The sequence below is a fragment of the Nicotiana sylvestris genome, chromosome 11 (assembly GCF_000393655.2).
Source record: "Nicotiana sylvestris chromosome 11, ASM39365v2, whole genome shotgun sequence".
Lineage (NCBI taxonomy): Eukaryota > Viridiplantae > Streptophyta > Magnoliopsida > Solanales > Solanaceae > Nicotiana > Nicotiana sylvestris.
Window position 1 is genome coordinate 4564198 of NC_091067.1, and position 72089 is coordinate 4636286.

The following is a 72089-nucleotide window of genomic DNA, read 5'->3' on the forward strand; positions in this document are numbered from 1 at the left end:
CTACTTCAGTATGTTCAACCAAGAGACTTTGGCTTGTCGACTCAATATTTTTTTATCGTCGTTGTGATAAAAGTATTTCTTTTTATCAGCTGATTGATTTGTATACACATCATGTCTCCTGAGCTTGATTTTAGAAGCTCTTTATGCTGCGTAATGTCGCTTCCTCTTCTGGAAGCGGCAACTTGGCGTTGTGGTTTTTTTATCAGTAAGCATCTTTATTTAAATAATGTATACATTTTTAACATGACATCTCTAATACAAATCAAAAAACAATTAATCTGACCATCAATAATGAGCGAAAATATATTGTAAAATACATTGCAAAATGAAGAAAGTAAAAAAGAATGCAAATATTCCGAAAGACAATATATAAGCAGAGACCCATAGCAGACAACGTAGAATCAAATATTGGAACGTTTCTATAGTATATAAAACCCATAACATATTGAATAGGGAAGGAAGCAGAAAATATCATGTCATCGTGAACACTGCAAGGCCTCATATGTGCAGATCACTAGTAATTGGCATATCTATGTTAAAGATAGTGGTGCATTGGCCACGCTCAAATCCTAGGTCCGCATCTCATTGACTTATATTTTATAACACATACAACATCTGGTACCAAACATCCTATCAGCCTCATCAAACTCAGTCTTGAAATGCTAAGCTCTATGATCCAGTAAAACTTAATACATAACAGAAATTGTCGTAGAATTTAATTGCCTATAATGGCCTTATTATGACAAATGCAAAACACATATCTCCAAAGTAGCTATAAAAGGGAGAGAATGGATCAATTGTAAGGACACAAAATATTATCTGAATATACCAATTTACTTATTTTTTTCTTCTGATTATATTGTTAGCTTACTTTCTTTCATATATACTTTTGATTATCAGTAACCCGAGTTCTTCTAAATTAAAGCTTTGACCGAAATCTCATTTTTTGGTTAAACAAATTGGTTCTGTTACCGGGAATCTGATAACCTACCCTCTTTTAGCTTAACTTTCCTTGTTGCATCAACCATGTCGAACAACAATGACAGCATTCAAGGAAACCAAGGCAACCAACAACTTCAGTGAAATCCACAGGGTAATCAAACCCCGGTCCCTTCTCCATGAGGCTCTCCTCGGCGGTCTCGTGAAGGATCTCCTGATGGATCTCGTACAAATGGAAACGCTCAATTTGAAAATGTTGAAGCTATCAATGAAGCTTTGCAGAAACTAATTGCTGCACAGGTCAGTAAAACTCTTGAGGCTTTTGCTAGCCAGTTACCTGCTGCACCGCCCACACCCACTCCAAACAACAACACTTTGGAGAACCCTCGTTCCGAGCTTGTAAACTCATGTAGCGGTGGTACCCCCAGCGAATCACAGCAGGGAGAAGAGCAAATACCCGGGGTGTCGCCCGTAATCAAAGGGATAGATACGAATAAACACTCACAACAACCCTGGAAGCCAAGTGTTGCTCCACTCCCAATTCCAAAAAAATTCAAAATGCCTGATATTCCAAAATACGATGGAACAACATACCTACGAGACCATGTGACTACATTCACAACAGGCGTAAAAGGCAATGACTTGACCAAGTAGGAGATTGAATCAGTATTAGTCAAAAAAAATTGGTGAAACACTCACCAAAGGTGCATTAACATGGTATTCCCTTTTACCCAAAAATTCTATAAATTCTTTTGTTGAGCTTGCAGATTCTTTAATCAAAGCACACTCGGGAGCTCAAAAGGTCGAAAAAAGAATGGAAGATATTTTCAAGATCAAGCAAGGGGACTCAGAATTGCTTAGGGAGTTTGTGGACAGATTCCAACGTGAAAGAATGATATTACCACGTGTACCTGATAATTGGGCAGCTATAGCTTTCACAAGTAATTTAAATGAAAAGAGTTCAGAAGCTACGAGGCGACTCAAGGAAAGTCTTCGTAAATTCCCAGCTACAACATGGAATGATGTTTACAACAGGTATAGCACAAAGCTAATGATAGAAGAAGATATTGTTCTATGATTCCAAAAAGAAGAAAAAGTAATTTCGATACAGGTGGAAACCGAAAAAAAGTCCGATAAAAACAGGCACGAGCCATACATGGGACCTGCGGGAAAATATTCACGGTCAAAACAGGACAATCAAAGGTATGATCACAGATCAAGGAATAGAGAGGCAGGCTCTTCATTAAGATTTAGGAATGACCGGAACACCCATGAGTCACGAGATGATGATAGAAATTTGAAGGTAAGATTTGGCGGTTACAATTTCAATGTGAGCACTTCCGAGCTCGTAGCTGTTTTGAAAAGCATGGCTGATAAGGTACGGTGGCCAAAAGAGATGAGATCGAATCTAAACAGGTGCAACCCTGATCATTGGTGTGAGTTTCATAATGATCACGGGCATAAAACAGCAGACTGTAGATTTTTACAAAGTGAAGTTGATCATTTATTAAAGCAAGGGTATCTCACCGAGTTATTCAGTGAGAAAGGTAAGCAAGCTTACATGAAGAATAAGCAATAACCCCCTAAATCACCTTCTCCAAAAAGGACCGTCAACGTTATAAGCGGGGGGAAGACATCAATGGCGTAACGTACACTGCAGCTAATAAAATTTTCAAAGTCACAATTACCCAAGGGAAACGGGTGCGACATGTATTAGAGGAAGACAATATTGCATTTGATGATACTGATGTGGATGGCATATTATCTCCTCATAATGATGCCCTGGTAATATCTTTAATTGTACATGATACTAATGTGAAACGAGTTTTGGTTGATCCAGGTAGTTCTGTGAACATTATTTTGCTAAGAGTATTACATGATATGCAAGCTGAGGATAAATTAATACCAAAAGCGCATACTTTATCTGGATTTGACAATTATAGTGTTATAACGAAAGGAGAGGTAACACTTACCACATTCGCAGAAAGAGTTGTCAAAGCTACAAAGTTTCAAGTAGTAGATATGGAGATAACTTACAATATAATCCTTGGGAGACCATGGATCCATGAAATGGATGTCATTCCTTCAACCTTGCATCAAGTTATTAAATTTCCATCACCATGGGGAATATGTCAAATCCGCGGGGATCAACTTACATCCAGGAGCATCAATTCTGTAGTAGATTCAAGTACGAAAAAAGAAGAAAAATAGCAATCACAGAAGACAGTTGAGGGCACCATAGCACACACCTCAACTGAACAAGGGTGGACAGATGTGGATTCAAGGCCTGATACCATTCAAGAACCAGAAGAAAACAAAAATATCAAAACGACAATTGAAGAACTGGAGGTTGTGATGTTATTTGAACAATGGCCTGATAAGAAAGTCTACGTATGGGGTAATCAAATCCTAGGCATGAGAGATAAGTTAATTGAATTTTTGAAAACTAACGTGGATTGTTTTGCTTGGTCCCACTCTGACATGACAAGAATACCACCGGAGGTAATGACTCCTAAATTGAATGAAGACCCAATGTACCCTCCTGTCAAACAAAAGAAAAGAAAGAAAGGAACTTTCAAGAATCAGGTGATTCAAGAAGAGGTTCAAAAATTGCTAAAGATTGGATCCATCCGCGAGGTAAAGTATCCTAATTGGTTAGCCAATACTGTCGTAGTTCCAAAGAAGAATGGTAAGTGGCGAGTTTGTGTGGATTACACAGACCTTAATAAAGCTTGTCCTAAAGATTCTTTTCCACTACCATATATAGATCAGCTAATTGTTGCTACTGCAGGGCATGAACTATTAAGTTTTTTAGATGCATATTCAGGGTACAATCAGCTCAAAATGGATCCGTTAGATGAGGAAAAAACTCCATTCATAACAGACAGGGAGACTTACTGTTATAAAGTAATGTCTTTTGGTCTCATAAATGCTGGTACAACATATCAAAGGCTGGTTACTAAGATGTTTCAAGAACATCTGGGAAAAACCGTGGAGGTTTATATAGACGATATGCTCGTTAAAACTCAGCATTCGAGAGACCATATATCACACGTGTCTGATACATTTCAGATTTTGCGCAAATTTAATATGAAATTAAATTCGGAGAAATGTGCATTTGGTATCGCGTCAGGTAAGTTTTTGGGTTTTCTTGTTTCTAACCGCGGTATTAAAGTGAACCTCGCACAGATTAAGGCCATTGAAGAAATTCCTGATATGCTTTCAAGCAAAAGAAAAGTGCAGAGGTTGACAGGGAGAATTGCAGCCTTGGGAAGATTCATTTCTAAATCATCAGAAAAGTGCTTTAAATTCTTTTCAGCTCTTAAAAAGCAAGATCACTTTGAATGGAACGAGGAATGTCAGCATGCACTCAAAAATTTGAAGACATACTTATCAAATCCAACATTGCTCGTAAAACCAAAGGTTAGGGAAAGACTGCTCAGCTACCTTGCTGTTTCAGAAGTAGCAATAAGTGTTGTTTTAGTCCGTGAGGACCAAGGTAAACAATATCCGATCTATTATGTTAGCAAATCTTTGTTAGATGCGGAGACACGGTACCCCCAATTGGAAAAGCTTGCACTTGCACTAATCATGGCATCTAGAAAATTAAGGCCTTATTTTCAATGTCATCCTATTGTTGTAGTAACCACTTATCCATTACGCAATATATTATATAAGCATGAATTGTCATGTAGGTTAGCTAAATGGGCTATAGAATTAAGTGAATATGATATCACCTACAAACCTAGAACTGCCATAAAATCTCAAGTGTTAGCTGATTTCGTGGCTGATTTCAGCCAAGGGATGCAATTAGAAGCAGAAAAAAAGTTGCAGATATTCAACGGAGCTAATCCAGGAACTTGGACCTTGTTTACTGATGGTTCATCTAACGTAAAGGGTGCTAGTTTAGGGATTGTTTCGGTACCACATACGGGTGAAACCATTCAACAAGCCATAAAATGTCATTCTATAACTAACAATGAGGCAGAGTATGAAGCTGTGATTGCAGGTTTAGAACTGGCACGGGAACTTGGCATAAATCATATTATAATCAAAAGCGATTCACAGCTCATAGTTAATCAAATGCTGGGGACTTATACGGCCAGGGAAGCAAGGATACAGCAATACTTAGCGAAGGTACGGGATTTGATAAAGCAATTTCAAACTTGGAAAGTAACACTAATACCAAGGGATGAAAATGTTAGAAGTCGACGCCCTAGCCAATCTTGCATCTACGGCAGACGTGGCAAGCAATGAAAATGCTTCAGTTATTCATTTATTTCATTCAGTTCTCGACCTCGATAAGAATGAGGTAAATTTTAAGAACTTAACTTGGGATTGGAGGAACGAGATTGTTGCTTTCTTGCAGTATGGTACCGTCCCTGAAGATAAGAAAAAGCTCATGCGCTTCGAAAAAAAGTTGCTCGGTATTGCTTAAAGCAAGGCAATCCTTACCGAAAAATGTTCGGTTGTCCCTTAGCAAGATGCCTTGGACCTTCTCAGACGAAATACGTAATGAGAGAAATACACGAGGAGCATTGTGGGAATCACTCAGGAGGAAGGTCATTGGTAAGAACCTTAATTAGGGCAGGTTATTATAGGCCCAAAATGGAAGAAGAAACGGAAAGTTTCATGACTAAATGTGATAAATGCCAAAGGTAAGGTAATAATATGCATAGGCCCACAGAGTTATTACATCTGGTCATTGCACTGTGGCCATTTATGAAATGGGGGATGGATATCGTGGGTCCACTACCGCAAGCAAAAGGACAGGTAAAATTTTTGCTCGTACTCACTGATTATTTTACAAATGGGTAGAGGCAGGAGCATTTAAACAGGTGCGAGAAAAGGAAGTTAGAGATTTTATTTGGCAGAATATTATATGACGATTCGGTGTGCCAAAGGAGATCGTGTGTGATAATGGTCCTCAGTTTATAGGCACTCAAATCACAGAATTCTTTCAAAGTTGGCAGATTAAAAGGATTACGTCTACACCTTATCATCTAGTGGGTAATGGGCAAGCCGAGTCAACAAACAAAGTCATTATCAACAATTTAAAGAAGCGTTTAGAGGAATCCAAAGGTAATTGGCCAGAAGTGTTACCTGGTGGTTTATGGGCATATCGCACCACAACAAAAACAAGTACAGGAGAAACACCATTTTGATTGGTTTACGGAGCTGAATCTTTAATTCCAGTTGAGATAGAAGAGCCGAGTACACGATTCACACAGGCGATAGAAGAATCTAATAATGAGGAAATACGTGTAAATCTTGATTTACTTGAAGGAAGAAGAAAAGCTGCACTAATAAGAATGGCAGCACAGAAGCAGGTCATAGAACGATACTACAACCGAAAAGCACGACTCAGATTCTTCAAAATTGGGGACTTTGTGCTCAAAAAGATTTTTCAATCTACGAAGGCAGCTAACTCGGGGAAATTAAGTCCAACATGGGAAGGACCCTATAGAATTCATGATATTGCAGGTAAAGGAGCATACGAGCTGGAAACAATGGATGGCAAGATAGTTCCATCACATTGGAATATTGTTCATCTAAAGAGATATTATTTCTGAAGAATACCTACGGTCAGGTATCCATATTTTAAAATTTAATTCTTGAATTGTTAAAATTTTACTAACGATTTTAGATGATAGGCAAAACGCTAACCCGTACTAAATGATGAGTCACGACCTGCAAGGCACGTGGAATAAATTAAACTTCCTGGCCTAGTGTTAAAATTATTCTGATAGAAATTCAAACGGGTTAAGCAGTCTTCATCTATAATCGTACCTCCGAGTCCCGTATGTTTTTCCTTTACAGGGAAAAGGACCATATGAGAGGAACAATCAAGTGCTCGAGGCTTCATACTTCAACGCTCAAACACTTGGGGGACTACATAATATACACGGGCATGTGTATAAGGAAGGCAAAGAAGATCAAGCCCTAAAAAGTTCACTCATTTAATGAAGTACAGAGCAAAGTCACGAGCTAAGGTCAAAGAAAAACCTTACCATAGTTAGGGTAAAGGCCATGTACTGAAACGGGTTATAGATAAAAACCTCGTGGTTCTTTTTAAAATATGTTACAAGGAAAACAATTACGAGAAAGTTATAGATGTAATTCAAATACATGTAAAGTGTTATTCAAAACTAGACAAAATTCAAATAAAAACTTGTCAAAGTTATTTCAAAGAAATATGTGTATTCCTATTTCTTTTATCATATGTTAATACCATTATGAAGTTGAGACGTCCTCTTCATTAAGTGTCGAATATAAAAGGGCCCTCTTTTATAAATTCATGATTAATATAAATATTCATGAAGTTAATAGAAGCATTTTTAAAGAATAAAAATGCAAATTATTCTATAAGTCCTTAGAAATAAAGGCAAGAATAAACTAAATGGAAGTTCAAGATAGTAACGAGAAAACTTCTTAATATTAAAAAGCTTAAGACTAAGTACGAACTTAGTCATAAACTGCGAATTGTTTATACAAATTGCCCCATGAAAGGTCCGGGGACTTGAATTTCCAAAACAAACCCTTAAATGAGACCAAGGGTTTTACCACAATGTTTCCAAAAAAAATCAAATGACTTAAACTTATCACTAAGAAGATATAGGAACCGAAGTAGGTGCATCAGCAGCAGCGGGCTCAACTGGGCTTGAAGGAGTTGGGATACCCGTATCAACTTCAACATTCACGGAAGCTTCGGCTGCGGGAGAAGGAAAATCTTGAGTTTGCTGAGCCTTCTCAATAGTTTCATTGATTTTAGCTAACTCAGATTCCAAGTTAAAGTCTCTTGGCTAGCTTCAACTAGGGTATCACGGCGAGAATTCAAAAACGCCCAACTCACTTCAATGGCAAATTTATCCTCAAGGATTTCATAAATCCATTTCCCAGTCAGCAATTTCGTTCTTTAATTTCTCATTTTCAGCCAAGACAGAAGTGTAAGAAGCTTGAAGAGAGGCATGGGAACTTTTCAAGGCACAAACTTTATCAGAAGAAGCTTGGAGGTCTTCTTGTGCTTGAGTCAAATTCTGCACGAGCTCTCCAGCATAAGCCTCTTTCTCACCCAAGAGAGACTTCAACTCTCTAATCTCTTCACTTGCCTTGGACAACTGCTCGGAGAAAGAGGTTTCAAGATGAGCCTTTTCTTTATCCGCTGACTTGAGGAAGCCTTTTTAACTGCCAACTTTGAAGTCAAGGCCCGTACCTACTGCTTCAAGGTACTCTTACTTTCTTCTAAGTAATCCACATCAATCCGAAGGCTTTCACACACTAATTGCTCTAAGAGGGCAACCTTTTTCCTCATCTCCATGCCGATAAGATTGGCCTATAAAAAAGAAAAGAAAGGGAAATGAGAATCTCGAAGATAGGAAAATTTTAAATCACAACAAAGGAAAAAAGAGAAGGGGAATACCTTTAAAGAAGCGTGTACAATATCATTCATCAAAGTCAATGAGCTATGGCTCTCTAGCTTGGCTCTTTCAATTGGTCCGATTAAGGGCTTTAGCCATACATCTGCTTGACCTGATTTCCTTAAGAGATTGCCTTCAACAGGGACTTTAATGATCACTTGCCTCATAGCACCACTCCTACTTGAGGAGCCAACTTCAACACGGTGAATGATTGGGGGAGGAATTATTGAAGGAGGAACAGTGGAAGCAGGGACAGTGGAAGTAGTAAAGACAGTCTGGGGAGGAACGGAAACAGCCGAGATCGGCAAAGAAGGAGTCATAGATACGGGTGTAGAAAAAGAAGCCAGAGGTGCTTCATCCAAAACTGGGCATAAGCCTTCACCACCAAACCCGCTGATAAAAAGTTGCTCAACAGAGTCATGAGCAGCAGCGGGAGCAACATCATCGTCAAGAATCACTACCGGGGTTTCAATAGACTCGGTAAGGGGAATAGAACGGCGGGGGGATGCTTTTTTCTTCATCATCAGAAATGATGTGTCTTCGAGCCTGTGGCCTTGTTATCAAAGAGCTCTCGTCTTCCTCTTCTTCAGAGCCTTGGTCATTAATGGCTTTTCTTTTTGATGAAGAACCCAAGATTATTTCTTGGGCTCTTTCCAAAGATTTACGAGAAGTCGTGACCGCCTCGGCGGTAACTCCTCGAATAGCAAATCCTGATAGAAAGAAGGATTGAAATTAGTTCAGAGAAATAAAAAATATATGTAAGATAAAAGCTTTTACCATGAGTTTTTACTTTCCAACCAAATCGTTGGAAAATGGTCTTCCAAGATCTACCATTCATTGGCGCAATCTTCAATAGCTTGTCTACCCAATCACGGAAATTGGGAACATCTTTTACAACTCCCATGGTTGCTGAAAAAGAAAGGCAAAATTAGAAAAATCAACAAAATTGAAGAAAAAGGTACGAGAAAGTTAGTAGACTCACGTGCAAAATTCCACTTCTCGGGGAAGAGAACGTTCTCATCACCCACTAAACCAACAGTGGGGGCAGCAATAAACCTGGCATACCAGCCACGGTCTTTGTCATCCTCAGGGCTAACTAGAACTCTTTTGCTCCTGCTACTAGTGTAAAAACACCATTGCGAAAGAGTCTAGGGGAGTAAAGGTGAATCGGATGCGGGAAAGTAAAAGGCACACTGGTTGTGTTAGTCAAATGCCTCAAACAGGCGGCAGCCCTCCATATTATTGGGCCAATTTGACCTAAGCAAACATCAAAGAAACGGCAGAACTCGAGAATAATAGGATCAATAGCAGGTTTGAATCCTAAAGTGAAAGGGTACATATAGACAAATGAAAATCCGGTTAAGTAGGAGGTAATTCTTTGATTTGGATTGGGAATAATGATAGGAAAGTCATGATCCCAATGGTAGTCTCTACGAACAAAAGAAATCAAACTTTCAGTAATTTGAGTGGAATAGATATCAGCACGGTTTAAAGAAGATACTTGATTTCTAAAAGATTCTCTGTCATTGAAAAAAGATAATTCGCAGGAACTATTTCTTCTACTAAAGGTTCACGAAGAGGTTCAGAAGGTTCTTTACCCCTAGAAGAAGATCTTTGTGAAAGAGAACCCCTAGTTCTAGAAGGGAGGCCGGAACTAGGCGAAGGAAGAGAAGAACTACGCAAGGATGAAGATCCCAAATTACGAAGCCTACCTCATCTTCTGCTCCTACTGGGGACATCAGGGAAGTTATCAACTATGGGGACCCTTATAGGGTTAGGGTTTGATGAAGACATGACAGTACGAGGAAGAAACGAACAAAGATTCAAGAACTGAATATTTTGAAAACTTTATGTGATAAAGACAAAGAGGAAAATTATATTTGTACTACGAAGCAACCGTCAAAGGAAAAGGAGCACTGATGGAAAAGTCATAATGAGAACTGACGCTTCGTGATTAGTGAAGCTGTGAAAAAGCCCTAAAAAGCGCTGCAATGTCGCAAATCCAGTAGAAGGGTGCCACGCGTAAAGAGCATTAAATGGAAGTAACAAATGAGGTGTTGATTTTATTATAGCATTAATGGTGACAAAAATTTCCGTTTTAATGAATTCCACTTCCAAAATATTCAATTGATGAATAAATGGCAAGTGGGAGGACTATCTGTATTGGGAAAAAATTGAGTTTACATATTTAAGTGATCGAAAGATGACGTGCCATGACACGTAGACTGGTCAAAGAGTTATGATTGGCAAAGAGGCACGAGCTGCAACAGATATGAGCAGAGGCATAAGAGGAAGCATAAGCAGATACTCAAAAGATTCAACGTTCGTACCTATTTAAGTCCAAAAATCAAAAGGAATGAATCTGACAGTTCACGGGAGTACAGATACAATATTTAATGAGCCTTAAATACTAAAAACATTAGAGAATTTGTATTAAATACAATGATTATGTAACGTAACATTTAATGTCTTTAATTGCCTATAATGGCCTTATTATGATAAATGCAAAATGCATATCTCCAAAGTAGCTATAAAAGGGAGAGAATGGATCAATTGTAAGGACACAAAATATTATCTGAATATACCGATTTACTTGTTTTTTCTTCTGATTATATTGTTAGCTTACTTTCTTTCATATATACTTTTGATTATCAGTAACCCGGGTTCTTCTAAATTAAAACTTTGACCGAAATCTCATTTTTTGGTTAAACACCAAATTTGCAGCAAGACCCTTCAATATTGTTGTTAATTTCTTAGCTGCAAAATTAGCTTCATCAGCAGTTAGGCAATAGCTGGTTTATTCATGCCTTCAAGTTGCTGTAAAGTATTGGTTGGTTATGTGGCAAAGCTAGAAATTTCGCCAAAGGAATTCAAGATTTAAACAATTAATTTTCTTCGCATCAAAGTCTAGTAACATATTATGGTTCTAATGACATTTTTCTTTTTAGAAACAAGCCAAGCATCAATTCTTCTAAATCTAAACGCTACAATTGTTTGTTAAAGCAAAAAAGTTTATTCTAAAACATGTGTTGCACGTGTTTATCGCATTAATCAATAAAAATTATATACAAAACGAACAACTTGTTGTATGTGTACCCATACATGAAGTACATGACTTTAAAAAAACAATTACATAAATACTTATAAAATACATAGAAAAAAGTGTAAATTCTTAAAAATGATCAATATTAATCCGATTAGCTAAGCTTAATAAAGAAATAAATCCTTCCCCATATACATCAGATACCTTGTTGTGACTTCAGATTTTGCCTCTAATATTGGAGTCATGCGCAAAAAGATTTTAAAGGATGAGGAGAATTTATTTTATATTTGTTCTAATATAAAGATATCTTCGTTTTTAAGTCATTATATTCGGATTTCCTCCATAGTTTAACTAAAGAAATTAAGGAATTAGTAAAGAAAATTTTAACTGATTTCAAAATTATAATGTTAAGATTTAGTTTATCTTTAAACATAACTTTTTGTATCGAAAATTGCAGATGACCAAGGAGAAAGAAGGAAATTTAAAGGGTCAAAGACATACTGTTATATATCGAAAGAATCAAATTAACATAATTTCACACAAAAGGAAAACCTATGTACTTTGCTAGCCGGTTTAATTTATTATTTCAATATTTCTATTTAAAGTTAACAAATAATTTTTCCTTGCATGTATATATCCAGAAAACATACTATTGGGTTGTACAATAGAATTAAAGCAAAAAAGAAATATGGGTTGGGTCATGGATAAAATGGATACACGTATTATCTACCGGTTAACCCGTATTAAATATGGGTCGTGCCAGATAGGAATTTTTACATTCCTATGATACATAGGAAACCTTATTACCCTCAATGTTTAATGTTTGACTTAATTACACTTAGTATACCAAATTACCAATTCTGTACCATAATTAATTAAGGGTATAATTAATTGTATGTTTTTTTACTCCTTAATTAAAGGAATCTGAAAATTCTTCTTTGTTTATATGAGAACAGAATTTGAAGTGCTTAATCCAGACATTCTTGGATGCAGATTCCTCCAATATTCATTCTTCGATGCAATAAGTTTCTCGTTGAAGCCTAATCCAAAATATTGCTTTTGGTTCTTCCATATATTCGAGATGATGCTATTAGTTGTGATGGAAAATCAATAGCAACTTTTGGTGAATAAATACTGCATTTCTTGGGAATGTTCGGTAATATTAACTGGAAATCTTACCTTAAACAGAATCAATTAGCAACAGAGAATATGCTAGATATATACTGAAAGAACATATCTTTTAGTATATTTTTTACAAAAATGCAACAAATCAGTTTAAGTATGTATAAAGCAATATTATTTGTAAGGGTATCTACATAATTATTACCTTTATACTAAATTGTAGATTGTTTTTTGCAGAAGATTTGTAGAAGTTTTAGTCGTTTTTGATTTGTGAAAACAGAAAACAAAGCATCTACAATCAGAATACAAATAATCTACAATTTATCTACAAAATATCTACAAACTGGGTACATTGAATTTTAATATCCCAATTTCCATTCAATTGTAGCTTAATTGCTATTTTCGATATAATTGTGTTTTTTGCAGAAGATTTTGTAGAAGTTTTAGTCGTTTTGGATTTGTGAAAACAGAAAACAAAGCATCTACAATTAGAATACAAATAATCTACAATTTATCTACAAAATATCTACAAACTGGGTACATTGAATTTTTATATCCCAACTCTCATTCAATTGTAGCATAATTGAGATTTTTGACATAATTGCGTTTTTTCAGAAGATTTGTAGAAGTTTTTATTTGTGAAAACAGAAAATAAAGCATCTACAATCAGAATACAAATAATCTACAATTTATCTATAATTTCTGCAATATGTCTTCTTCTTCTTTTTCTTCTTCTTCTTCTTCTTCTTCTTCTTCTTCTTCTTCTTCGAGTTTCAATCTGAAATTCAGTCAAAACCAAGTCTAATCTTCATCAAAACCCCTCAAAATTGAGATATAAACTCCAAACCATATTCTTGATTTTTGAAAATCCAAATTTGAATTAAAAGCTTTCAAGCTTTTTAATGGCTGTCAATGGTGGAATTGCTGCTCTCTTTTCATTTGTTTTGTATTGTTAAAATTTGTGATTGAGAAATAGAGAGAGATGTAGAGAGAATTTCTGGAAACAGAGTGTATCGCAAAAACAAAGTATGGAAAATCTTGTTCTGCGTTGTGGAAGATCAGAGTGAAGCCGACGATAATTATGGAATGTGCGTGATTTGCGTTGGGGAAGATCTGAAAAATATTTAATTCCCCTTTTTTAGCGCGCAAAATAAGGAATCATAAAGCTACAGTGATTCCTTATTTAATGTATTGTATATATTAGGTAGACATACTATTAACATAAAGGGTAATAAGCAAACTATGAACATATTTGGTAATATAGTTTCATATATGGTATATATACGAAAACGCCTCTTTATTCGTTTTTATTACCCGATTTCGACCCAAACCATATACAACCCGACCCGCTCGTTTGCCACTCCTAGCTACATCCATATTAATCGTGAAGGAGGGACTATACTAACCGTCTAACACAATCCTAGAAAGAGTTAAATTATTGTCCCAGAGTAAAAAGCCTTGAATTTGAGAAGCAAGAAATTGTGAGAATTTATGGCAGAAATCGAAACATACAGTCCTGAGTCAAATTACTTTAGCCAAAATAAACGTGTTTAAAGGAAATAATTATTTTGAATTTAATTATGGAAACTATTATGTTTTTTGATTTTAAGTTTCTAAATATTAGGAATTTCTACGTAATCAAAAAAGGAAAGATTTAATAATTAAAAATCCTAAAAAGATTAAATTACGCTTTTATCCAGGGTGAATATTTTTTTAAAGGATAAAAAGGACGAGCGATATTTCGCTAAGTGCCTTCGTGCTTTTAATATAGTATAGATATAGATATGTTTACCTGTGAAAGATTCCCTTGAACTTGTGTTCTTAAATATTTAACAAAAATTCTATGACAACAAGAGTATATCAATGGTGTCAATGATTCGGTTCAGCCGGTCCCAATCAAGTCAGTTTTTCTTCGATATCGATATTGCTTGTAAATTTTCGGTAATTTTTTTTATTGTCATGTAAAAGTCATTAGTAGAAGTAGAATGCAATAACATACGTACATTTATATGACTTAGCAAAACTCTCTAGACATTTTTACAGTTTAAAAGGTGATGAATTAAGAAAATATGAAAGATGCCTAAACTATAGACCCATCAACTATTCTATATCAGCATAAAAGAAACTAAGCAATTACAAAAACAATATAAATCACACGAGTGGAAAAATATTAACTATATTCAAAAAAATAAATCAAAATCATACAAAAGAAAATATATTCAACACATTATAGTTTGCTACTCATAATCACTACAATACCTTATTTCTTGTTAGTGAACATGCTGGAAATAATTTAGTTTCGATAGGAGTAGCATAATAGGTTTGCGAATTAGGATTTTGAATTTAATTACTTGTTGGCTTGTAACTGTTTCATAATTCCAAGGCCCACGAAAAAATTCAACGTTTTATTTTTTTAAACTTAATATATAAATATATTGTTCAAATTGTAAATTTATTCGATATGGTTCGGTTTATTTTCATAAAATAAAAAACCTACCTTAATTATCGGTACGGTTATAAATTTATATAAAAACTTACGATTTTATTAAAAAAAAAACTAAAATCCGATTCAGTACAATACGGTTCGATCGGTTTAGTCGGTTTTTAAATATTCATTAACACTCCTACGAATCATAACATATCTAAAGAAACATCAAAATTAAAGAGTATCTAATATATAAAAGAAAAGTATAATTATGATTAGATACAATGAGTCAAAATTTTCCATTGTAATTTTCTTTTTGTCAGAAAAAATATCTTGAAATTGTATTCTGATTCATTAAATAATATATTCGTACTTTAAGAAAACAACTAATAAAAAACTAATAGATAAGTAGTAGTATTTATTTTCGGAATGAGTACAAATTCACTCAAGAGGTAAATAATAGAATCTAACAGCTTGTTTGGATGGTCGTTACCTATCGTATCGTATTGTATTGTTACTTTAAATACGATGTTTGTTTTGGTTGTTACTTAAATTTTATTGTATCGTATCGTTAAATCCGTCGTTACGTAACGATGAAATGTGCCACTTTATGTAACGACCGATTGGTGTGGTTGCGTCGTTATCTTGTCCTTTTCTCTCATCTCACCCTTCATTATTATTAAAATATTTTATTTTATCATTTACCCTACCTTTTTATATAATAAATTTATCCCGTATCATAATTTATCTTTATAATATTACAAATTTATTTTTCATATTGCTAGCGCATAATATCATGAAACAACGACAAAGTATACAATTTATCCAAATATTATATTCATCAAACGATACAGTACAATACAATATAATATGATACGATACATTATGAAACGAGGTGTAACAACCGTCCAAACAAGCTGAAAGTTGGATTCCTTCACAATTTACACAAGGAATATTAGGTTGAATTTTCCTATAATTTAATATCACCAATGATGCCTATCAACGTATAAACACAAAGGTTTCCATCAATAGTTGAATCGCAATAAAAAAGAAAAGAAAATAATCTTTTTGTCTGTGGTTTGGTATGGTTAAAAGGGGGCCTTGACGTAATTGATAAAGGTGATGTCATGTGACCAGGAGGTCAAGGGTCAAATCGTGAAAACTACCTCTTGCATAAATGTAGGGTAAGACTACGTAGGTCCGATCCTTCCCCGGACCCTACACATAACGGAAGCTTAATGCATCGAGCTGCACTTTTGGTTTGGTATGATTCAAAAAAAAAATTGGGCTGGATCACAAATTTATGAATTCAAATTATGACTTTTTGACAAATAATTTGGGAGAAATTCAAAAATAGTCGGATTTACAACTGATCGTTCAAAAATAGCCCAGTTTCAAAAGTAATTGAAATTTAGCCACTTTTCATGTAAAGATAAATCTGAGCGAAAACACTGTTCAAAACCCGAAAAATATGTCAGTATATTATATTGGAGTTCCAGGATAAGTATGCTGGAACTCCAGCATAATATGTTAGAGTTCCAGCATAAGTACACTAGAATTCCAGCATAATATACTGGAGTTCCAGCAAGTATAATTGTCCAGTATAATATACCGGAGTTTGGAGCATCGGTGCTCTAGTCTCTAGTATATTATACTGGAGTCAGCAAAGTATACCGATCCAGCATAATATGCTGGAGTTGATACACAGGTGCACCAAACTCCAATATATTATGCTGGACCGGTCTCTGTTGCAGCAAAATAGTGGCTATTTTTCATTAATTTTGTAAATGCTGTCTATTTTTGAATGACCAATCCGAAAACTGGCTATACCTGCTATTTTTACAAATAATTTTGATTTGAAGTCCAACCTCCTCCTATTTGTTCCTCGCAAAGCCCAAATTGGTGGGCCTACGCTTGCTTTGGTGGGATTTTAGATTCGCTTGATGCTAATTTCTAAGGGATCTTTACGTGAATAACCGGTCATATTTATTGTTTATTTTTTCTAGCTATATATATATATATATTATACATATGTTATACTTATATCAATTAGTTTTAGTTTAATTAATTGGGTGGAATGCTATTTAGGTTAATTCTTCAATTCTAAAGCATGGGCCTCTAATACCATGGCAAAAATGGTCATTTGCACAAATGGCCTTTTTGAGACAACTATTTAAATTTTATCTCTGTAACCCAATTGGCTAAATTTGTCTTCAAAAAGAAAAATTAGTATGACTACTTTTAAAAGCGAAATTTAGCTCATTGGGCTAGCGAGGACATCATTTAATGAGTGGCCTAAAAAAAGGTCATACGATGCAAATAATCCGGCAAAATTATTTGTTATCTTTTTTCTTCGATACAATTACAATTACTGGCTTTCATCTCAAATAAGATTGAATTTTTCAGTATAAAATCGTTCGATAATCACTTGCTCAGCTTAAATCTATTTCATTCAATATTCGATAAGAAGGAAAGAGAAATAAGATTATTAATTATTTTAAAGTTTCCACTAATTGGAAAAATATTGATGATGTACTGATTAAACTCAAATAGCTTGACCAAAGGAACAAAAGAATTAAAAGAGAAAAAATTGTTCTTTAGATAATTATAGAATATCAATAAATTAACATAATTTTACAAAATCTACAATTTCAAAAAGAAAAAGAGAGACTGTGGCTCACGTGACCCAAAAAGAAAAGAGAATGCAACGTGGTCACAGTCTTCATCTATAACGTGATCTAATCATATCAAAATCATCTTTACCCACTTATGACTTTACCTTGAATTTATTTTCCTTTTGTCAATTTTTTTTATTTTTTTATTTTTTTGGTTATCCATTCGATATGCGGTATCCGCATCAGGATTCGACTAAATTCAGATTCCAACCGAAAGTTCCTATAGTCTGAAATAAAATACTCCTTAACAACGTCGACTTCATATCCAGGGCTCGCCCCAAGACCTCTCATGGTATCTTTGCATACACCGATAATTTGACTTTGCTATCTCCAAATAGCATAAGTATCGAATAATTTTATCCATTAATATTTAGGCACATAAAAAATAAATATTTTTTTTGTCTTTATTAAATTTAAACCTGAAAGCTTATAATTCTTAACTTGATTTATTGACCGCTAAATCACACTCTTTAAGTCCTTTAATTTTTAAAAATTATCTTCGTCTTTTTTTTTGTTTTGATTAACGTCAGAAATAACGGCTGCTTTTTAACATTGACTATATATACTATGCAGGTTCTAGTTTGAGTGGTCCAAATTTTTTTTACTACTACTCATTACTTATAAAGCAATAAAAAATTACTAAAGAAAAGTGTTTTCATTAAGAAAAGTTCTGAAATGGCTTTTTGGGCCAATTCTTTCTTTTTCTTGTTTTGCTTTTTCCTCTTTTTCTATTTCTTTTTGAATGAATACTTTCTCCATTTCCAAGAAATAATTATTTTATTTTTACCCCTAGAGATTATGATGAGATGGATAAAATCTCTATTTAACCAGAAATCTTGAGTTTCCGCTATTAAGAATAAAAAAATTCAGATAGAGAACTGTTTCCTCTTTAATGAACCTCACGTACAGAGAAAAGAGGTTATCGGACGCTGTTAATATTGGTAAAAAATTCTAAATATGTGTGTATATATATATTGAAAATAATTATATATTTTGCTTGGAACCCTTAAAATTAAGCGTCTGTTTGGACGTAAGAAATCTTTTTTTTTTCCAAAAAAAAAATTCCAAAACAATGTTTGGTTATGAAAATTTTACATCTTTTCAAATCCAAGTTGAAAATGTATTTTTGGATTTGAAAACCTACCGAGAACCAGTTTTTCAATTGAAAAATTGAAAAAAATAGTATTTTTAAGTTTTACAAATTTACCCTGTATTTTTTAAATTTATAAAAGGACCAGAATCAATTATTAAACCTAGATAACACCTATAACTACCCACCATTTGAGTGTCCTTGGACTATATTTTGATATTCACTGTTGAGATCTATAATTTATACTTTTACCTGAATGAGCCACTACAATTTCTATTAGAGATTGTTCGTACAGTTTCATTTGCTTTTGCTCTTTTTGAATAATCATCATTGCATCTGCAATTGAGAATAGTCAATTTTTGAATGAAAAGTAGTCCAAATTAGTTCATAATCTGAAATTAAGTTATTAATTGTTTCAAAACTTTATGGTAAGGACATATGACAGTAGAAAATGAGAGTAAATTCAGATCATTCTTTTTATTTTTATTTTTGTTGAATTTCCTCCCTATTATATATGAGGTGACTCGTCAAACCTCATTAATAACATAACATTTTTTTTTTCCAATTTATTATAGTCTATTTTTTTTTTTTTTTGTGGTGAATTCCTTTCTTCCACATTTGAGCTTGCGCACTAAATCTCATCAGTAACATAACATTTTTTTTGTTTCCCATAAGCATGCCAATATAATAATAATAAAAAATACAAAATAATAAGACTGATTTTAATATAATTTTGAAATTACTCCATGACAATTAGCCCAATTTCGAGTTGCCAAATTAACTTTCCCCATTGAATCTATGCATATAATTTTCTAAATAAGTTTATGATACAAAAAATAATAAGGCAAAATATAAAATTGATCGATTAGCTGAAACTAATTGCATTCACTAGCCAAAAAGTGTATAAAATATGTATATTATATGTATATAATATATATATATACAAAAAATTATATATTTTATCGACTACTAATTTTGAAATTAATCCATGATAATTAACCCAATCCTCGACGTTCCAAAATTAATTTTTCCCCATTGAATATGTGCATATAATTTTCAAAATAAGTTTATGATAAGTAAAATAATAAGACAATATAAAATTGGATGGTCGACCGAAACTAATTCCATTTGTTAGCTAAAAAGTGTATAAAATGTGTATATTATATGATATAATACATATAGATACAAAAAATTATATATTTTGTCGGCTATTATTTTTTGGAGCGGCTAAATGTATAAATTTCTCAAAAATAATTTCTGCTGAAAATAGAAAAGATGCATAATTTTTTATCTAATTTGCACAAATTAATTTATTTCTTTTAACTTCCATTTACTCAACTTTCCTAAGACTACAACAACAACACCAACACCAACCTAGTATAATTCTACTAGTGGGGTCTGGGGAGGGTAGTATGTACGCAGACCTTACCCCTACCATAAGTAGAGAGGTTGTTTCCAAATAGACCCTCGGCATCTTTCCCACCAAGAACTCCCACCTTACTCTCGGGGTGACTCGAACTCACAATCTCTTGGTTGGAAATGAGGTTGCTTACCATCAGAGCAACCCCTGACACTACAAATATGCAAAAGCATCTTCACCAAAAAGCTTCTAAACTCTTTAATTTGTCAGCTTTTAAATTCTCCAGGTTTTAAAGGAAAGTGAAGGAAAAAAGAAAGGAAAGTAAAAATCCCAAGTTTCATAGAATAACAAAAAGAAAATCAATTATACTGTAAAGTGTAAAAGATATGCAACCCTTTTTCTTTTTCCAAAGATTATTTTGTCCCTTCATTTTCTTATCAATTTTTATCTTTATATATTCTTTTTTTCTCCTCGTCCTTCTTCTACTATTTCTTTTCTTTGTGTCAAAACAAAATAAGTTCATCAGTAAGCAATAATAAAGCTTGTTATGGCTCCATGTACAAGTTTCTTGCCTCTATTAATGGAAATATGAAAGGTACTCCTCATTTCTCTTTTACCCTTTCTTCTTGACTCATTAGAATTTTATATACATATTATGCATATTTTCAATATGTAATATAGATATAATAATATATTTCGTGTATTTTTACAAGTGGAGTTTGGAGAAGGTAGTACGTACGTAGACCGTAGAGCAGTAGCGAAGCTAAGAAATTTTTCAAGGGTATTTAAATTTGAAAGAAGTGAAAAAAAATTCCCTACAAAGAGTGTTCAATATGTGTTGCATACCTCTAAAACGTAATATTTTACCTACATACACAATATAATTTTTTCGACGAAGGGTGGTCAATTGACCTTCACCACTGAGGTAGATTCCGATAGATCATCGGCCGAAGAAAAACATAAATATATAACATAGATATATATGTGAATTTATTAATATTTCCACAAATATTAAATCCTGAATTTATAATATATTAAGTTGTGAGATTAAAGGTTGAACTCCGCAAGTTAAAAAAGAAGATAGAAGGTAGAACAGTAAACAATTTATGTTGTAGATGGCAGTGATAAATGCAGAAAAGTAGGGTTTGATCTGTGAAAAATCTGTTGTGAAAAGGACTGATACTGTGAATATTAATTATTTGGTTTTTGTCTGAATATATATATATATATATATATATATATATATATATATATATATATATATATATATATATATATATATATATACTATAATTGAATTCAGTCTCAGATTTCCATTAGTGTCTATTTTTTGGTTTCTCTATTCCATAGGGTTTTTTGCTTTATATAATCTTTGAGCTTCTATCGTTTTCTTGAGTTCCACTTTGGTATATAAGAATTGGTAGCATTTCTTTCCTTTTTTCTTTTCTCCCTTTTATTCACCTACCTTTAAATATAGTCTATATTAATATAAGTTTTAGAACAAAGAACTCTCTACTGTTATTCACTACGTTCTAATTTATGTGTCACTATTCGAATTATAAAACTCAAACGAGTTTTTCTTTGATATTTACAACTTTTTTTTTTAATCTTTTTAAGTATTTTGAATTGTTAATTATTGTGATTTATAATAATTTTTATAGTTTCTAAATATGTAACTTTTATTTCAAAAAACTTAAAGACTCTATATCTACATTCACAGTTAAAATTAAGAAATTCAACTCTCATAATTCAAACGATGCCGCATAATTGTTGAAGAGGGAGTACTATTTTTATCAAATATTTATAGTGGAGGTCTACCGTAGTTAGGACCCAGCTATTGATGGTGTCAACTTTGAAGCTTATGAATTTGAGATTCTAATTATTTTAGTCGTCGTTTGATTGCAAAGGGGGAATTTCAGAGATTAACAAGCTTAGGATTATAATCCCGGGATTGTTATCCCATATCTAATATGCACCAATATGGTACAAAATTTGTACCAATATTAGCTAATGCACATAATCAAACATGATATAAATACAATCCTAAATTTTATTTTAGGATTAATATTCTTATTCTAGTAATCAAATAATTTTTTAAGTTACTGAATTCTAAATTAATAATTTATACATATTTAATGATTTTTTAAAGATAAATACAAAGTTCCGATCAAAGTTATTAGGTTCAGCAGCTCGTAACTTACATACTAGCTCTATCCTAAGACCCCGCTTTAAAAATCCTACATGACATGCCACCTCACTATCCTACCCCATTTAACTCTTCTCCCAATACTTTTTCTTCCTCTTCCATTAGAAGGATGAGTATTTTAGGGCTGCTATCATTTACTTGAGTCGATGGTATATCGGAAAGAATTTTTTTATTTTTTCTAAAATAAGGATAAGATTTATATATACATTATTCTCTCGAAACTCCACTTATGAGATTTTGTTGTGGTTGTATTATTATCATTTACCATTCTTGTTCATTTGGACATATTTCTATTTTTCTCCTTTCTTTGTGCATAGTTTTGGCTGAAACAATGCAAAAGACTTTTTTCTTCAGAATTCTGAGTTTTTGTATCCACACACATTCTGTCTCCTTGCTGTTCTCTAGATATGAATAATGTCTGTGACCTGAGACATTTCTAGTATGGGCATTTCATTTCCACCCAACACGTGGCAAAGAAAGTTACTGTTCCATCCGTTTCGTATTAAATGAGGTAGTTTGACTCGGTGCGGAATTTAAGAAAAAAAAAAGAATACTTTTGAAACTTGTGGTCTTAAAAGTTTAAGGGGTAAAAAGTTTGTGGGGTTATAACATTTGTGTGACTATAAAAACTTCTCATTAAGGGTAAATGGGTAAAATAAAAGAATTTAAAGTTGAATTATTTTAAAATTAAAAAATATGTCATTTATTTTAAAAAAGAAAGTATATCATAAACGGAGGGAGTATTTTTTTTGGCGAAAGAAAGTTATTTGCTAAAGGCAGAAATAAACAAGTAAAGGGGGGGGGGGGTCCGTAGTTTACCAATCAATTTGAATAATTTGGAATTTCGTGCAATGATGAAATAATTTATAATCATATAGTATCTAAAATTTATTTTAATAATATTTTTCTCTTAATTTTCGAATCAATCAAACATTATTACTCTCCCATATGATGTATTTTTACAACCCACAACATCGACAGATCGCTTAGCTCCATTTATCTGTAACATAATAGCGCTCGATCAGTGAGCTATTACGCACTCTTTTCAAGGATAACTACTTCTTGGCAAACCTCCTAACTTTCTCTGCACCTCTACCTTCTTTATCACTAAGCAATCATTTAGGGTCTTAGCCGGTGATGACTTAGGTTATTATTCTTTCGACGGTAAAGTTTATTCCTTCTTGTATCACTAGCCGACCTTAACCCCAATTATTCTGAAGTCATATCTAGTATTTAGGGGTCGCTTCGTCGGAAAGAAGTTATTACCGAATTAATTATCCTGAGATTAGTTATCTCGAGATTAGTTATTCCATCTTTTCATGGGATAAAAAAATACTACAATTTCGGAATAACTAATACCGAAATTAATTATACCGTAGTTTCCTAACAATCAAATATGGGATAAACTCTTCTTTAACTTAGTCCTGAAATTAATTATTCCTTATCTCTAAATATCAAAAGAGCCCTTAGTGGTCGTTTCGTAAGAAGGATCAGGTGGGATAAGAGGTGGGATTAAATCTATACCTTGTTTGGTTGGAGGTATAAATTAATCCCAGAATAAATTTATACCTCAAACCAAACAAGGTATAAATTTAATTCTACCTATTATCCCGTCTATCCCATCTTATGCCATCAAATATAGTATTATTTTATATTATATCTCAAGTGATATAAATTAATACCGGAATTATAATCCCAGAATTATAATTTCAATACTATTTTGTTCGCGTACCAAACGATCCGTTAAAGTTTACCTCGATTTTGAACCGGTCTCGCAACATAAATAGGGACGGGAAGTGAGACAAGTTTCTAGTTGACCTAAGTGAGACAAGTTTCCAATCAAGACAGAACCCTAATAATATAGAGTTCACATCATAATAAATGAACCACTAGTTGTTGAAACTGTTCTGGCAGATATATTTAAAATGGGAAAGTAGGAAAAACAATCAAACATGATCAGTCTTCTCAAATATTTACCCATCATACGCAGGGTTCGAACCCGAGACCTCTGATTAAGGGAAGAACAATCTCATCCGCTGCACCATATCCTTTGTTGGTCCCATTACTGTTGTCACCACACCAAATGGTCCGATGCATAAAGTATTCTATGTTCACTTAAGATTCGGGGAAAGGCACATTCTAAGGCATGTGATATAGACAATCTACTCTAATGCAAGAATTAGTGAATATTTTTTACAGTTCAAACCCGTAACCTATAGGTTACACGGAGACATTTTTACCGTTGTTGCATGACCCCCTTCACACCCTACCAAAATGTATTTAATTTTTTTAAACTTATATAGACTGATAGTTACAGAAAAATGTTTATAATTTTAAAGTATTTTAACATGTTGTATCGAGAAACTTATCTTATTATTTCAGGTTATTAATTATTTTATCAACCATTACTTGTAATTAATTTTTTGATGACTCGATATTTGTGAAGGGAGTCTTCAAGCAACAGTTAAGTTGTCTACCTATAATTTATATGTTACGAGTTCGAGTTGTAAAATCAGTCACTAATACTTATATCAGAGTAGACTCGCTTCATCATATATTTTTGGGGTGCGACTCTTATCCGAATTCTTCGTGAAAGTGGAATATATTGTGTATCGGACTGCCATTGATGACATGATAATTGTATCAAAATAGATAAACTAAAAAATTGAAAGTTACTTAGTGGGACCACCAAGTTTGTAAACTTGGGGCCCACAGACACTTATTATATTTGACTAAACGAGTCAACAAAACCAAGTTATTATTGGGAAAAGCAGCTAATTAAAAATCTGTTTAGCTGCTATATATAAACACCTTCCTCTAGAATCCACAAACGAATGTTAGGCCACAAAAACAGTATTCTAGGGTAAAGGTGGGTGTTCGTTTTCTTTGGTGATAGTCTCGAGAAACATAAAGAAATTATATAAAATAAAAAAAACTAAACGATAAAATCTTTTAAAAATCAGAAAAATTGATTTCTTGAAGTTGATGCCCTTTTTAGTCAGTAGAGTCAGGTCTTCTCTCATAAAATACTTGTACTATATATAATACTTACTACATTACTCTGAGCGGTGGTATTGTTGGAATAGCCCTGGTATAAGTTATGTCGGTATAAACTATATTGGAATAAGTTATGTCGGTATAAATTATATTGGAATAAGTTATACTGAAATTGTTATTTATTCACTATTTGGTATGTTGTATTAAGAATGACAATTGTATAATTTCTAAGAAGGTATAAGTTATACTGGTGCTAATTACCCCACCATCTATAAGGTATAAGTTATCCCGGTGTTAATTTTAAAACTTGAATAACTTATACCTGAGTTGCTAACCAAACAGAGTATTAAGGTGATATTAAATTTTTATACCATCCTTATACCTTCTTATACCTCGTACCAAACGACCCCTAAAACTGCAAAAATACAGTTTGAATTAGTGTAATTAAAATATTGTAAAAAGTGTTTTTAAAAACTATAAAAAAAAATTATAAGGGGTCGTTTGGTAGGATATATAAGGGAAAATAATATATATATAATTTTTGGTATTATTAATCCCTTATTTGATACTTTAAATAATATAGGTATAAATTTTGGTATTATTAATCTCTTATTTGATACTTTATCTGTTTCAATTTATGTAGACCTATTTCATTTTTAGTTTGTGTTAAAAAAAATGTCCTTTCTCATATACGTGCCTCATTTTACATTACAAATTCAAAAGTCTTTTTTTTTTAAAATTTTGTGTCCAGTCAAATATGTTCATATACATTAAAATGGACGGAGTAATATTTTTTAATTTATGTATAACTATTCAGTACTCTCTTATATACAACAAATCATGATATTAGCAATACATTTGTTTTTAATACATGAATAAAAACAAAATTGCTCTTTCAAAACCTTTAGTAACACACAAAAATCAAACAGTCGATAAGATATAATTCCAGCGTAATTAATTTTAACATTACTAATATGCTTTATTCAATATTATTCTTATATATACTATACTAAGTATTGGTGATGCTGTTATTTTTCTCTAAGATTTATTGATGGTACTGTTGTTGTTGTATTATATTAAGTATTATATAATACCCTAGCAAATGACCCTCCCCTTCTTGAATCTGCAATCTGCATCAGCATCTATAGAAAGGACAATTTGTAATTAATGAAATGTTAAATAAAGGAAAGAAAATAAGACAGAGATTGCTTGTGCAAATCTAGATATACTGGGAATTGGACTTTTGAGGCAAGTAAGGTATGAAGTGAAAAAGTGGGTTTCCTCTCACTTGCTTTTATTTCTTATTTTGCTTTGGGAAATTGACCCAAGGGTGTTTTCTTGGAGGTGAAAAGTAGAGGTTAAGTGGCAATATTTATAGCCCGTTTGGTCAAGCTGCAAATATCAACTTATTTTGAGAAGTGTTTTTTTTTTTAAATTTAAAAGTATTTTTGGTGAGAAGCAATTTGTGTTTGGTTAATTAGTTTGAAAAATACTTCTGAGCAGCAATTACTGTTTGGCCAAGCTTTAAAAAACTGCTTCTAGGTGTATTTTTCTCAAAAGTGCTTATGAAAAAAGTGCTTTTGGAGAGAAGCTATTTTTTTCTGCTTCTCAAAAGCACTTTTTTTTTTCTTCCAAAAGTTTGGCTAAACACCTCAATTTTTAGCCAAAAATGTTTCTTGCAAAAAAAGAAAAAACACTTTTGGGCAAAAATAAGCTTGGCCAACAGGATATTACTCTCTTTGAGAAGGTTTGTGGGTGGGAGGATGTAATAAATAGTGGTAAATTCAGAGATACGAGTTCACGAGAACCCAATAACATTTGTCTAAGTTTTTGTATATGCATCAATAAAATTCACTAAATATTTATTTAGCCGTAAACCTAATTATAGTATATTGACTAATATTATTATAGGAATCCATAAACTTTAAAATCCTGAAGCTGCATTTGACATATATAGATTTAGAGCGAGTTTTGTAGGTTCAAGTGAAGTAATTGTTACTTTCGACGTAAACTCTATATACATATAGATACATACATAAAAGGAAACATTTTTTTATTTGCTTAAAATGATGAGCAAAGCGACTCGATACCCGCCTAAGATCTTTTGTAAGAGATAACATAAACTAAGTGCGCGCAAATTAGCTCGAAGCCTAAAAGTGTTAAATATCCAGCCTTATGTAGCTTAGGAATTCAGGGACGTTTGGTTGGGAAACAAGTTATCCTAGGATTAATTATCTCGGAATTGTTATCCACCCTCCTATAGAAATAAAAATAAAACTACGATCTCGGAATAACTAATTCGAGGATTAGTCATAGCGCAATTTTATCCCAATTAAACATGAGATAAACTCGTCTCAAATTTTCTCCCGAAATTAATTTACCCTTATTCCTCGTACCAAACGAGCCCTCGACATAGGTTTTAGGAGATGGGGTTTTAGTGGCAATCAATGTGAAGCCCATGCCCAAAAAAACCGTACACACAAAAGCAAACACTATTTTTCATGTTTCATTTATTTGGCTTCATTATGTTGTTTAAGGCAAACGTTCATTGTGTTGGAAATAGACATAAACAAACACACAAACACACACAATGCAAAACATTTCTATGTTCTGAGCTGTCTCCTTAATCTTCTTTCTCTTCTTCTTTTGCCCCCTTTTCTTCCTACCCCTAATTCCTTATAGACTTCAGTAGTATATTACAACAACTGAAAGATATTTTTACTTCTGATTTTTAAGGTTAGGACAATATTTCTCATCAAAATTAAGGCCCCCTTTTGAAAAACCATCAAAGGAGAGAAGAAAACAAGGAAAAAAATACTCATGAAAGGATACCGCGGAATGGTAAAGACTTCTTCATCTTTAACAAGACGTCTCGAGTTTAATATTATGAAATAAAGTCCTCTTTGATTGGGAGAGGTTAAACTCTAATAGTGGACCTTTTATGATGCGAATCTGAATTAGTTGAGCCGGTAAGTTTCGAAGACAATATTTATGCTACCATCTCACCGTTTCAATGCCCAAGTTTTTACCTTTCTTGGTTTAACCTTCAACATTATTCATCCTCTCGAGCAGAGGGTCTTTTCGAAAATCAGGGTAGAGGTAAGGTCGGCGTACACACTACCTTTTCCAGGCCTCACTTGTGAGATTTCACCGAGTTTGTCGTTGTCGTTGGTTTAACCTTCAACATTCATTTGAATCAAAATGCACCAAAAAAGACAAAATGAAAGACCCATTTAAGTTTCTTGAAGATGGGGAGCTTCAAAAATCTCATCTTTTTTTCTTGTCCTAATACTATGTAGGACTTTAATCTGCTGCTGGAAGCTGAGGAAAAACGAGTGGGGAAATAAATCAAACACCTTGTGTGCAACAAAGGTTTCAGTGGATTTAGATTTCAAGAAAATGTTCCTACATCAACTGCAAATGCAAATGCAGATAGTTGGTTTTATTTCCAGCTACTTTATGGGTTCAAAATTTCAACTTTTTCTGCTTGAAATGGATTTCTCCAAATGTTGTTCCATTTGTTCTTGATTCACGGCGGTTGACGGCGGCTGACGGTGATGGTTGGCGGCGGAGGGTGGTGGTGATATTGGCGGGGACGGCTCAATCTTTCTCTTAATGGTACCTTTTTGTATATCATTTTGATCTTGATTTTAACTTTAATTTTCTACATTGCCTTTTGGTTTTTATTGTTATTGTAGAAAATTTGGAATTAATTATATTATCTTTTGGCCCATTTTCAAGAAGAAAAAAATTACAATTAAGTTGGATTATGCAGCATTAGCAATATATTCATTTTGTTTGTTTTCTATGCATTAAAAAAGGAATTAAAAACATCAATTTTATGCTAAATAGTTATTGTTTTCCCCTTTCGTTTTTATTTCAATTTTTGTCTTCTTTTTCTTTTTTCGAAATTTGGATCTTGATTGTGGGGTAGTTGAACAGAGAGATGGTGACACAACAAAAGCTAGAAGGTGAAATTACTAGGTTTACACTTGCTAGAATAGGACAACATAGTAGAATTAGCATATGCTATATAATTTTTTTCGTACATGTTATCTTTTTATTCACTAAAGTGTAAAATAATTTTTATTATGTTTAATTACCTAATCTATAAATAGAGGTTACTGTTCATCTGTAATATTAAGTACAACAATCCAGTAAAATCTCAAAAGAGAGGCTATTTTCGAAAAACCCTATGTTGAATAAGACGAAAATTAACAATAGATCAGTGACAATAATGAAGCCAAAAAATAATATCTGTTATGAAACAATAAAAGAAGAAGAAGAGTATTGCAGACAAAAGTAGGGAGTGAGAATTCTTATTGATTTTGGGATGATTTACAATGGAATAGAACCCTCTATTTATAGGGAGATGGTAGCTTAGCCACCAAGTAATAAACTCTAGAATCTCTCTAGAATATAGACATTCACCTTAAATAGAATTCTATTTATAACACTCCCCCTTGAATGTCTATTCAACAGATAATGTGTCTCGTTAAAATCTTAACTAAATAAAACCCAATGGGAAAAAAATTCTAGAGAAGGAAAAAGAGTACACATATCTAACAATACGCCTTTTGGTTGCCTAATTAAAAACCTTATTAGGAAAACTCAGTGGGACAAAATCGTGTAAGGAAAAAAGAGTGCAGCGCGTATTAACTCCCCCTGATGAGAGCATCAATTAACATCATTAAGTCTTTGCATTCCAGTCTTGTGCACTAGCTTCTTGAAGGTTGACATCGGCAGAGTTTTGGTGAATAAATCAGCCATATTAACTCCAATGAATATATTGCACCTTGAAAATCTTCGCTATCACATTATCATGCTTATAGTTATAGCAAGATACAAATGTGCACAAATTGCACTGAGAAAGTGGTACTTAATGATCAAGAATTGTATATGCTTTAAGCAACTTAAGTTCTTCATGGATTGTCATATAAATTAAGTCATATAAGTTAATAGACTTTAGATGCATATCAAGTTTTTTATGTCATGCTAGACATATAAGATATCGGAAACTAATTGCACATACCATTGACTTTATACTTTCAAGTGTTTGAACTGCAGGTCCAAATACTTGTCTTTCATATGAAACCTCTTCTATTTGGCCAATATTTTTGTGTCTATATTTGATAGACTTAAGATCCTCATCTATACTTCGCGCTATGATAGATGTTGTCGACAAACATTTTATATCGGTTCCAATATTTATTCATAAAGACATAACATAGAGATCTCTTCATTTATATATTCAGGTACCTGAATCTCTCATAAGATTTCATAAAGATGATTATTTGTTCATCTTCTTTATCAAAAAGTTCTATTTGAAACCGATTTGTCTATACGCTTTAAGCGTACCACAGATTTTGTCCTTCTAGGACTTAATATGAGCATTTGCAATGAGAATACAATTACTTTCTTTGGGTCAGCAAATGCGTATGGAATGCTTTGCAATATATTGCAAATGAATTATCCTTTTATGAACTTCAGGTTCATATTATCCTATTCGAGGATCTATATGTATAAATAATATTTCACTCCATGTAATTTTTTTCTCAACTGCTGTATCTTGTCTCCCCTCATGTTAGAAAAACTAACTTACTTCCCTCAACTTTGAAAATCCATCTTTGTGCATTATAGTATTAATGAAAATATACACCGCACATCAATAATAATAAGATGAAATTATTTGGTTCCTGACCCTGATCCACTTGTGAGGGGAGAATGCAATATACTTTCGTATATTACACATATCAAATTGATATATATAACTTTGTTCTCATAAAAAATCGTTTAGCTATTAAGTGGAGGCACTCAATAAATTATTTTGCTAAACCAACTGTGATGTAAACCAACTTATCAAGATGAACTTCTTGAATAGAAAATCTAGAAATTATGCTCGAAATTAAATTATTGAGCAAGTTACCTCGCAAGCACCGGTCAGGTTGCGGGTTAATAATAATCGCACATGTAACCATCTCATAGATGCATCTTATGTGGTATACATGATAGGTGAATGGGCCCATATTCACCTTTGATATTTCCAGAATTCATGGGATTCAATCCCAACTTTAGTTGGTCAATTAATTAATGAGAACAAACAATAAAAGAGAATTCGTAAAGAACTTTCTAGTTCTTTAATATTTACTCATGTGAATTCTCTATTATTTTTACACATCATACTTAAATTGATATGGCGAAACTGATTATGCCAACTGTATAAATTATCAATATTGATAAGTTCAGGTTTACACCATGACATGTGCAATTATCAATAAACTCCAAGTTTATTATGATATGGGTTTTTATATCAATAAATATCCATTTTAGTGTGGTGTTCTTTTATTTGTGTAGTACAAACTGGAGAATAAAGCGGGTAGCTTTTCACATATATATTATCCCGCTACAAGTTGTAGTAATAGAAGATATTAAATCTTTCCTTTATTTATAGTCTCAATATAATCAACCGTTTTCGCGTGTACTTTGGAAACTGAATAAGTTTCTTTGAGACTTACTACAACACAATAAATTGACATGATAATCAATTGTATTCCTCCAAAATAGTAATAATTGGCTCTTCCAAAGCTCTCAATTAATTTTGTACTATCACAGATTCATCAACATCCATGTGATGAATATCTCTTTTAAAGAAAAAGTTATACCATTGTGGTCATGGTCAAATTATATGCAAGATCTGTTTCTTGCATTACCATTGTCTTTTAATAATCACATTGTCATAATATTTTGACGTACAATAAATACGTGACCAGTGATCATTCATGCCAGAATAATGACATTGTTTTCTTATTTTATCTCAAACCTCCATCTAGAGGTGAATGTGGTATATTCACTACCACTAGCACGTTCATATTCTTCCAAGAATTAATATGTATTCATAAATTAGATGTTGTCACATTCACATCATGAATGGACCATAATCATCTATATGTGCTTTATAAAATCTCATGTCAAATCGATGACAAATATTACTTTCACAGAGCGAAGGATTATTTTGAGAATCCTTATTATTCTCAATATCACAATAATGACGATTATAATTTCGTCTATTATCACGTCCACATCCATTGATACATTCATAGTAGTAATTTTGTCTTCTTTCAGACTTATCACATACTGCTATCACATTCTCTAAAGGGAATGAGAATGGAGCAAATTCAATTGGACGGGTTTTCAATTCTTTGCCCACAATCATACATGAATTTGATCATGACAAGATATAGAAATTTTACCACTTTTGGTGGTTATAATTTCTTTCAAACTTCATTAGAGTTGCAATCAAAATTTATCGTCTTTGCTTGTATTTAAAATCAAATTATAGAATGTCAAGAATTTGAAAGAGAAAAGTAAAATACTTACCTTAAATCTAGAATTTAATCATGAATGAAGTTCATAGAACAATTGACAATCATTATGCTCAATCCCAAAGCTTCTACTCAATTGGTTAGAGTCTCGTGCTGATAACGTGTTATGAAACAATAAAAGAAGAAGAAGAGTATTTCAGAGAAAAGTAGGGAGAGAGAATTCTTATTGATTTTGGGATGATTTACAATGGAATAGAACCCTCTATTTATAGGGAGAGGGTAACTTAGCCACTAAGTAATAAACCCTAAAATCTATCTAGAATATAGACATTCACCTTAAATAGAATTCTATTTATAACAATATCAGCATTGTAAAAGACAAAAAATAGATGAAAAAATAATAACAGTAACTAGTTAACAATGCCATTGAAAAAAAAAAAATGGTAGGTAAACGACATATTGAATTATAGTAACAATAGTGTAAATTAATTGTTTAGTGATTCCATGTGATATTAAGTAAGGTTGAGTGATTTTTTAGCTATAAAAAATTGTTCAGTTACTTTCGTGATACTTTAGCGAAATTGATTAATTTTTCATTACAACAAATAGTTTAGTGACTTTATGTGTTGTCATTGATTTTCTTACATTAGTTATTATAGATTAATAATCCTAAAATCAGAGTCGAAGTCAGAATTTGAAGGTTGATGGTGCATTTTTAGATTCTATCAAAATGTACTTTATATATATGGTGCCACTATTAATATATTTGTATTTTTTTTTAAAAATTTCTATCTTTATAAGATAAGATTAAAGTTTGCGTACATACTACTCTCCCCGGACCCCACTTATGGAATTACCCTGTTGTTGTTATCTTTTAAAAATATATACATATATACATGAAAATTTTGCCTAACTTTCCGGGTGGCGGCGATCCCTTTTTTTACAACATCGGCCCGCCTTTGCCTAAAATCGATAGCAAGTAGATTAAAGAAATTGCGTCTCGTACACTCCCTATTCGTTTCGGCCCCTTTGTATCCAACTACGATCTATTCCCTTAGGCCCAAGGGCTCCTCGGCCAATTATCACTCGCTCGTCCTTACTTGAGAAAAAATCGAGCATAAAAGGTAGCCCGGTGCACTAAGCTCTCTCTATGCGCGAGATATGGGGAAGGGCCGGACCACAGGGGTCTTTAATACGCAACCTTACCTTACATTTCTGCAAGAGGCTATTTTCACGACTTGAACCTGTGACCACCTGGTCACATGACAATAACTTTACCTCAACTTTACTAGTTACGTCAACTTTACCAACTATCTTTATTATAAAAGTTGAATAAAATTATTCGAAAAAAAAGAAGAAGATATGATGGAGTAGGGGAGTGGGAATGTGGGATGTGAGAATGGGGTACATAGGGAAGTTCAATGAAAGTGTACTCTATTTATCATCAAATCATATCAATGTATTGCAATTTATTCTCTGTTCTTTTTAGGATTGATAATTTGGCATTTTGTTTTTTTAGATGCATGTGAATTTAGGGGTGATTTATTCTGTTTTTTTGCTACTTTTCTTAGAGGCTTTTTATTTTTATTTTAATGGGGCCCTAAATTGAGTGCGAATTTTCCATGAAATGGTTCATTTTTTACCTATTGTGATCTTGAAAGATAATATTGTGTCTGGATTTTTGTCTTTTTTGAAAGTTACAAAATTATATTGTGTTTCCCAAATATTATGTTTTTTGTTATTTTCTTCACTCTCAAACTCCCTTGGTTGTGTTTGATTCAGGGTAGATTTGTTCACTGTTTCTCTAATTATTTTTGCGAATGGTATGTAAGCCAAAAATTTGAGAATTATGATTTGATTATAACATTTTCGAGTTTATAATGCATGTAATTATTTTTGAGCGATCTGTTCTAATAGAGAAAAAAATATGCTGTATAGCCGCTCCCAAGATAAGAACTGGCAAAATATATATATAAAATAATACTCGGCAAAACATATATTTTGTATATTTACATAATATATTTTTATACATAATCAATATGGGGATCATTCATTTTCCAAATTATTCAATTTTCCAATATATCAAATATTTAATATTGTATAGTAAGACGTCATTTACCTCATTTCTTTTGTGGTCCTTTTTCAATAAATATCAAGAACTTAAAAAAGCAAGAGTAGAAAATTAACAAGAGCTTAAAAATTTTATTGTAGAAGCTGACAATTCTTTTAATAATGTAAAATTATTTTTGGCATTAAAATAACTGCAAAAGTCGATGCATTTGAGTGCTCTGATCTGATCAACTTTTGCAGTATTTATTTGTCAATGAAACAGGCCGAAATTTATTCACTGTGGATAAATAACCAACGAATTCCTGACAAGCAAAAATTTTGAAATTATTTTTTAATGATAAAAATTAAATAATTTCTCAGTGAACTGCCAATTTTGTAGACTGAAACCATATCGTCCATTTAAACATACAAGCATTCTTCCTTTTGGAGCTGCTGAGTAGTTATCTACAAATTTTCATCCTGCGCCAAACTTCTTCTGAATCATTTCAGCTTTTGACTGTTTTACTTTGGTTTCAAAGATACCCATCATATCTATAGTAAGCAAAAAAGTTTAAACTCTTTTTGCTTGTGAGACTTGTTCAACCCCCTTATATTCCAAGAACTAAAAATTATGGTAGAGTAGTTTGCTTGTCTTGGTTCCTTTGTCTACCAATTGGTCCTCTATTCCATCTTGTTCAGGTATTACGCAAGTGCTCGTCTAGCTCCCTCTCCTTGATCTCTTCTTTTTGTTTTTAGCCGGGTTTGGCCTTTTAGCCATCCCTTCGATTAAATAGAGCTTCCTATCCTACGTTTTTCTTTTTCTTTTTCCTCAAGAATCCTTAAAGGGGCAAACTGATTTCTTCTAGCAATCTCTTGTGCATCAATGTGTTTTCTATCTTTCTTCTTTGAGCCATGATGGACTACAACTTGCTTCCCTTTGTTGGATAACTGCAGTTGTATTGAGTTTCTGGTGAAGTCACTTCTGAGTTTGCAGTTGGACGTACCTCAGTCTTGTTAGTTCGAGGATCTGTGGTAGTTTTTGCTACTTCAACTTTCTCCTTTACTTCTACTGCCTTCGTTTTCCATTCCCATTTCTCCTTCTTTTTTCTCTTGTTCTGTTTCTTTCATTGCCTGTTGGGCCTGTTTTTGTGGACACTTCTCAGTCATATGTCCAAATAGGTTACAATTTTGGCAGAATGTAGGCTTCCATTCGTACTCCACATTTTGCTCCCAAATTTTCCCTTCTGCCATAATTACAGGAAGAACATCTGGTAGAGGTTGAGTGATATCAACCTCTATGAGGACTCTAGCATAGGAAACTCTGTCAACATGAGCTGTAAGCTTATCAGTACATAGTGGTTTCCCAGTATAACTCTCTAATCTTCCTAAGTTTTCCTCAGCCCAGAACTGAACTGGTAATCCTGGAAACATCACCCATATAGGAACCACTCTCATAGATTCATTCTTAAAACTAAAATTTGGGTTCCACTCGTTCATACCAGGGGTCTGTTATTGATTGTATAAGGGCCATTTTGGAGTATTAATTTTTTATCATCTATCGAATCAAATCTAAAGATGAAATAAATGTCATCATGTAACAGTACCTTTGGCGTAGTCACTGAGTTCCATACTCTATATACAAACTTGAGCATCTCTTTAAATGTTGGGTTTTCCCCAATTACATATCCAATTAGGGCATTTTTTCATTGCTGACATTGCTGCTCTACTTCCTTTAAGTTCAATTCAACCAGCTTTACTCCATTCTTAATCACCGGCGGATAGAATTTCAATTGCATGCCTTGCTCCTTCATTCGATTTCCTTTGACTATCTCTGCCACAGATCTAGCTGGATCTGCTGAGTAAGTCAGTTTACGCGCTGCATTTGTAATTCTGATGGAATTGTGGTAACTCTTGTCACCGGTGGTAGAGATTCATTCACTGCCGCCGCTTACATGATTGTCGGCACACTTCCCATCCCTGACATCTAATTGATAAGTTGTCGAGGACCTAATTGTTGTTCAATTCTCGATTATGGTGTAACCAATCTACTAGTCAATTCCTCAATTTGTTTTGTGGGGCTCTTCATCATCGAACATCGTCGCTGATGGGTGTTCATGGTTGTTGGCATACGTTAGCGATCCCACTTAACTTGCTCCTTTAGAGAGAAAATGGTCCATAGATCATACTTGGGGATTTCAATAGTATAATATCAGTTGGAGACAAAATTAATAGAGAACCAGTACATGAACAGGAACTGGTAGACTTCCAACACTGTATTGATGATATTGGAGTAGCGCAAATAACCAAAAGAGGATGTCAATTCTCTTGGAGCAATAAGAGAGATGCAGAGGACATGATTTACAGTCCTGTATTGATGATATTGGCAACCCAGATTGGTTCCAGATGTATGCAGGAATTGAAGTTATTTATCTACTACCATGAGTCTCTGATTACTCTCCAATTATGTTAAATACATAAGTGAACATGCCAAAAGTCAGAAGACCTTTCAGACTCCTAACAGTACTTCTACAGCATGAAGGATATAAAAAAGCAATCAACACAGTTTGGACAAAACAAATTCAAGAGATTGCTATGTTTAGGATATGCAGAAGGTTGACGATGTTAGAAATCCAAACTAAGAACATTCACAAAGAGTACTCTTCCATTGAAAAAAAGCTGGAAAATTTAAGGGAAAAGTTGGATACAATACAAAGGTCACTCAATGATGATCATTTCAATCCAGCACTTATTGAAGAGGAGAAGCTAACTCTTAAGTTGATTGAAAACTAGGATGCAGTTCAGGAGAACGTACTTAGACAAAAATCAAGAGCTACTTGGATTACACAAGGTGACTCAAATTCCAAATACTTTTATGCATATCTGAAAGCTAGACAAGCAAGAAATAGAGTGTCTTGCATTTACAATGAACATAATGATAGAATAACTGAGCCAGAACAGATTCAGCATGAGTGCATCAACGTTTTCAAGAAGTTACTGGGGGAATCAGCCCAGACACTTCCTGGACTAGATATCAACATTGCTAGGGATGGTCCTACATTGACCCTAGCACAACAACAGTCAATGTTGAGACCAGTGACACAAGAAGAAGTTACGCAGGTAGTAATGGAGTTACCAGATGATAAAGCTCCAAGATTGGATGGCTATCCAGCTGACTTCTATAAGACATTCTGGGCAAGTATACGGAAGGAAGTGGCAGAAGCTATTCATCAGTTCTTTGAAACAAGCAGGATTCTCAAAGAAATAAATTGCACCACTATCACACTGATTCCTAAGGTGGAACACCTATCATTCATGCCAATTGCATGTTGCTCAATACAAGATCATTGCTAGGATCATAACAAAGAGAATAAAAGCTGTTGTGAATTATCTTGTAGGACCAGCTCAATCTGCATTCATAGAAGAGAGGAATATTTTAGACAATGTCATATTGGCTTATGAATTGGTGAAGGGATATACAAGAAAAACAGTCTCTCCAAGATGCATCATAAAGGTTGATATTAGGAAAGCTTATGACTCAGTTGAATGGAGTTTCCTAAAATAACTACTGATTGAACTAGGGATTCCTCACAAGATGGTGATTCTGATAATGGAGTGTGTAACCATAGTAAGTTACTCTCTATTGATCAATGGTGGTATAACAACTAGATTCCTATTAAAGAAGGGCCTAAGACAGGGGGATCCTATGTCACCATATCTCTTTGTACTTGTGATGAAGTACCTAATTAGATCATTGAAACAACTACAGAGTAACCCAGACTTTAATTACCATCCTAAATGCTCTAAGCAACACATCACTTACATATGATTTGCTGATGACCAACTACTGTGTTGTAGAGTAGACAAGATCTCAATACAGCTTCTAATGACATCCTTTGATCACTTCCTGTTTCTGGACTTAAAGCTAATATGGAGAAGAGCTCCTTGTATATTGCTGGTGTCACTACTGAGTTCAGACAACACATACTAGATGAACTCCATTTCTCTCTTGGAAGCTTGCCTTTCAAATACCTAGGAGTTCCTTTGTCTGTCATAAAATTGACTATTAACCAATGTATGCCTTTAGTGGAAAAAATTGTGGCAAGGGTGAGATGCTGGTCCTCAAAGTTCCTATCATACACAGGAAGACTTCAACTGATAAAGAGTGTACTGTTCGAGATACAAACCTACTGGGCCCAAATATTTTTGCTTCCAAAAGAAAGGTGCTTAAGTTAGTCACAATATTCTATAGGAATTTCCTCCGCATGGATCAAAGGAGAATGTGAACAGAACATCAATTGCTTGGGAACCAGTTTGTCAACCAAGATCAACTGGTGGGCTAAATATCCTCACTTCACTTTATGGAATAAAGCAGCAATTTTGAAACTATTATGGGCAATATCTTAGAAAAAAGACACTCTTTGGGTCTAGTGGATCCAACACCAATACATAAAGGAAAAGGACCTAAAGACATGAAAACACCAAGGCAAACAAGTTGGGTGGTTAGAAAGATATTTGAGGCTAAACAATGGGTAGATCCTAATATGAACAAGTTATAGAAGTATGCAACGCAGAGCAAATTCAACATAAAGAAAGCCTACATGGACAGTCTACCTCAATATCCTAAAGTCACTTGGAAAAATTTGATCCTAAATAAAGGTTTGATTCCAAAACATCAATTCACCTAGTGGATGGACCTTCAGCAAAAACTGGCAACAGTGGATAAAATTAGAAAATGGGGGATTCAAGTACAAAGTGAGTGTGCTATATACTCAACCAGCTCAGAAGAGACATTCAATCACCTATTCTTTGAGTGCCACTATTCCAAGAGCATTTGGAAGAAGCTACTACAATGGACAGGAAAGCAGAGACAAGTGAAGTCATGTAAGGAAGAAGTTACAGAGCTGGCAAACATTACAAGGAGTAAACATCCCAAAGCTCTCATCTATGTTTTTCTCTTTGCAGCCACAATTTATCATATTTTGATGGAAAGGAACAGTAGAAGATTCAAACAAGTACAGAAGCCTCACACAGGAATATTGAAAGATATAGCCTTGCAATTATACATTGTAGGACAAATATATTCCAATTGGCAGAAGGAATTAGATAGATTGATAGGATACCAAGCTAAACGATTTTAGTCTTATGTTTCTATAGCTGATACCCTTCCTAGAAGGTGAGTAGCTATAGAAATGAGTACAGAAAACAAATAGTTCAGAAGAGGTTTCATAGTTTATTTTTGGAGGATCCTGTCTCTATAGTCTAATGAGCAGGTGTGCTTGTAAATATTATACTTGGTTGAAATAATTTTTTTTCATTTTGACCAAAAATAAAACATACAAGTATTCATACTCGCGTATTGTGCGGGAAAATATTAAATATAAATTTTTATAAAAAAATATTAAATATAGATTTTCATAAGAAAACTGCTAAACTCAGCTCAATAATAAGGATAAGAAGAATCTTAGGTATGTTAGTAGTGAAGGTCTTTAGACAAGCCAACAGTTTAGGAAAACATGCACGATTTAATAGAAAAGAATAAGCAATGACTCTTCATAACCAAAATCCAAAAGAATTATTTGTTTGAATTTTGGAACTCAATTTTGATGTGGTATGTCTTTTTTATTTATTAAAATAACCAATAGGGGTGAACACCCTTCACTTCCAACCAAAAAGTTGTGAGTTCGAGTCACCCCAAGAGTAAGGTGAGGAATTCTTGGAGGGAGGGATGTCGAGGGTCTATCAGAAACAGCCTCTCTACCTCAGGATAGGGGTAAGGTCTGTGTACATACTACACCCACTAGTGATATTATACTGGTTTGTTGTTATTGTATAATAACCAATAACCTAAGGTATGTCCTTGGAATTTGGAACTCAATTTTGATGTGGTATGTCTTTTTTATTTATTAAAATAACCAATAGCCCGAGGTCTTATAATTGAAAGTAATATTTTTTATGAGATAAGTTATCTTATTATAATGATGGTACCCATTTTCCATTTGTCTAAAATACCCCGGTCACTTCTTCAATCTAATGATAAGTCATGGACAATCCCATTAAGGATCAATTCTATCAAAGAGAAAGACTATCAAAAACTTGACATGATCGTTCCTCCTTTTTGGTGTTTTAGGACCATAAAATTGAAATTATGTCCGATTCCTAGATTTTCATATACTACCCATGCCATCTGTATGGGTCTGGGTGCTAGGACCCAAATTGCTTAAAATTTTGTTGGCCGTTCAAAAACGACCTAAGGAACATTAGTCATCACCTCGCCATGACTGTTCCTCATTTTTTGGCGTTTCAGGACCATAAAACTAAAATTTCGCCCGATTTTCTAATTTTATGTATTATAGCTCACGTCACCTGCATGGGCCTGGGCACCCAGACGCGAATTGCCTAAAAAAACTTCGGCCTATAAAAAAAGACCTAAGGAACATTAGTCATCGCCTTGCCATGATCGTTTCTTCTTTTTGGCGTTTAGTGCCTAAAACTAGAATTTGCTTGATTCCTAGATTTTCATGTGCTATAGCCCACGGTACACGCCCGAGCCCGCGCACTGGGACCCGAATTGCCTATAATTTTGTCGCCCATCAGTAACGACCTAAGGAATGTTAGTCATCGTCTCGCCATGAGTGTTCCATATTTTTTGGCGTTTTAGGGCCATGAAACAAGAATTTCTCCGGATTTTCAGATTTTTGTGTGTTATAGCCCACACCACCAGCGTGGGCTCGGGCACTCATTTCCTTGCCATACCCGTTCCTTCTTTTTTGGCGTTTTAGGGCCATAAAACTGGAATTCTGTTTGATTTCCAAATTTTCATTTGCTATAGCCACTGCTATCGGAGTGGCCCAGTGCGCGGATCACCTAAAATTTTGCTGGCTCATCAAAAATGACCTAAGGAATATTAGTCATTGCCTCGTCATGACCGTTTCTTCTTTTTATGTGTTTTAGGGCTGTCACACTTCCTTTTTACTACAACCCCACTTGGGATTACTGTATTAAAATTCAGAGTCGCCACTTGGGATAATTTATGGTGTCCCAAGTCACCGATTGAATCCTGAATCGAGGAAAGATTGACTCTGTTTAACAATCCGCGAACCAGAAATCCGAATTAGAAATTATGTTAACCCGAGAGAAGGTGCTAGGCACTCCCGAGTTCCGTGGTTCTAGCATGATCGCCTTGATCATACTTGGCTTACTAAAATTATTTAATTACTGATTTTAGAACCTATGTGCATTTACCTTTTACCGCTTTTTAATTAAGAAAATTATCTTGAAACGAGTCACGCGTATGTGTACCCATTTGTTTTGGCGCGTCAAAAATCATGTCATGCGTACGTGTCCACAATTAATAACGCTTTATTATTGTAAAAAAGAAAAGTTTGGCCAGAGTTCGCATGCTTAAAGCAAATTACGAACATTTGTCATTTTGTATGATTAAATGGTAGATGGCACACCTTGGACTATATGAGCTAATTTAATTAAAAGCCTACGAAAACCCATTTAATTATTAAGAAGGTTTGTTTGAAGTTGCGCGAACGCATACTCCGCATTGGTTTTTAGAATTGTAATCATGTCACGCGAACGAGTACACAATCACAATTGTACTTTAAACGGCCCTAAAGGCTTTTCTACGAATATTCATCACTAGTGTCTAATTAGTATTTGGGAGGGCCATAGAAGATCAACTAAATAGCACACCTCAATTCTTAAATTAAAAGGATTAACTCAACTCATCCGGAGGACCACAATTGTTTATGTTATGGGGATAGTTCACCTCCAACCTAATTAATGGGCTCAACTAACACTAAATGTAGTCCAATATTCTGTTTAAACTGGGCTGCATGATACAGCTAATCCAATCACGCCAAAAAGGCTTGAGCCAGGCCAAAGGACTGATAGTCCCAGACTTCGTTCAAAAGGGACTTTAGGATTGGGCTTCATAATTGAGCCCAAGTTAGGGGCCCTGCAGTTGAGTAATAAAGTCTCAGGATCGAGTCCATGAGACACCCTGAATTACACTGATTTAATCATGAAAGATCCAAACGTTAATGCCACTGATTTTGGAACACAAAACAGGACCACGCCTCTATAACTAAATAACATGTAACTTTAAATTCTGGAGAACTAAATAACATGCAACTTTAATCTTCAGAACCACATGGAAAGAGATATCAACAACTTCTGAGAATTGACACTTAACAGCTGGAGAATCCAATTTATCAAAATTAGCTTTCCCTTTTTTTGTTTTTGAAAGTATTAATTAACATTACAATAATAACTAATTCAAACCATCTGTCAGGCCTAACCACACTCATACGATGCCCATTTACACATTAGGAATTGTAAAGTCGCTATAAAAGAACACTAAATACATAATCACGCTTATTACCAGAACATGTTGTATATTAACTTCCCTTTAAATGCTAACATTCGGATATAATGGCAGATCTAAATCACTTAAAGCCATACAAGTCGAGGGTTCATTTAATACGACTGAATCTTCTCATACAAAAGTTCCATAGTCCCAATATAATTACAACTACATGAATCAATCTCATCAAATAACAGTATCAGAATTCGTGACACTTCAAATGACCAAAGTACAACAATAACATGAAAAAAACACAAATGAAGTAACGCCAAGTTGATTGCCATGCTTTTAGATTTTATTTCCATCTTCATTATAGTACTTACATCAAGTAAAGCTTAAGAAAATGTACCTAAGAGAAAAGAGGGGTAAGAAGATCAGCAACGAGCAGTAATAAGAGCAAGGGTCAGCAGCAAAAACAAATCAACAGAACCAACCAGCAACTCCAAAATCAAATTTCAAACCCAGAAATTGAAGTAAACGATCAGAAACCAGTTCAATCCAAACAATGGACCAGGAAAACTTCAACCAAGCTGATTTTAATTCATTTCTAAGGTCAGCTAGTCAGGACTTGTTGCATCACCAGGAAAATTGCAGAAATTAGCAGAAGAACTCAATGAAACAATATTTTTCTGAAGTTTTAGCCGTCTAGAATTTTTCTGTATTTTTTAGCTCTTCCAATCCTTCCCTTCTAAGGCAAGTAAGAATGCCTTTATAGGCAAGTTACTAGGGCAGACCCCAGGTTTCGGTTTTCATTCCTATTCCTTCCCTTAACTTTATTTTTTGCCCATTGAACCCTCATTTTTTGACTTGCTCTCCAAGTTCAAACACCTAAAATCTGAAATTCTCTTAGAAACCCCCACTAGAAGCTTCCTATTCAGTTACACTCAAGATTCCTTAGGCCAATTCCCTAGACTACCCTTCGAACCCTGATTATTTACTCTAGGAACCCATATGGGTCAGATTGACCCGATATTTAAATCAATATTTGGGCTCAATTCTGACCCAATACCCTAAACCAAATCCCTTGGAATGAATTTTGAAACAGATTCAGAGCCCAAACAGCAAAATGGGTTGAACCAGGCTGACAACTAAACGACTTCACAAGACTAAGACCTAAACTAACATGCGGAACTGAATGAAGCTGTCAAATAAACCTAATTAAATTAACCTAGAAGGCTGAAAATGTAGGGTGAACTCATAAGGTGAATTAAACTTTCAGCCACATTACTATAAGACAACTAAACTAAAGAAAGGGGAAGAGGATGATAATAAGACAATGAGAGAAAGAAAACACAAAAGGGAAAAAGAACTTACCAAATCAACCTCGACACCAGACGGAAACAAAGGACCCAATAAAACTAACGTCGACCAGTCGTTCTTTGTTAAGAACATACTGAGCAACATCAGTCTTGATGAGTCCAAGCTTCAAAACTCGACGAAACACCACCCTATGACCATGCATGCTACCAAATTCCATAGAAAATGACTTTTGGATTTTAGGGTTCGCTTTTCGATCTAAAATTCAAGAAGTTCCGGGGGAATTCAAAGAAAACGGAGTGGAAATTTGGAACGAAGGAGTCTTGGGGGTCACAGGGTGTTAATTCGGAGTGATTTGGGAGAAATCAAGTTTTAGTATGATTTTCGATTGAAGATTCGAGAAACAGAGCTGGGATTTGAGAGAAACGGTTTGAGGTTTTGGAATGGGGAGGTGGAGAGGAGTTAGGGGTGTAAATTTGGTAGGGTTTGGATGCCAGCCGCTATCGTGGGCGATTTCCGACGGGCGGCAGGCGGTGGTTTAGGGCGGGGCTAAAAGAGGGTCTCTGAGATGGTGAGAGACGAAGAGGAGGGGGGGTCTGAGAGGGGAGGGGTCCGTTCAGACACTTATATACCATCAAGACCCACGGTTCCCAACAATTGGATCCAAAGAAGATCGACGGCTGAGATTCAAGCTCATCGAAACAGGGTCGTTTGGTTTAGTGTGGAGATGGACCGGGTTCGGGGCCTGGGTTAAACGAGTATTGGAGGGGAATTCGGTTTGGGCTGGGAAATCAAATTTCGGCCCGAAAAATCTGATCTGATCCTTTGTTTTTTTTTTTTTTTTTTTTCCTTTTAATTTCTTTTAAATTAAATTAAAATTAAAAATTAAAACCTAAATTAATTCCTAATCAAATTATCTTATCAAATTGAATTAATTAATTCTAAACAATAATTACCACCACTAATTAAATACCAAATTAAAAAAAACTAACAGAATTCGAAAAATTAAAATTAAAGTGCAACAATGAATTATTTTGTGATTTTTTTCATTTTTATAAAACACTGAATTACTGATTAATTCAAAAATGCAACAAATTAAATCCTAAATGCAAATGCAGCATATTTTTGTATTTTTCATTAATTAAACAAAATGAAATGCACCGACAAATGCAAATAATTAACAGAAAATGCCACAAAATCCATAAAAATTGCAAATGATGAAAAGAAATTATTTTATTTTGAATTTATGGGAGTAATTCATATAGGGCAAAAATCACGTGCTCACAGCTTCCCCTCTTTGCTCGGAAACACGAAGAGTTTTCGTGCAAAGATAAAGTGAGCGGATACGAGCGATTTTTGCCCGTTCGAATATTCCGTGGGAAGCATTTTTGAAAGATTTGACCGCACCATGCTTTTGAGGTTGCCTACATATCCTTGGCTAAAAAGGAATTAGGTCAGTATAGTTCGGGAATTTTTGGTAGCTGGGACTACATGAAGCTATGATTTCACTGTTGCTGCTGTTGCTGTTACTGCTTACTGAATCCCTTATTACACCATGTCAAAAAATAAAAGAAGCTAGACTAGACTCTGATCTATGCTTTACAAAATCCTATCTAGATCTTCAAACTTGCTCTTGTGTTTCTTGTTTCCTTGTTGTCTTGTATTCTCTTGGTAAAATTCCTTTGTTGCCGCCTTGAATTGTAAACTGAGATGCTTCCCTTTCTCCAAGTGGATGCCTGACTGCTGAACTTGATATGTATTCCCATGCTCTCCAGGTGGGCTCCTGATCACTGGACTTGAATGTATTCCCATGCTATCCAGGTGGGCTCCTAACTTCAAAACGTGAATGTATTCCCATGCTATCCAGGCGGGCTCCTAACTTCAGCCAAATAGACAAAAACAAAGAAAATTTTCTGCCTCAGTTTGGGTATGTGGGCCCATGTGTTAGTGTAAAACGAATCACACTACCGAATATCAATAAGAATTTTGAAAACCAAAACTTGAATTGTACTCCCTTGTTCTCCAGGCGGGCTCCTGACTGCTAAACTTGAAAGTATTCCCTGCTTTCCAGGCGGGCTCCTGACTTCAACTTGAAAGTACTCCCTGCTCTCCAAGCGGGCGCTTGACTGCTGCATTTGAAAGTATTCCCTGCTCTCTAGGTGGGCTCCTGACTGCTGCATTTGAAAGTATTCCCTGCTCTCCAGGCGGGCTCCTGACTTCCGCATAGATAAAACAAAGAATTTGAAAGCTAAAACTTGAATTGTACTCCCTTGTTCTCCAAGTGGGCTCCTGACTGCTGCGCTTGAAAGTATTCCCTGCTCTCCAGGTGGGCTCCTAACTTCAACTTGAAAGTATTCCTTGCTCTCCAGGTGGGCTCCTGACTTCAACTTGAAATGTATTCCCTGCTCTCCAGGCGGGCTCCTGACTTCAAAAATAGACAAAACAAAGAATTTGAAAGCTAAAACTTAAATTGTACTCCCTTGTTCTCCAGGCGGGCTCCTGACTGCTACGCTTGAATGTATTCCCTGCTCTCCAGGCAGGCTCCTGACTTCAACTTGAAATGTATTTCCTGCTCTCCAGGCGGGCTCCTGACTTCAGCAAAACAGATAAAACAAAGAAAATTTTCTACCCAGTTTGGTAGCTGGGCACGTGTGTGAGTGTTAAACTGAATCATTCTACCAACTGTTACTAAGAATTTGAAAGCTAAGTCCTATTATCCAGGGATGTCCTGACAACTGACAATTATAGATCTAAGCTGTATCTTCTAAAGGTATTACTTCCGCTAAGTCCTGTTTTCTAAGAGGGTTTTAAACTACATCCTATTATCCGGGAAGGTCTTGAAAATCAAAATCAAGTCTTGTCCTAAAAATGACACTTTTATGAATGAATTATACTACCTTATGACAGAATTTTATTGCTACGTCTTGTGATCCAATGGAAATCTTTAAAACTAGGTCCCATTATTCAGGAGGGTCCTGAAAATCAAAAATCAAACCTGTTTGGTGCCTGCCTTTCTCCACGGGGGGTTTCTCCGAAACAACCGAAATTTCCTGCCCCTGTTTCAATCAAAGAAAATTTTGTCAGTTTAAAATGGAGGTTAGCTAATGACATTCTTGCTGAAGATCTTTTCGCCGCATTATTTTGTTCTGACTGGCTTCCCCGAACTGACCCTGAACCGCTTTGACTTTCTGACTAACTTTCAAACCCCATGACCTTTGATGAACCGAGTGTCCTATGCCCATGCTGTTGTTTCACACCTCTGACCCCTTCATCCGCACCTTTGCATCTCCCATGACATTACCAAATCATTCCACCGATGAAACTTCCGGTGATTCCTTGTACCCCCCTCTCACATCATGTAATCCTTAGTAAACTCTGACCACGCTATGCTTTGCAATTTTGGAAGTTGATAGTGAGCTTTGAATTTCTTTTTCACTTGCTTTGAACAAGACTGACATTGAAACATCTTAGACAAATAAATACAAAAGAAAATGAAATGCAATGACTTTGCCGGGTTAAGGATTAGAAGAATCCAAAACCAGATGACTGCTACAAAGGGGAAAAAGAAAAAGAAACTTATCTGAGTGGAACAGCTGGTACCGAGGATCATGACATACATTTCGGATTAATCGGCCCAATCTGTCCAACCAATCAACTTTCAGTCGCCGTACTTCATTGCCTCAGAATTTCCATGACATGATTACTTTACCCAAACCTTGACCTTGTTCATCCTGCGGTGCCTTGAAAGGTTTTCACTAGCAAACCTCTTTCATTCGTTCATCTCTCAGCTCACTTTCGCCTCACGGTGCTCGTAAGGGTTTTCACCAATAAGACTCTCTCATTATTTGATTTCTCTCAGCTCTCGTCGCCTCATGGTTCCCGCGAGGGTTTTCACCAATAAGACTCTCTCATTTTTATTTTCTCTCAGCTCTCGCCGCCTCATGGTGCCCGCGAGGTTTTTTACCAATAAGACTCTCTCATTTTTATTTTCCTGCTTGAACCAGAGTGTTGCCTCTGACATGAATTACCTTTACTTGCTCGACTTGGCATTTCTCAAAGACTGATCAGAAGGTCTTTCTTTGGACCATAATGTGGGCTTTTTGATAGGGTTAGAAAGAAAGGGTATAAAAGGCTCAAAACAATTCAAATAGGTTCAAAATTACAACTTTCGGAATCAGATTTCTTACAACAACCACAACTTCTGCCCCAGTTTCTTGCTTGGGGACTTTTGTATTTTTATTTTGACGGGACCAAACCGCGAGGCTGCCTACGTATCCTTAAAAGGAATCAGGTCGAACGTAGTTCATGTCATAGAAATTACTTTGTTGTTGTGATTTTTCGTTCTCTTTTGCTTTTCTCTCTTTTTCTTTTACTGTTTTTCTCCTTCTTTTCTCTTTTCTTCTTTTTCTTCATTATTTTCTTTCTCTTTCCTTTTCTTTTTTCCCTTTTCTTCCTTTTCTTATCTTTCACGCTTGTGTTTCTGATATTGCTATTGATTCCGATAGGGGGTATGAAAGAAAAATAAATAAGGCTCAAAGGGGATGACGAGGGATAAAGTATTTAGATAACAAAACAAAACTCCTTCATCATTTCAATCTTCAAAATATGCCAAATACAAACAAGTACAATCAAACAAAAAAATCATACATAGTATCTCTTGACTGCATCGGAATTGATAGTCATTTCTACACATTTCCCTTCTACATCTGTCAAATATACGTGCCATTGGACAACACTCTAGTTACGACAAACGGCTCCTACCAGTTTGGGGCGAACTTTCCTTTTGCTTCAGCCTGATGAGGCAAGATACGTCTCAATACTAACTGACCCACTTCGAACTTCTGTGGACGTACCTTCTTGTTATATGCTCTTGCCATTCTCTGTTGGTACAATTGGCCGTGACACACTGCTGTCAATATCTTTTCATCAATCAGGCTTAATTGCTCCAAGCGGGTTTTGATCCATTCAACGTCATCAATTTCTGCCTTAGCGACAATCCGAAGGGATATGATTTCAATTTCTGCAAGTATTACTGCATCCGTGCCATACACCAACAAATAAGGAGTGGCCCTACTGAAGTACGGACAATAGTACGATAACCCAGCAATGCAAACAAAAGCTTTTTATGCCACTGCCTAGAACCTTCCACCATTTTTCGAAGTATCTTCTTTATATTCTTGTTGGCTGCCTCGACTGCTCCATTCGCCTTGGGGCGATATGGGGTGGAATTGCGATGTATAATCTTAAACTGCTGACATGTCTCCATCATCAAATGACTGTTGAGATTAGCGCCATTGTCCGTGATGATTACCTTCAGAATCCCAAACCGACAGATGATATTTGAATGCACAAAATCAACCACCGCCTTCTTGGTTACAGACTTGAATGTTTTAGCCTCTACCCACTTGGTGAAATAATCGATGACCACTAGAATAAACCTGTGTCCGTTTGATGCTGCTGGCTCGATGGGCCCAGTGACATCCATGCCCCAAGCAATGAAAGGCCATGGTGCTGACATTGTGTGCAATTCAGATGGTGGGGAATGAATTAAATCTCCGTGCACCTGGCACTGATGACACTTGCGCACAAAACTGATGCATTCTCGCTCCATGGTGAGCCAATAATAACCTGCTCGGAGAGTCTTCTTTGGCAGAATGTACCCACTCATATGCGGTCCACAAACCCCAGAGTGTACCTCAGTCATGATAGTTGTGTCCTGTCTAGCATCTATGCGTCTTAGCAATCCCAGATCTGGCATCCTTTTGTACAATACCCCTCCACTGAAGAAAAATCCACTTGCCAATCGTCGAATAGTTCTTTTCTGATCACCAGTGGCCTGTATCGGATATACCCCCATCTTGATATATTCTTTGATATCGTGGAACCATGGCTACCCATCAAGTTCTTCTTCTACCATATTCAGTAAGCATGCTGATCACATACATGGATCTGCAAAGGGTCCACATAAGCCTTATCTGGATGATGTAACATTGACGCCAGAGTAGCCAAAGCATCGGCGACTTCATTATGTATTCTTGGGATATGCCTGTACTCTATTGACTGAAATCGTTGACAAAGATCATGCAAACATTGTATGTATGGTATGAGTTTCAAATCCCGTATTTCCCATTCTCCCTGAATCTGGTGCACCAGAAGTTTTGAGTCACCCAAGACCAAGACTTCCTGGACACCTATATCCACAGCTAACCTCAAACCCAGAATACATGCCTCGTACTCAGCCATGTTAGTACAGTAAAAATGAAGTTGAGCCATAACAGGGTAGTGCTGCCCTGTTTCAGAAATAAGTACCGCTCCTATCCCCACGCCCTTCATGTTTGCAGCCCCATCAAAGAAAAGTTTCCATCCCGGCTTCTCGACTTGTTCCGACTTATCAATGTGCATCACCTCTTCATCGGGGAAATAAGTTTTCAAAGGTTCATAATCTTCATCCACCGGATTCTCGGCCAAATGGTCCGCCAAGGCCTGTGCTTTCATTGCAGTTTGAGTCACGTAGACAATGTCAAACTCTGTGAGCAGGATCTGCCACTTTGCAAGCCTCCCTGTGGGCATAGGCTTCTGAAAGATATACTTTAATGGATCCAAACGAGATATGAGGTAGGTAGTATAAGATGACAAATAATGTTTCAGCTTCTATGCCACCCAAGTTAGGGCACAACATGTCCTCTCAAGATGAGTATACTTAACCTCATACGAAGTGAATTTCTTGCTGAGGTAATAGATGGCCTGCTCCTTCCTGCCAGTGATATCATGTTGACCCAATACACAGCCGAATGAATTGTTCAAAACCATCAAATATAGAATCAGAGGTCGCCCTGGTTCTGGCGGGACCAACACGGGTGGATTTGACAAATACCCCTTTATCTTATCAAACGCCTCCTGACATTCATCTGTCCACTTGACCGCAACGTCTTTTTTTAACTGTTTGAAGATAGGCTCACAAATTGTCGTGAGCTGAGCGATGAACCTGCTGATATAATTCAATCTCCCCAACAAACTCATCACCTCGATCTTGTTCCTCGGGGGTGGCAATTCCTGGATGGCCTTGACTTTCGATGGATCCAATTCAATGCCTCGGCGGCTGACTACGAACCCCAACAACTTTCCAGACGGCATCCCAAAAGCACACTTTGTAAGATTAAGCTTGAGATTGTACCTGTGAAGCCTTTGGAAGAACTTCCTCAGATCCCTGACATGGTCAGACTGCTTTCTAGACTTCACGATCACATCATCCACGTACACCTCGATTTCCTGGTGTATCATATCATGGAATATTGTTGTCATTGCCCTCATGTAGGTTGCCCTAGCATTCTTCAAACCAAATGGCATGACCCTATAGCAGTACGTTCCCCACGGCGTGATGAATGCCGTCTTTTCTGCATCTTCCTCGTCCATTAAGATATGATGATAACCCGCGTAACAATCCACAAAAGAATCAATCTCATGTTTGGCACAATTATCAATCAACATATGGATGTTTGGCAACGGGAAATTGTCTTTTGGACTCGCCTTATTGAGATCCCGATAGTCAACACACACCCTGGTCTTGCCATCCTTCTTCGGCACAGGCACAACATTGGCTAACCAGGTAGGATACTGGGTGACCCGAATGACTTTGGCATCGAACTGCTTGGTGACCTCTTCTTTGATCTTTACACTCATATCCGTTTTGAACTTTCTCAGCTTCTGTTTGATAGGAGGGAATGCCGGGTCAGTGTGCAACTTGTGAACCACTAAATAAGTGCTTAGACCCGACATGTCGTCATAGGACCATGCAAAAACATCTTTGTATTCGAACAGTGGTTTAATTATCTCCTCCCTGAGTTGAGGTTCCAGATGGACACTTATTTTAGTTTTATGGACATTATCTTGGTCCCCTAGACTATCTGCTTCTGTATCGTTCAAATTAGGTTTGGGCTTTTCCTCAAAATGACTTAGTTCCTTACTAATTTCTTCATATGCCTCATCATTATCAAATTTCAACTCGTCATCACACTCAATTTCTTGTATTATTATTTCAGAGTTAGATTGGTTTTTAAAACTGGGGCGAAGATTCCTCATGCATGTCATGTCATTGATATCATCATAAAAAGAACTGTACAAAAGAAGAAAACAAAAATAAAATTAGAAGAAATGAAGGAAAAGGAACAATTGCATTTCATTGAATTTAAAGATAACAGGGTTTTAACACATCCAACTGGATGGAACATAATATCTGAATTATAGACCCTGGAATAATCCAGACAACTAAAATAAAATCAAAACCCACTACCAAGACTCCCTCTGGGTAGGAAGAGGAGTGGCTTCCCAGTTGTTGACTTTTGCACGTGGTCCCACGAATTACACATCTGCCTTGCTGGACCCTTCCCCAGCCTCAACCATGTTAACCTCGATGAATAACCTTTCGAACCCCTTTTCCAAGTCTCCATCAGCACTAATCAATGATCCAGGAACCTTTGACAACAATTGCTTTCTAATACCCGGCCTGCCGAATGATCTAGACAGACGCGGGATGGGCTTTGGCAATGCCCATGCTTTCTGTTTCATTTTGCGGACTCGTCTCACATATGCAACCGTAGGCTTGAACCCCAGACCAAAAGTATCCAGATTCTTTGGAAGAGAAACTAGCTGCAAAATACCTTGCAGAGATGCACCCAAACCTTTGCCTGGTACAAAACCATTTTTCAACATTTCAATGGCTACCATAACTGATGCAGTAGTTACATTTGGAGTTGGAACGCACTTTCCTTCTGGAATTTTCTCTACCGATACTGTGTCGAAAACCTGATAAACCCATGGCTCCTTGTCGTCTTCAAACTCTATGAGCGGAACAATGGCATCATTGGGCACACACAAATTATCCTCGCCGTGTACGACAATTTCCTGTCGATCCCATTCAAACTTGACAATTTGATGCAGAGTAGACGGGACCGCTTTTCCAGCATGAATCCAAGGTCGTCCCAACAACAGATTATAAGAAACAGCCACATCGAGTACCTGGAATTCTATAGTAAATTCAACTGGACCTATTGTAAGCCCGAGCACTATGTCCCCAACTGAATCTTTCCCTCCACCATCGAATCCCCGAACGCAAATACTGTTCTTGTAAATTCTTTCATCATCCACCTTCAACTTGTTCAATGTGGAGAAAGGATAAATGTTCGCGCTAGACCCGTTATCAACCAGTACCCGAGTAACCACAGAATCTTCGCATTTCACCGTCAGATAGAGGGCTCTATTATGCTCGGTACCCTCTATGGGCAACTCATCATCAGAAAAAGTGACTCTATTTACCTCAAATAACTTGTTAGCTATCTTTTCCAAGTGGTTTACTGAGATTTTGTCAGGAACGTGAGCCTCGTTCAAGATCTTCATCAAAGCCCGACGGTGCTCATTGGAATGGATCAATAATGACAATAATGAAATCTGAGCTGGTGTTTTTCTCAATTGTTGAGTAGAAATTTCATGGGGCCTTACAATTAAAGACTCAAAGCACAAGGATTCATCATTTTTTCCTCAACTCAACACCCGATTTTGGATTGAATTCATGTTTTCTTATTATTCAACTTTATTTGTAATTTTCTCCATGAATATGGAGTAGTTTCCCTTAAGGTTTGACGGATATGGTGGTTTGATTGATATTAGTGGATTTTAACTCTAGTTCTTTGCTTGAATTAGTTTATGGAGCTTTGAATTACTTGCAACTTTATTCATTAGGTTATTTAATCAAAAGAGGAATAATTTGGTGATTATCTTTACATATTTTGTTTGGTTTAATTCATTGATTCTTTTAAGTAATCGAAAGAGCTTATTGAATTGTTGATTAAATCAATTTAGGAGAATATTCGAGAGACGTTTTCCTGATGACTAATCCATTAACGTATGCTTGCATATTTTTGCAATACTTATATTAGTTCACCTCGTAGAGTTAAGATTTAATCGAGAGAGGAGTCTTGGATACACGTTTGAACTAATCATCGAGTGAATTCATGAGAATCATTAGAACATGAATTAGAGTTAGATCCCAAATAACTATCTTGTACATATCCTATCACGACCCTTATTTCTCCCATTGATTATTTCGGTGTGCTCAACTCTTGTCGTTTTGTGATGCATTGTTAATTGTTTTAGTTTCATAGTTAATTTTAATTATTAATCATCCCAACCAAAGGTTAATTATCATGAATAGCGTTAAGCTAGAAATTACTTGAACATTATTTAAATCCAATCCCTGTGGAGACAATAATTATACTATATACTATCTTTGGTTAGCGAGCCTCAATTTTGTGTTATGTTTTGTGCTCGTTAAGTTTTGGTAATGTTGCCAGAGATCGGCAATCGATACTGTTCAAAACAGTTTTTGGTGCTAGTTCAGAAGCCAATTTTATTTTATTCTTCACAGTTTTTCTCTTCCGTGTGCAGGATACATGTCTATCTTCTCTGGTGTATGACTCGAGCTTCTTCAAAGAAAGTAATACCTTGCGAACCGGAGTTAGAAAAACACATGCGATAGTTGAGAAAAGAAAGATGAGTCATGAAAATTTCTTAGGTCACAATTCGACTCAAGATAAAATGGCAAACAAAGAGATTGATAGAGTAGACTTAGCTGCAAGAGATGGAGCACAACAGAGAGAATAAGCTACTCGAATAATAGTTATAGCAGCCTTTAGAGTTTCTGTAGAGACTATCGAAGATGATGGGGGTCGAAGATTCAATTTAAATCATCCCATGGTTGAAGATAAGTTCGATAATGCAGCACCTAGGTCTAGGAGATCACTAGGCGACCACACTAGACCAGTCTACAATTAGGGACTATTAAGTGTTAGACCTCCACCCATAGTAACGAATAATTTCGAGTTGAAGCAAGGCTTGATTTAAACCATCCAGAACATTTGTCTTTAGAGGGAAGGTGAATGAAAATCCTAACACTCAGTTAATGGATTTTGAGGAAATCATGAACACCTTTCAGCATAATGAAGTGTCAAAAGATGCAGTCTATTTGAGGGCATTCCCCTTTTTACTAAAGGATGACGCAAAACACTGACTTCGAAGCTTACCAACTGGGTCGATCTGGACATGTGAAGATATGACTAAAAACTTTCTTGACAAATACTTCTCAGCTGCAAAAACAATGAAATTCAGAAAGGAAATCCACAAATTCTGCCAGAAGGACACTGAAAAGGTCTTCGAAGCTTGGGAAATATTCCAGGAGAAAGTGAGAAAGTGTCAGCATAATGGAATCGAATTGTGGATGCAACTCTAGGACTTTTGGGATGGACCGACATATTCCTCACGACGAACTCTAAGAACTGTAGTTGGAGGTTCTTTGATGAAGAAGACTCCTGTTGAGATTGTTGAAATTCTTGATGAGCTCTCTAAAGATGCTAACCAATGGCCTGCTGAGAGTAATGATAGAAGAAAATCAGTTGGTGTTCACCAGATAGACTCTAACACATTAGTGCAAGCCCAGCTAGACACCATGGTCATAGAGATAAGAAAGTTAACCTTAGCCAAGGTCCAAATCCAGTCATCATCGGTTTGTGATTTTTGTGGAATGGGTCATCCAATACATGAGTGTCAGGCCTCGACTATAGATGAAGTAATAAATGTTGTGGGGGAGCTTTGACAGAGGCAACTGCCGAAGTGGTAATATTTTTAACTCCATGGGGCAGAGGCGCCTAAGTTTTTCTTGGAGTTCACCAAGTGGTAGTGCAAATGCATGGCAACAAAATAACACCAGATCCCAGGGACAGAGAGCTCCAAGTCTTCTCAATCAATAGAGGCAGCAATATCAACCTCCATAGTCTAATCTGTCTAGCATGGAAGATCTAATGAAGGCCTTTATTATTAAGACAGATGAGAGGCTTGAAACTCATGGCACAACTATCCGAGAACAAGGCACATACATTCAAAATTTGGAAACACAAGTAGGGCAACTTTCCAATCTACTGTCTGAGAGGGTTCCAGGAACCCTCTCTATTGCTATTGAAAGAAATCCAAAAGAGACAATAAATGTGGTATCTTTGAGGAGTGGGCACGTATTGAAGGACCCCATGGAAAAACAAAAGGATGAGTTGATTGAATGATAGGTAGAGATTGTGGAGGAGCAGAAAATAACAACATTCAAGAAGATGAAGTGATAGTAGATGATGGTCTAAAAAACAAGAGGAAGACTAGAGCGCAAAAGAAGAGAAAGATGGGAATTCAATAAATGAAGAGACTAAAGAGAGTAAATATATGTCTGTTTTACCTTTCCCTCAGAAGTAGAGAAGAGAGAAGCTGGACAAACAATTTGGGCGTTTCCTAGATGTGCTCTAGCAGGTGCATGTTAACCTACCATTCACAGAGGTGCTCTCTCATATGCCAGCTTATGCTAAGTTCCTGAAGGAGATATTGTCCAACAAGCGGAAAGCAGAAGAGACATAAGTTGTAAAGCTCACAAAGTACTGTAGTGCCATTCTGCAAAATAAGCTACCTCATAAGTATGAAGATCCAGGGAGTTTAATTATACCTTGCACTTTAGGAAGTAGTAAGTTTGAAAAATCTTTGTGTGATTCGGGAACTTCTATTGATCTTATGCCTTTGTCTATTTTCAAGAAAGTTGAGGGAGAAATTGGAGAAATCAGATCAATGCATGTGTATTTGCAGCAGGCGGATCAGACCACAATCATACCTGAAGGAATAGTGAAATATGTACTTGTTCGGGTGAATAAATTTGTGTTCCCTATGGACTTCATTGTGGTGAATATGGAAGAGAATATGGAGGTCCCTTTGATTTTAGGGATACCCTTCTTAGTTATTGGCAGAGCTATTCTGGACATTCAAGAAATGCAGCTCATGCTCAGAGTTGGAGAAGAAAGGGCCGTCTTCAAGATAGAAGGAGCAATGTGGGCTCTAAAAGAGTGAGATAGAGAGCGTAAGCATGATAAGTGTGGGTTGTACCCAAAGAAGGCAAAAAATAAACTTTCGGCATGGATGTGTGCACTGGGTCGGGCGTGCAAATGAGATTCCGACATCGATTTAGACCCCAACTAGATGATTCAGAGGAGTTCCTTTACCTCTTGCTTTTATTTATGTATCATGGGGACATGCCGTAATTTAAAATATGGAATGAGGGATGTAAATATGTACATGTGTGTTTGTTTTCTTTTGTTTTGTTTGAATTTTTTATTTTTTTTGACTTTTTCCGACGATGGATTTCCTCGACTATTTTCTTGAGGGATCAAAGTAGAAGAAAAAAAATATTTTGTTTTTCCTAGGTAGTGTAACAATTCCTCGTGGGGGTTTTTTGTGCCGGGATTCTTTTCCAAGGGTTTTGCTTGAACCGGGTATAGTTAGTTTTACTTTTGTTAGGAAATTTGAAGTCTTGTGCTATGGTATGGTATTAAATGGAGATGACTTTTCTTAACTTTGTTGTGCCTTGAGAGTAGTGGTGCCTTAGTTGTGATTCCTAGGCTCAGTTTTTGACTCATGTAGAAGTGCTTGAAATTGTTTGATCTTAATATTTCTTAACTACTTAACTAGAGAGTCGGGATAGATCCGATCCTAAGTAAGTTATATGCCAATGTTGGTGCGAGGTTTTGTGATATTATGTGCATGTCAGTTGATGTCTAGAATTTGCCCCGTGTTTTTGCAAAGCGAAATAGCAGTTTTGTTCAGTCTAGGAAGTGATATAGGCATTTCTTTGTCTAGTCAATTATATGCCTATGACCCTCCTAATTGTTGTGTATCCTAGTTAGCCCCTTTAAGCCTGTAATTACATTTTCTTTGGCAACCATACTAAAAGCCTGACCCCTTTGTTTGAATTGACTATCTGTTTGAACCTTTTACCTCTCTTGAGCACCTCCATTTGTTATGAGCTTGTTAAAATCTAAGTGGAGGTATAATTGGGTTCTTGGAGTTGGAGTAGTAAAAAGGAGAAATGTGCACTGTTTGAAATCAATTATGAGAGACACTTGTAGGGAATTAGAAAAGAAAAAAAAAGAGAATTGCTTGAAAGAAAAAAAATCATTAGATAAGAAAAAAAAAGTCTTGTGTTTGTATATATTTTTTGGAAAAAAATATATTCCTTTATGGTGGTAGCTCTTGCTATATTTGTGATTAAAGAAATTAGGATATGGGTGTTATTATGTTGAAGGATGAGGTTTGGTTCAACACAATTATGGGGTTTAAATTATTAATGTAAATGTATTAAAGTGCTTAAGGAGGTGTAGTCACTATATCCAAATATATCCTACCCATCACGCAGCCTACATTACAACCAAATAAAGTCCTACTTGATCTTTTACTGAATGAGCTCGATTAGTAGAGTATTATACTACGGGCAAGCCTATGGTACATCTTCTGTGGCACATAAATTTTAATTCTGATAATGAGTGAATTCTTTCTATCTTGAGTTCCTATTTGTTCTTGTATTTTATTATGTGTGGAAGTATTCTCTATCTTTGGTGTGATGGTACATAATTTGCTAAGGAAAGGTAATGTCTTTGGCCTCTGAGTTAGAGTAAGTGAGTAGGTTTTTGAAATATGTGGCGCGTATGAGTCAAGTGTCGAGGCTAGAATGTTATGATATGGTGCTTAGTCTGCTTTAAATATTCTTGGCGTGATGCGTTAGGGAAGTTGTCTGATAAAAAGGTCGTCTCTATCTGAAGTGTAGTTTGATTGCTCGAGAACGAGCACTAGTTTAAATGTGGGGTGTTGATGGTAGGCTAGAAAACCGTGTTTTAGTCATAGTTTGCACTCTAATTACTGCATTTTACTTGTGGTTGAGCTTAATTAATGTTGATTTGCACTTATTATGTCTTTTATACCTTGCAGGAAATGATTCCAAACTATTAAGATAATTTGAAGCTAAATTGAATAAGTTGGAGCTTTAAAGTCTGAGTAAAAGCCAAACAAATTAAGCCAAGATCACATTTGGGAGTCGGGAGCCAAGTCTAAATATATTAAATGACGAAAACCAATTACTCTATAAAATATACACAGTCGCACCGCGTGGAGCAGTGCATAGGGCTCGACTGTATGTTTTTGCTGCGCCCGTCATAAATTGCTCTCTGAACTTTCCCGCTACCACAGCGCGTGGTGCAGCGCGCCTGTACAATTTTCTCAGAGTATTTTTCTGTTTCGGCATGGAAAGGGTAGTTTTGTCCGGGCACACTCCTACATGTTATAAATACACCAAAAAGATGTTTCTGAAGAGACTTTTGACCTACAGAAGATTAAAAGAGCATTAGAGACTGAAAGCATAAGGATTCATCATTCTTTCCTCAACTCAACACCCGATTTTGGATTGAATTCATGTTTTCTTATTATTCAACTTTATTTATGATGATTTTCTCCATGAATATGGAGTAGTTTCCCTTACGGTTTGATGGATATGGTGTTTTGATTGTTATTAGTGGATTTTAACTCTAGCTCTTTGCTTGAATTCGTTTATGGAGCTTTGAATTGTTTGCAGCTTTATTCACCACTTTATTTAATCGAAAGAAGAATATTTTAGTGATTATCTTTACATATTTTTTTTTGGTTTAATTCAGTGGTTCTTTTAAGTAATCGAAAGAGTTTTTTGAATTGTTGATTAAATCAATTTAGGAGAATATTCGAGTGACGTTTTCTTGAAGACTAATCCATTAATGCATGCTTGCATATTTTCTCAATACTTATATTAGTTCACCTCGTGAGTTAAGATTTAATCGAGAGAGTAGTCTTGGTTATACGTTTGAACTAATTATCGAGTGAATTCATGAGAATTATTAGAACATTAGAGTGGATTGAACTAGAGTTTGATCCCAAATAGCTATCTTGCACCTATCCTGTCACTACCCTTATTTATCCCATTGATTATTTCGGTATTGCTCAACTCTTATAGTTCTGTGATCAATTGTTAATTATTTTAGTTTCTTAGTTAATTTAGTTATTAATCATCCCAATCAAAGGTTAATCATATTGAATAGCATTTCGTTAGAAATTACTTTGAACATTAGTGATCGCCTCGCCATGATCGTTCCTTCTTTTTTGGCATTTTAGGGTAATAAAACTGGCATTCCGACCGATTCCAAGATTTTTGTGTGCTATAGCCCACACCACCGGTGTGGTACCGGGCTCCCGGACCCGGATAACCTAAAATTTTACCGCCCATCAAAAATGACTTAAGGAACATTAGTCATCGCCTTGCCATGACCATTCCTCTTTTTTGGCATTTTAGGGCAATAAAATTGGAATTCCGACCGATTTCCAGATTTTCGTATGCTATAGCCCATGCCACCGGTGTGGGACCAGACACCTGCACCCGAATTGCCTTAAATTTTTCTTGCCCATCAAACATGACCTAAAGGACATTAGTCATCGCCTCGCCATAACCGTTCCTTCTTTTTTGTCGTCTTAGGGCCATAAAACTTGAATTTCGCTAGATTCCCGGATTTTCGTGTGCTATAGCCCATGCCACCGATGAGGGCCCAAACATGGATCGCCTAAAATTTTGCCGGCCCATCAAAAGCGATATATGGAAGATTTGTCATTGCCTCGCCATGATTGTTCCTCCTTTTTTGACGTTATAGGGCCATAAACTGGAATTCCACCCGATTCCTAATTTTTGTGTGCTATAGCCCACACACCCGGATCACCTAAGATTTTCCCTGCCTGTCAAAAAGGAGTTATGGAATATTAGTCATTGCCTCTCCATGACCGTTCCTTATTTTTTGGCATCTCAGGGCCTTAAAATTGAATTCCGCTCGATTTCAAAATTTTCGTGTGTTATAACCCGCACCACTGGTTTGGTCTCGGGCGTCGGACCTGGATAGCCAAAATTTTTGCTGCCCCATCAAAATTGACCTAAGAAACATTAGTCATAGCCTCGCCATGACCGTTACACCTTTTTGGGATTTTAGGGCCATCAAAATAGAATTCCAACCGATTTCCAAATTTTTGTGTGCAATAACCTACGCCATCGGCGAGGGCGCAGGTGCCCCGATCCAGATCCCCTAAAAAAATTTTGGCCCCTAAAAAATGACTGGAGGAACATTAGTCATCGCCTCACCATGAGCGTTTCTCTTTTTTTGGCATTTTAGGGCGATAAAACTAGAATTTCGCCCGATTTTTAGATTTTCATGTGCTATCGGGTGTCCGAACCAGAATCGCCTAATATGTAACCAGCCCATCAAAAACGACCTAAGAATCTATAGTTATCGTCTCTCCATGACCATTTTCCCTTGTTGGGCATTTTAGGGCCATAAAACTAGAATTCTGCCCGATTATCAGATTTCATGTGCTATTGCCCATGCCACTGGCGTGGACCCGGGTGCGCGGTCCCGAATCTCCTAAAAAAATTTTGGCCCATAAAAAACGATCTAAGGAACATTAGTCATCACCCTCGCCATTACCGTTCCTTTTCCTTTTGACGTTTTAGGACTATAAAACTGAAATTTTGCCCGACACTAAAATTTTTGTGTGTTATAGCCCACACCACCTGTGTGGGTTTGGTACCCGGATCCAGATCACCAAAAAAATTTCCAGCACATCAAAATCGACTTAAGGAACAATAGTCATCGCCTCGTAATGACCGTTCCTCCTTTTTTGGAGTATTAGGGCCGTAAAACTGAAATTCCGCCTGACTTCAAGATTTTCGAGTGCAATAACCCACGCCACAGGCGTGGTCCAGGGCATCTAGACCTGAGTCGCCTAAAAATTTTACTACCCCATAAAAAATGACCTATGAAACATTATTCATCGCCTCGCAATGATTGTTCCTTCTTTTTTTGGCATTTTAGGACTATAAAACTAGAATTCTACCCAACTTCTAGATTTTTATGTGCAATAGCCCACACCACTCTGGATAGCCTAAACTTTTGTCGGCCCATCAAAAACGACCTAAGGAACATTAGTCATCGTATCTCCATGACCGTTCCTCCTTTTTGGTATTGTAAGGCAACAAAACTGGAATTCCACTCTATTATAAAATTTTCATGTATTACAAGGGCGTCGGGACCCGGATCACCTAAAATTTAGTTAGCCCATCAAAAAAGACCTAGAAACATTAATCATCACCTCACCAAATCTGGGAATCGGTCGAAATTCTAATTTTTTGACCCTAAAAGTTTGAAATTTCGATTTTTATGATAGTCAAAAAAGCCCACGCCCGTGGGGCTAGCTCCCGGACCTGTATCGCCTAAAATTTTTAAGCCCATCATAAACGATCTAAGGAACATTAATCATCACCTCGACATGACCGTTTCTTACTTTTTGGCATTTTAGGGCCATAAAGTTGGAATTTTGCTTGATTCCCACATTTTTCAAAACTATAGCACATGCCAACGATGTAGGCTCGGTCCCACAGACTAGGATCGCCTAAAAGTTTGTCGGCCCATCCAAACTGACCTAAGGAATATTACCCATCGCCTTTCCATGGTCGTTCCATGTTTTTGGCATTTTAGTGCCATAAAACTGGAATTGCGCTCGATTCCAAATTTTCTTGTGCAATATCCCATGCCACCGGCGTGGGCCTACCGTCTGGATCTAGTTCGCCTAAGATTCTCCCGGCCCATAAAAAATGGCTTAAGGAAGATTAGTCATTGCCTCTCCATGATCGTTCCTTCTTTTTTTTGCGTCTTAGGGACTTAAAACTGAATTTTGCCAAATTTTCAGATTTTTGTGTACTATAACCCACTCCACCGGCGTGGGTTAGGGCGCCCGGACCCGGATAGCCTTAAATTTTGTCGGCCCATCCAAACCAACACTAGGAACATTAGTCATTGCCTCGCCATGACCGTTCCTCCTTTTTGGCATTTTAGGGCCATAAAACTAGAATTCTATACGATTCCCAGTTTTTCGTATGCTATAGCCCACGCCACAGGTGTGGGCATAGGCTCCCAGACTCGGATGGCCTAAAATTTTGTCGGCCCATCAAAAACAACCTAAGGAACATTAGTCATCTCCTCACCATGGTCGTTCCTCCATTTTTGGCATTTTAGGGTCATAAAATTGGAATTCCACCCAATTCACATATATTTGTATGTTATAGCCCACGCCACCGGCATAGGCCTGGGCACCCGGACCTGATCGCTTAACAATTTGCCAGCCATTAAAATTGAACTAAGGAACATTAGTCATTGCCTCGCCATGACCGTTCCTCATTTTTTTGTGTTCAGGGCTTTAAAACTGAAATTCCACCCGATTCCCAAATTTTTGTGTACTATAGCCCACGCCAATGGCATGGCCCGTACACCCCGAACCCGGTGGACTAAAATTTTGCCTACCCATCTAAAATGATCTAAGGAACATTAGTCATTGCCTTGTCATGATCGTTTCTCCTTTTTTAGCATTTTAGGGCCATAGAACTAGAATTCCGCCTGATTCCCAAATTTTCGTGGGCTATATCCCACGCAACCGGTATGGGCCCCAGTGTCCAAACTCGTAATTCCTAAAGAATTTATGGTCCAACAAAAATGACCTAGGAAACATGAGTCATCATCTTTCCATGACCGTTCCTCCTTTTTGGCGTTTTAGGGCGAAAAAAACTAGAATTTCTCCCAGTTCTCAGATTTTCGCGTGCTATAGCACAAACCACCAGCTTGAGCCTGGGCGCCGGGATCCGGATCGCATAAAATTTTACAGGCCCATCAAAAACGCCTTAAGCAACATTAGTCATCTCCTCGCCATGATTGTTCCTCATTTTTTGCCGGCCCATCAGAAATGACTAAGGAACATTATTCATTGTCTCACCATGATAGTTCCTCCTTTTTAGCGTTTAAGGGCCATAAAACTGAAATTCCAGCTAATTCCAAGATTTTCGTGACCTGGTGTCACGACCCTAATCCCCGAACCCGGTCGTGATGGCGCCTCTCGTGAAGACAAGGGCAGTCAGTCCAACATAGTACACTTCTTTAAGTAGTTAATTACCATAAAACAGTTTAAAGTATGATTTAACAGCAATAATTCGCGGAAATATAGATAACAATAGAAGAAACCATCCCGACACGGCCCAAACCGGGGTGTCACAAGTCATGAGCAACTAATGATCCTGATACGAGTCTACTAGGTACGATGTCTGGTAAAATAGTTTGAAATACATAGAATTAATAAGATAAAGGGAGGCACGGGGGCTACGAACACCAACAACTACCTCATAGTCTCCGAAACACTACCTGGACTAGGAAGATCAGCACTCAGGAGCGGAATCTACTATGCCTGAATCTGCACACAGGGGTTCAGGGAGTAAAGTGAGTACTCCAACTTAGTGAGTAACAAATATAAATAATGGCCGAAAGCAAGAAAACACGTGAAATAACAAAGCAATCTATACCGAAGCAGTAAAATCACTTATAACAGTAAATCAGTGAAATATCAAGTAAACTTCCTTTTTCAACCAGTAAAAACAAGTAATTTGGCAGGTAATAAACAAATAGAAATCCGCCCCTCGGGCAACAACTCAGAACAGTACCAGCACATCGGGCTCACTCTCTGAACAATATCAGCCCCTCGGGCTCACTCTCAAATCAGTATCAGCCCCTCAGGCTCACTCTTAGATCACAATGGGTACCCGCGCTCACTGGGGGTGTGCAGACTCCGGAGGGGCCCTTTACAGCCCAAGCGTAATATCAAGCCATCTTGTGGCATCATCTCTCGGCTCTCGGTCTCACATCACTCAAGACACCTTGTGGAATGTAAATGTATCTCAGGCCCTCGGCCCCATATCACTCAGTGTATCCTCACATCTGGCCCTCGGCCCCATATCACTCAGTGTATCCTCACATCTGGCCCTCGGCCGCACTCAGTCAGAAAATTATCACAAGCCCCTCGGGCATTTGTAAAACAGTAGTGCTCATCCCAAAACATCGTTTAAAAATATCATTTAAGTCTCAAAACTGAGTAAGAGTGGCTGAGTTGTAAAACAGTGGAAAACAATAGGACTGAATTCAAGTAATAAATCAATACAGTAAGGAAATAGTGATAAAAATCCTCGGAGGGTTCAAATAGTTGGCACGAAGCCCAAATATGGCAATCAGCCCAAACCATGATGATAACAAACAAGTTTCAGTCAAATATGCAGTAAAATCATCAATCGGGACGGACCAAGTCACAATCCCCAATAGTAAACGACCCCACGCTCATCATCAAGCGCGTGTCTCACCTCAATATAGCACTATGATGTGCAATCCGGGGTTTCAAACCCTCAGGGCATCATTTACAATCATTACTCACCTCGAACCGGCTAATTCTCTAGCTCGCGACACCTTTGCCCCTTGAATTGGCCTCCATGCGGGTCGAATCTATCCAAAATCAGAATGAATACGTCACAATATGCTAAGGGAACAAAGCCCAAGCGAAAACAATCGAATTACCACAAAATTCTAGAAATTGGTAAAACCCGACCCTCGGGCCCACATCTCAAATTTGATAAAATTCACAAAACTAGAATCCTTATACTCTCACGAGTCTATCCATACGAAAATTATCCAATTCCGATACCATTTGGTCATTCAAATCATCATTTTATATTTTTAAAAGGATTCACAATTTTTTTCCCAAATTCCATCCCAAACCACGAATTAAATGATGAATTCAATGATAGATTCATGTACTCTAGCCAAATCTGAGATAGAATCACTTACCCCGATGAATTTCTTGAAAAACCTTCGAAAAATCGCTAAAATCCGAGCTCTCTAGGTCAAAATATCAATTAAATCCAAAACCTCGTATTTATAGAGTACCCCATAGATTTTCACCTCCGCGGGCCGCACAAAATCGACCGCGGTCCGCACAAAACCAGTGTGGTCCGCACAAAAACGACAACGGCCACAGAGGCTTTCCTCTGCAGTGACATGATTTAGTATTTTGGCCATAACTTTCGCTACAGATGTCCAAATTGCTATATCTTTACCGCTATGGAAACACGACATGAAGGGCTACAACTTTTGTTTTTGAGTCATCTCAAAATTCCTTGTAGATCAAAAGATATGAGCTTCCAAAGTAGGGCCAGTGGAATGTTCTTCACCGCGGCTGCACACCATTTTGTGCGGTCGCACAACACCTACCGCGGCCTCACTTCATTTTGTGCGGTCCGCACAGCACATACCGTGGCCGCACTTCTTTTTTTGCGGACCACGCGGGTGAGTTCCGAGGCCTGCAACCCTTCTGGACCTGCTACAACTATTATTTTCGGCCTAAAACATCCCGGAACCTACCTGAAACCTACTTGGAACCTACCCGGAACTCCCGGAACTTCAAACCAATTGTACCAATACATCTCATAACATCGTTCAAACTTGTTCAAAACTTCGGAATGCTCACAACAACATCAATCACCAATTTAACATAGGATTCAAGCCTAAACCTCCAAGAACTCTTAATTATGTTTTCGTTCAAAAAGTCTATCAAACCTCGTCCGAATGCTCTAAGAATTTGCACACACATCCCAAATGACACAGCGAAGCTACTGTCACTCTCAGAATTCCATTCCGACCCCTATATCAAAATCTCGCCTATCAACCAGAACCGCCAAAATATCAACTTCGCCAATTTAAGCCTAAATCTTCTCTGCAACTCCAAAACCCATTCCAATCGCGCTCCTACGTCACAAATCACTTCCCGAAGCTAACCGAACCATCGGAACTCACTCCCGAGCCTTCTAACACATAAGTTAACATCCGGTTGACTTTTCCAACTTAAGCCTTCTTAAAAGAGACTAAGTGTCTCATTTCTTACCAAATCCTCTCCGAACTCGAACTAATCAACCCGATCACATAAAATACGGATAACGAAGCATAAAGAAGCTAAAATAGGGAAAAACATAGCGGTAACTCATGAGACGACTGGCCGGGTCGTCACACCTGGATCACCTAAAATTTTCCTGACCAATCAAAAATGACCTAAAGAATATTAGGCATCGCCTTGCCATGACCGTTCCTCCTTTTTTTGGCTTTTTAGGACCATAAAGCAGGAATTCCGCCTGATTCTCATAATTTCATATACTATAGCCTACGCCACCAGCGTGGTCCCCGGCCCCCTATCGCCTAAAAACTTTTCGGCCCATAAAAATGACCTAAGGAACATTATTTATTGCCTCGCCATGATCGTTCTTTTTTTTGTGGTGTTTTAGGCCATAAAATTGAAAATCTACCCAATTCCTATATTTTCATATGTTATAGCCCGCACCACAGATGTAAGGCTTGACGCCCGCACACATATAGCCTAAAATTTTACCGGCCCATTAAAAATGAGCTTAGGAGCATTATTACCACCTCGCCATGATCATTCCGCCTTTTTGACACTTAAGGGTCATAAAAAAGGAATTTCGCCCGTCTTCCAAATTTTTGTGTGCTATAGCACTCGCCAACGGCGTAAGCCTGGTCGCCCAGACTAGGATTTCCTAAAAGTTTGCTGACCCATCAAAATCGACCTAAGGAACATTAGTCATAAACTCGCTATGACCATTCCTCTTTTTTTGCGTTTTAGGGCTATAAAACTGGAGTTCTGCCCGATTCCAAAATTTTCGTATGCAATAGCCCACGACACCGACCCGGGCACCTGGACCCGGATCCCCTAAACTATTATCCAGCCAAACAAAAACGACCTAAGGGACATTAGTCATTGTATTTCCATGATAGTTCCTCCACTTTTAGCGTTTTAGGATTATAAAATTAGAATTCTATCCGATTCCCAAATTTTCATGTGTTATAGCCAACACCACCGGTGTGGGTCAGGGCGCGCGGACCATGATCGCCTAAAATTTAATCGGCCCTTCATAAACGACCCAATGAACATTAGCCATCGTCTCGCCATAACCGTTCCTTATTTTTAGCATTTTATGGCCATAAAATAAGAATTCCATTCGATTCCTAAATTTTCGAGTGCTATAGGCCATGCCACCGGCATGGGCCTCGATGACGGGACCCCAATCGCCTAAAGTTTTACCAACCCATCAAATAGGATCTAAGGAACAATAGTCATCAATCATCGCTTTGCCATGACCGTTCCTCCTTTTTGGCATTTTAGGGCCATAAAATTATAATTTCGTCCGATTCCAAGATTTTCTTGTGCTACTGTACATGCCACTGGCCTGGGCCCGAACGCCCGGACTCGGCTCGCCTAAAAATTTTCCGAACCATAAAAAGCGACCTAAAGAACATTAGTCACCGTCTCTCCATGACCATTCCTCCTTTTTGGCGATTTAGGGCAATAAAACTATAATTCAGCGTGATTCCAAGATTTTCGTCTACTATAGCCCACACCATCGGGGTGGCCTAAGCGCCTAGACCCATATCGCCTAAAAAAATTCGATTCCTAAAAGACTACCTAAGGAACATTAGTCATTGCCTCGCCATGCTCATTTCTCCTTTCTTGGTGTTTTAGGGCCACAACTGGAATTTCGCCTGATTTCCAGATTTTCCTAAACTATAGAACACATCAACAGTGTAGGCCTAGTCACCCGGACTAGGATCGCCTAAAAGTTTGTCGGCCCATTCAAACCGACATAAGAAACATTAGCCATCGTCCCGCCATGACTATTCCACCATTTTTGGCGTTTTAGGGCCATTAAACTGGAATTCGCTCGATTCCAAGATTTTTGTGTACAATAGCACACGCTGGCGTGGGTCGGGGCGCCCGGACCCGAATCACCTAAAAAAATCTTAACCCATAAAATGACCTAAGGAACATTAGACATCGCCTTGCCATGAACATTCTTCATTTTTATGGCATTTTATGACCATAAAAATAGAATTCCTGATTCCCATATTTTCATGTGTTATAGCCTACGCCGGTGGCGTGGGCCAGGGTGCCCGGACCTGGATAGCCTAAAATTTTATCGTCACATCATAGACGATCTAAGGAACACTATCATCGCCTCGTCATGGTCGTTCCTCATTTTTAGCATTTTAGGGCCATAAAACTGTAATTCCACCCGATTCCCAATTTGTTTTATGTTATAACCCACGCCACAGGCGTGGGCGTGGGCCTGGGCTATTGAACATAGATCGCCTAAAATTTTGCCGGCCTATCAAAAATGACTTAAAGGAACATTATTCATCTCATCACCATGATCGTTCATCCGTTTTCTGCATATTAGGGGCATAAAATTAGAATTCCTCCCGATTCACAAATATTCATGTGTTATAGCCCACGACATCGATGTGGGCTGGGACACCCACATCCAGATGGCGTAATATCTTGCCATCCCATCAAAAACGAACTAAGGAACATTAGTCATCGCCTCGCCATGACCGTTCCTCTTTTTTAGCCTTTTAGGGCAATAAAACTGGAGTTTTGCCCGATTACCAGATTTTCTTGTGCAATAGCTCACGCCACCGGTATGGGCCGAATGTCCAGACCTGGATCGCCTAAAAATATTTGACCCATAAAAAACGACCTAAGGAACATTAACCATCGACTCGCATGACCATTTCTCCTTTTTGGTATTTTAGGGCCATAAAATTAGAATTCCGCCCGATCCAGATTTTCGTGTGCTAACGTTCACGCCACCGGGATGGGCCCAGCTCCCTGACCTGGATCGCCCATGCCACCGGGGTGGGCCCGGACTCCCAGACCTGGATCTCCAAAAATTTTGTCGGCCCATCAAAAACTGCCTACGAATATTAGTCGTCGTCTCGCCATGACCGTTCCTCCTTTTTAGGTGTTGTAGAGCGATAGAACTTGAATTTTGCCCGATTCTCAAATTTTCGTGTACTATAATCCACTCCACCGACTTGGTCCCGGCACCCGGGCCCGATCGCATTAAATTTTGTCGGCCCATAAAAAATGACCTAAGGAACATTAGTCATCATCTCGCCATGATCATTCCTTCTTTTTGGCGTTTTAGGGCAATAAATTTGGTATTCCACCTGATTCCCAGATTTCCGTGTGCTCTTGGGCGCCCCGACTCTAATCTCTTAAATAATATTTTGCCCATAAAAAATGACCTAAGGAAGATTATTCATCGCACCATGACCGTTCATCCTTTTTCGATGTTTTAGGGCCATAAAACTAAAATTTCGCCCTATTCCCATATTTTCGTATATCATAGGCGTGGGCTTGGGTGTCCGGACCCAGATCGCTTAAAATTTTGTTAGGTCATCAAAAACGACCTAAGGAACAATAGTCATCGCTTCGCCATGACCGTTCCTCTTTTTTGACGTTTTAGGGCTATAAATCTGGATTCCGCCTGATTCTCATATTTTTGTATGTCATAGCCCACTCCACCGGTGTGGGCCCGCCCTAAACCGGATCGCCTAAATTTTTCGGCCCATAAAACATGACCTAAGGAACATTAGTCATTGCCTCGCCCTGACCGTTTCTCCTTTTTTGACGTTTTAGGGCTATAAAACTGAAATTTCGCTCGATTTTTAGATTTTTCATGTGCTATCACGCCACCGGCGTGGACCCGGGCGCACGGATCCGGATCGCCTAAAAGTTTGTCGTCCCATAAAAATGACCTAAGGAACATTGGTCATCACTCGCCATGACAATTCCTCCATTTTTAGTGTTTTAGGGCCATAAACTAGAATTCCGACGGATTCCCAGATTTTAATGTGCTATAAAATTTAAGATGATTTCTAATTTTTCGTATGCTAATGTCCACGCCATAGTCATTAATTCGGACGATGAGCTCCGAATCGCTCAAAATTTTATAGGCCCATAAGAAACGACCTAATGAACAATAGTCATGGCTTCGCCATGGTTGCTCCTTATTTTTTGGCATTTTCGAGCCCCATAACACAGGAATTCGGGACAATTTTTAATTTTTTATGTGCTAATGTCAACGTCATCTCCATGAATTCAGGCGACGGTCACCAAATGACCTAAAATTTTCTGGGCTCCTCAGAAACGACCTAATGAATAATTGTTATCGCTTCGCCATTATTGTTCCTCATTTTTTTAGTTTTAGGTCCATAAAATAAAAATTTAGGACGGGTTGCAATTTTTTGCCTCTACCTCTCATTGGACCCACAATAGCCAACCTAAAAATTATGAAAGACCGAGTTCAAATTCTAGTAATGTCAAAAAAAAAATGCATTGGCAATATTAACCTCCATGACTAGGGCTGTTCATTCGGATCGGATATCGAAAATCCGAACCGATCCATTCAATTTCGGATTTTGGATTGGATCGGATTTGGGATTGTGTTTATTAACATTTCAGATTTCGGATCGGATTAGTATATTTTAATCCGATCCGATCCGGAATCCGAAATTATTAGGGCATGTATAAATACTACACTTTAATTTCGGATAGTCAGTACTTTTTTTACATCAACCTCCAAGTTATTACCTTTACAATTGTTAGATTTAGCTATATTGGCACCATTGTACTCTCATAATTGCATAAATATGATTTTTTTTAATGTATTGCCTCTTTTACAAAGAAAATATACATATTAGTTTAATTTTGATGCATAATAATACGATCCGAAATTCGATCCGATCCAAACTTCAAAATTCGATCCGATATAATTCGGATCGAATTCGGATTGCATTTTCTAGAATCCGAAATCTGAATCTAAAATGTGCTAAATCCGATCCGATCCGATCCGTTCACAACCCTACATGACAAACATTCATGAGGGAAAATACACACAATCATGGCAGAATAAGGACTTATTTAAGACGCGCATAAACCGACTCAAATACCACAATTGAAAAAAGACAACAACAACAACAACGACCCAGTGAAATTCTACTAGTGGGGTCTGGAGAGGGTAGTGTGTACGCAGATCTTACCCCTACCTCGAGGGAGTAGAGAGGCTGTTTCGGAAAGACCCTCCGCTCAAGAAGAAGAACACAATTGAAAAAAGATTGAAGAAAAAA

General features: G+C 36.6%; 2 protein-coding genes, 1 long non-coding RNA gene and 1 other non-coding gene across 5 annotated transcripts; 2 read left to right on the forward strand and 2 right to left on the reverse strand.

Annotated features, from left to right (window-relative positions):
• The first annotated feature begins 2095 nt into the window (after window positions 1-2095).
• LOC138880676 (uncharacterized) lies at window positions 2096-6512 on the forward strand. The gene is made up of 5 exons (XM_070160850.1): window positions 2096-2317; window positions 2545-3127; window positions 3212-4860; window positions 5913-6021; window positions 6136-6512. The coding sequence occupies exons 1-5, from the start codon at window positions 2096-2098 to the stop codon at window positions 6510-6512; spliced, it is 2940 nt and encodes a 979-aa protein (XP_070016951.1).
• A 14054-nt stretch (window positions 6513-20566) lies between these two features.
• On the forward strand, window positions 20567-29045 carry LOC104249296 (uncharacterized). Of its 2 annotated transcripts, none has more exons than XR_716690.2 (2): window positions 20567-20667; window positions 28575-29045. It is a non-coding gene; the product is annotated as an uncharacterized lncRNA (long non-coding RNA). The 2 variants fall into 2 exon arrangements; XR_716689.2 differs by lacking the exon at window positions 20567-20667 and adding an exon at window positions 27809-28116.
• A 6648-nt stretch (window positions 29046-35693) lies between these two features.
• Window positions 35694-36101, reverse strand: LOC138880677 (uncharacterized). Its single transcript, XM_070160851.1, has one exon. It carries the CDS (start codon window positions 36099-36101, stop codon window positions 35694-35696), a length of 408 nt encoding a protein of 135 aa, XP_070016952.1.
• A 19328-nt stretch (window positions 36102-55429) lies between these two features.
• LOC138882475 (small nucleolar RNA R71) lies at window positions 55430-55536 on the reverse strand. Its single transcript, XR_011404077.1, has one exon. It is a non-coding gene; the product is annotated as a small nucleolar RNA R71 (small nucleolar RNA).
• Between the last annotated feature and the right edge of the window lie 16553 nt (window positions 55537-72089).

Excerpts from the sequence above, each read along its gene's own strand:
- LOC138880676 (XM_070160850.1), top strand. The coding sequence starts at position 2,096 with ATGGGACCTGCGGGAAAATATTCACGGTCAAAACAGGACAATCAAAGG. Across the intron at positions 2,318-2,544 it reads TGAAAAGCATGGCTGATAAG|GACCGTCAACGTTATAAGCG; the intron begins GTACGGTGGCCA and ends TTCTCCAAAAAG. Across the intron at positions 4,861-5,912 it reads CTAGTTTAGGGATTGTTTCG|ATTAAAAGGATTACGTCTAC; the intron begins GTACCACATACG and ends CAAAGTTGGCAG.
- LOC138880677 (XM_070160851.1), bottom strand. The coding sequence starts at position 36,101 with ATGAGAGTGGTTCCTATATGGGTGATGTTTCCAGGATTACCAGTTCAG.